General features: G+C 42.4%; 1 protein-coding gene across 1 annotated transcript; it reads right to left on the bottom strand.

Moving 5' to 3' along the window:
• Positions 1-31,754: 31,754 nt before the first annotated feature.
• LOC139532912 (orofacial cleft 1 candidate gene 1 protein homolog) lies at positions 31,755-43,249 on the bottom strand. Its single transcript, XM_071331072.1, has 6 exons — positions 43,168-43,249; positions 37,816-37,882; positions 37,295-37,477; positions 33,955-34,068; positions 32,156-32,163; positions 31,755-31,853 (listed from the first exon to the last, which is right to left on the bottom strand). The coding sequence occupies exons 1-6, from the start codon at positions 43,183-43,185 to the stop codon at positions 31,755-31,757; spliced, it is 489 nt and encodes a 162-aa protein (XP_071187173.1). The 5' UTR covers positions 43,186-43,249.
• Positions 43,250-72,089: the final 28,840 nt, after the last annotated feature.

Below are 72,089 nucleotides of genomic sequence, written 5' to 3'. Positions count from 1 at the left end.
TCAACAGAGCTGTTGCCAGGGAACTGAATGTTCATTTCTCGAGCATAAGCCGCCTCCAACATCGTTTTAGAGAATTTGGCAGTACACCCAACCGGCCTCACAAACGCAGACCACGTGTAACCACGTCAGCCCAGGACCACCACATATGGCTTATTCACCTACGAGATCATCTGAGGAAGGGGTGCTGAGGCGTATTCCTGTCCAAAAACAGCCCCTTTGTTGGAAAAAACTCATTCTGATTGGCTGGGCCTGGCTCCCCAGAGGGTGGACCTGGCTCCCAAGTATTTTCTCTTAACCAAGCTACTCCCGCTGGTTATGGCTACCTGTGTCACCCTCGCTCCACCGGCCGTGTACTGTAACAACTCCAAAATCTAAATAACTGAACTGTCTCCCTACTGTCTCTTCATTTGAATACATTGCCTACAAATCATTTTGCTCCATAACCACTATCCTTGTGTACCGTCCTCCTAACACAGAACCCAAAACGGCTGCGCACGTGCGCCATTGTGCACCATCGTGCATAAATTGATTTTGTCCCCCCACACCAAACGCAATCACGACACGCAGGTTAAAATATCAAAACAAACTCAGAACCAATTACATTAATTTGGGGACAGGTCGAAAAGCATTATACATTAACGGCAATTTAGCTAGCTAGATTGCACTTGCTAGCTAATTTGTCCTATATAGCTAGCTTGCTGTTGCTAGCTAATTTGTCCTGGGATATAAACAATGAGTTGTTATTTTACCTGAAATGCACAAGGTCCTCTACTCCGACAAATTAATCCACACATAAAACGGTCAACTGAATGGTTTCTAGTCACCTCTCCGCCTTCCAAAGTTTTTTAATCTTTGAACTTATATGGTGATTGGCATCTAAAATTTCATAGTATTACCACCACGACCGACAACACAGTTCGTCTTTCAATCACCCACATGGGTATAACCAATGAGGAGAATGCACGTGGGTATCTGCTTCTATAAACCAATGAGGAGATGGGAGAGGCAGGACTTGCACCGCGATCTGCATCACAAATAGAACTGACTTCTATTTTAGTCCTTGGCAACCCAGACGCACGTTGAGGCGCGCGAGCAGTGTAGGTGCAAAAATGGAATAACATAGATTGCTACATTTATTTTGCAACGCTCGGCGCACACGACGCGAGCGGTGTAGTCAGGGTGTAAAGCTAACGAATCATTCCTCTCTGGACTATCTGAATTACTCACGTGCACACAAACTCAAAACTTGCCTCTGATTTCATGGCTGTTAGGTACTGTTTCAATATTACCCAACATGTAAATTTTCCCACTCACATCAAGGGACACATACTTGACCTTGTTTGCTCTGTTGGCCCCAACCTAACTTATACTTCCCCCTCCCTATTCCCACTGTCTGAACACAAGATTCTTAAATTCTCTCTTACCTCATACTCACCACACAACACTGACAAATGCCTCATCTCCTTCCACAACATCAAAGCTCTGATGCCATCTGCTCCGCCCTGCCCATTGACCACACCTCCAACTCACCTGATGAACTAGCTGCCAAATTCAATGCTCTGTCTCCCTCAACTCTCTGGCCCACTCCAAACTAAACCTGTCTCTTGCTCCTTCCCCTCCTCCCCACCCTGGTTTACCCCTGAGCTCCGCGCCCTGAAGCATGCTGGCCGCCACCTGGAGTGGCTGAGCAGGAAGTCTGGGCTCACTGTCCACGCTGAGGCCTACAAACTCCACCTACAGTGATGCCCTCAGTGCTGCTAGGTCCAGTTATTTCTCCAACATCATCAACAGCTCCAATAAGAACTCCCAGACTCTGTTATCCACTGTCAGCAAGCCACTTCAGCCCCGTGACCACACCTTCTCTACTCCCTCCACTGAACTCTAAAACTCCTTCCTTTAGTTTTTCAAGGACAAGATCACCAAAAAAACTCATTACTGACTGATCAATCTCTCTTAACCGCCCCCTCCCCCGTCAACTTCAAAACCGTCACCCCTGAAACCCGGCTCTCCGAATTTGCCCCCATTTACTCTCCATATATCTCAAAACTCACCATGCCATCCAAGACTACAACTTCCTCTCCCCCCTGTTCTCATTAAAGCCTGCCTGCTTGCTCTCTGTCCATATATCACACACATCAACAACCTCTCCCTCGCCCACGGAACTTTCCCCTCCAACTACAAAAAAACAATTAGTTTACTTTGTTTATTGAATTTTCAACACCAGCATTTACAAAATAATTGCATTTGTAAGTTATTTGGTAGTAATATAAAACAACACATCATGACAACAATACAGCAAAACAAACATAAAAAAATAAAAAAATAAAAAGATAAGAAATAATATATATTTTGATACAGTTGTTACAGGTCAACTAGCACAGATCATACAGTCCTTAACATCCGAGATGTCACGTATACACATACCAGGCCTCTTACATCACCAATATATAAATATACATCACTCTGGCACTGCAGGAAATGTAGTCGTTTAACATAAGAAAAGAAGGGAGCCCACATTGCATAGAATGTGTCTATAGACCCATTGAGTGTGTGTTTAATTTTTTCCAACTTTATGCAATTCAAAAACGGATTTAATCCAAAGAGCATGAGAAGGGGGTGCAGAGCATTTCCATGTAAGTAAAACTAATCGTCTCGTTAACAAAGTGACAAAGGCATTACATCCTTATTCATTTTGGTCAATTGTATTATGGGTAAGGAAACCCCAAATAATGCCATAAAAGGGTCTGGCTCGATCTCTGTGCCGCTTAAATCTGAGAGTGTGTTAAAGATGTCTTTCCAGAAACCAACAAGAGATGGGCAAACACCAAAACATGTGTACATGATTAGCAGGAGACTGGTTACATCGTACACAATTAGGGTTCACATCCTTGTAAATTTAGGATAATCTTGCTTTGGTCCAGTGGGCCCTATGAATGAGTTTGCATTGAATGAGACCGTGTCGAGCGCAAATAGAAAAGGTATGTGCCCTTTAAAGTGCCCCTTCCCATAGTTCATCAGATATTTCCTCACCCAGTTCCTCCTCCCATGAGGATTTAATATTGTTTAATGAGGTGGTTTGTAGTGAGCAAATTTGACTAAAGATTATTGACACGGTGTCTTTCAGAGTAGGAAGAGGGATAAGGGAATCAGGGATCTATGCTGTGGACATATATATATTATATATCTGATAATTGTTCAAATTACTAAATGTATTGTTAATATAGAGATCTCTGAATCTTTTAATACCGAGACTAGACCATGTTGAGAAAGCACCATCAACCATAGATGGGGGAAAAGCTGGGTTTGAGGCTACCAGAGCCAAAGAAGAGGTTGTCTGAAACCCAAAGTGGCGGCTAAATTGATTCCAGATCTTCAATGTTGTTTTGACACATATATTTTTGGTGAAGGAAGAGTAAGAGCCTGTAATGGAGGAGTGAGCGAGGGAAGACAATGATGCCGGTATTGATGAGGCGGCCTCCATCTATAGCCAAATTGGGGTTGGGAATATCTCTCTGCAACCAGTACTGAATGATCCTAAGGTTAGCGGCCCAATAATAGAATCTGAAATCCGGTAGAGCTAGACCGCCATCTGGTTTGGGCCTCTGAAAAAGCTGTTTTCGTATCCTAGGGGGCTTTTTGTCCCATATAAAAGGTAGAATTAGGCCGTCGATCTTTTTGAAAAATGTATTGGGAAGAAAAAACGGTAGGCACTGATAGAGATATAAGAATTTAGGAAGAATATTCATTTTAATATAATTAATTATTGTGACTAAGGTTAGGTGTGGCAAAGACCAGCTTTCCAAATCGTCCTTAGTACGGGTTAAAAGAGGAGCAAAGTTGGCTTGAAAAAGGTTTTCAAATCTGATGTACCCCGAGATAAATAAAGCTACTGTGAGCAATTTTAAATGGCAAGTTATGTAAAGGGAATTTTTTTGCGGCCATATTAAGTGGCATCAATTCACTTTTACTGAGATTCAGTTTATACCCTGATACGTAGAGGTCGACCGATTAATCGGCATGGCCAATTGATTAGGGCCGATTTCAAGTTTTCATAACAATCGGTAATCGGCAATATTGGACGCCGATTATGGCCAATTACGTTGCACTCCACGAGGAGACTGCGTGGCAGGCTGAGCACCTGTTTCGCGAGTGCAGCAAGGAGCCAAGGTAAGTTGCTAGCTAGCATTAAACTTATCTTATAAAAACCAATCAATCATAACATAATCACTAGTTAACTACACATGGTTGATGATATTACTAGTTTATCTAGCTTGTCCTGCGTTGCAAATAATCAATGGGGTGCCAGTTAATTTATCATCGAATCACAACCTACTTCGCCAAACGGGTGATGATTTAACAAGCACATTCGTGAAAAAAGCACTGTCGTTGCACCAATGTACCTAACCATAAACATCAATCCCTTTCTTAAAATCAATACACAAGTATATATTTTTAAACCTGCGTATTTAGTTAAAAGAAATTAATGTTAGCAGGCAATATTACCTAGAGAAATTGTGTCACTTCTCTTGCGTTCTGTGCAAGCAGAGTTAGGGTATATGCAGCAGTTTGTTGCGAACTGTGTGAAGACCATTTCTTCCTAACAAAGACCATCATTAATTTGCCAGAATTGTACATAATTATGACATAACATTGAAGGGTGTGCAATGTAACAGCAATATTTAGACTTATGGATGCCACCCGTTCGATAAAATACGGAACGGTTCCGTATTTCACTGAAAGAATAAACGGTTTGTTCACGAAATGATAGTTTCCAGATTTGACCATATTAATGACCTAAGGCTCGTATTTCTGTGTGTTTATTATATTATAATTAAATCTATGATTTGATATTTGATAGAGTGTAAGGCCTGGGTGTCGGAGTGCGTAGTCAAGCGCAGGGAAACAGCAGGTGCAATAACAACTGTTCTTTAATGAACACGGAGAAACCAGGCCACCCTACTAACACACTGGGTGTACTCCTCAAACAACCCCAGACACGGGGGAAACGAACACAGTCCAGTAAACACGAAGAACGAAACAAACACCACTCTTACTAACAAACATAGAGCAGTCTGACTGAGCGGTGGTAGGCAGCAGCAGGCTCGTAAGCATTCATTCAAACAGCACTTTCCTGCGTTTGCCAGCAGCTCTTCGCAATGCTTGAAGCACAGCTCTGTTTATGACTTCAAGCCTATCAACTCCCGAGATTAGGCTGGCAATACTATAGTGCCTATAAGAACATCCAATAGTCAAAGGAATATGAAATACAAATGGTATAGAGAGAAATAGTCCTATAATAACTACAACCTAAAACTTCTTAACTGGGAATATTGAAGACTCATGTTAAAAAGAACCACGAGCTTTCAGCTAACCGATCGCTGCAGCTGTACATAGTCCATCTGTAAACTACCCACCCAATTTACCTACCTCACCCCCCATACTGCTTTTATTTATTTACTTTTCTGCTCTTTTGCACACCAGTATCTCTTCTTGCACATGATCATCTGATGATTTATCACTCCAGTGTTAATCTGCTAAATTGTAATTATTCGATTTATTGCCTACCTCATGCCTTTTGCACACATTGTATATAGATTCTCTTTTTTTCTACCATGTTATTGACTTGTTTATTGTTTACTCCATGTGTAACTCTGTGTTGTCTGTTCACACTGCTATGCTTTATCTTGGCCAGGTCGCAGTTGCAAATGAGAACTTGTTCTCAACTAGCCTACCTGGTTAAATAAAGGTGAAATAAAAAAATAAAATAAATAAAATATGTTCTCATGTTCTGAGCAAGGAACTTAAATGTTAGCTTTTTTACATGGCACATATTGTACTTTTACTTTCTTCTCTAAAACTGTGTTTTTGCATTATTTAAACCAAATTGAACATGTTTCATTATTTATTTGAGACTAAATTGATTTTTATTTATGTATTATATTAAAATAAAAGTGTTCATTCAGTATTGTTGTAATTGTCATTTTTACAAATTTATATAAAAATCGGCAGATTAATCAGTATTGGCTTTTTTTGGTCCTCCAATAATCGGTATCGGTGGTGAAAAATCATAATCGGTCGACCTCTACTGATAAGTGACTGAAGGATGTGAAAGTGGCAAGGGCAGCAGGAACAGAAACAGAAAGGTTGGATGTGTATAATAATAAATCATCTGCATATAAAGACAGTTTGGGTTTGTGTCCATATCTGACTATACCTTTGATGAGGGGGTTGGAGCGAAGTGCTATTGCAAGGGGTTCTATGGCGAGGGCAAACTGTAAGAGACTTAACTTCTTATGGCTGCAGGGGCAGTATTGAGTATCTTGGATGAAAGGTGCACAGAGGTGCCCATAGTAAACTGCCTGCTCCTCAGTCCCAGTTGCTAATATATGCATATTATTATTCGTATTGGATAGAAAACACTCTGAAGTTTGTAAAACTGTTTGAATTATGTCTGTGAGTATAACAGAACTCATATGGGAGGCAAAAACCTGAGAAGTTCCACTTCCTGTTTGGATTTTTTCTGAGGTGGCAGATTTTCAACCAAGCTCTCATTGAAAAAACAGCGAGATATGGATGAGTTTTCACTTCCTACGGCTTCCACTAGATGTCAACAGTCAATAGAACTTTGTCTGATGACTCTAATGTGAAGGGGGGCCGAAGGAGACAGGAATTAGTCAGGTCTGCCACGAGCTGAACATGCTTTCACATGCGCGTTCACATGAGGAGGACCTCCGTTCCACCGCTCTTCTGAAGTCAATCTAATTCAATCTAATTCTCCGGTTGGAACGTTATTCAAGATGTATGTTAACAACATTCTAAAGATTGATTCAGTACATCGTTTGAAATGTTTCTACTGACTGTTACGGAACTTTTGGACATTTCGTCACGTTATAGTGGACGCGCTTTGTGACTTTGGAATTGTTTACCAAACGCGCTAACCAAAGTAGCTAATTGGACATAAATAACGGACATTATCGAACAAATCAAGCATTTATTGTGGACCTGGGATTCCTAGGACTGCATTCTGATGAAGTTCATCAAAGGTAAGGAAACATTTATCATGTATTTTCTGGTTTCTGTTGACCCCAACATGGCGGCTAATTTGGCTATTGTTCTGAGCTCCGTCTCAGATTATTGCATGATTTGCTTTTTCCGTAAAGTTTTTTTAAAATCTGACACAGCGGTTGCATTAAGGAGCGGTATATCTATAATTCCATGTGTATAACTTGTATTATCATCTACATTTATGATGAGTATTTCTGTTGAAACGATGTGGCTATGCAAAATCACTTGATGTCTTTGGAACTAGTAAATGTAACGCGCCAATGTAAACTCCGATTTTTTGTTATAAATATGAACTTTATCAAACAAAACATGCATGTATTGTGTAACATGAAGTCCTATGAGTGTCATCTGATGAAGATAATCAAAGGTTAGTGATTCATTTTATCTCTATTTCTGCTTTTTCTGACTGCTATCTTTCGCTGGAAAAATGGCTGTGCTTATTGTGGTTTGGTGGTGACCTAACATAATCGTTTGTAGTGCTTTCGCTGAAAAGCAAATTTGAAATCGGACACTTTGGTGGGATTAACAACAAGATTACCTTTAAAATGATATAAGACACATGTATGTTTGAGGAATTTTTAATTATGAGATTTCTGTTGTTTGAATTTGGCGCCCTGCACTTTCACTGGCTGTTGTCATATCGATCCCGGTAGCGGGATGCAGCCATAAGAAGTTTTAAAGGGCAACCCTGGCGTGTCGATCGTTGCAAACGGAAGCAATCTGATTGAGTGTTATTAGTCCTGACAGAGGCTTGAGGGGATGAGTACAGAAGTCTTATCCAAGTAATTTGAATTTGGAGCCAAAGCCAAATTTATTTAGAGTGTAAAGAAGGTATATCCATTCCACCCGGTCAAACGTTTTCTCCGCATCCAGGCATATAATGGCTTCAGAGGCATTGGCGACAGAGGGATTATATATAATATCAAATATCGTCGAAGATTGAAGAATGAGTGTCTATTTTTAATAAATCCTGTTTGATCCAGAGAGATAATTGATGGGAGGACTGTTTCCAGACGCGTTGCCAGAAGTTTAGATAAAATTTTATAGTCAACATTTAGCAGGCTAATTGGACGGTATGATACACAGCCAAGTGGGTCTTTGTTTTTTTTTTTAAGAATAAGACATGGTTGCCTGAGTGAGAGTCTGTGGGAGAGCACCATTTACAAATGCTTCATTGTACATTTCAATTAGAATAGGGGCTATTTTGGAGAGAAACTTTTTTATAAAACTCTGCCGAGTAGCCATCAGGCCCTGAGCTTCTCCTGGATTGAAGGGATTTGACAGCATTAGACAATTCTTCAACAGTGTTCGGCTGCTCTAAATTTTTAACCAAATCCCGGCTGACAGAAGGCACAGCAAGTGAGTGGAAGAAATCATCCAATTCCAATGTATCCGCTTTACTTTCAGAAGTATATAAAGACTGGTAAAATCTCTTGAACTCATCATTGATCCCCCTAGGGTCTAATGATATCCCAGACGATGTACGAATTTTAGGAATCTGGTGTGATGATGTTTGTTGACGTAACTTGTGAGCTAATAATTTACTGGCTTTATCTCCTTGTTCATAGTAAGTGATCCTAGACTTGACAAGCAGTTCAGTAACCTGGTCTGTTAATAATGTGTCAAATTCTGCTTGCAAAGTGAAACGCTCCTTATAAATATCCGGAGATGGTGAAACGGCATAAATGTCATCTAACTGGGCAATACTGCGTGTTAACATAGATTGCCTATCCCTTTTCAGTTTGTTCTCATGTGCGGTGCATGAAATAATTTCACCTGATATAAGCTTTCAAAGTTTCCCTGAAAGTAGATGTAGAGATGTTTGGGGTTCTATTTGTACTCATGAAAAAGTCGATTAGACCAAAAACAAAATTGACAAAGTGTTCATTACTGAGAGCAGTTGAGTATTTAGCCGCAAAGGCAGTCGCAGATTGTCAACAGTTTGAAAGACTACTTCTATGATAACAGGGGCGTGGTCAGATAAAACAATTGGATTATATGAACATGAAGATATGGAATTGAGAAGTCTGTCATCTACAAGGAAGTAGTCTATGCGAGTAAAAGTGTGGTGAACCGATGAGAAAAAAATTGTGTTTAATCCATCTGGAAAAGCATATTCTCCAAGGGTCTGAAACTGCAAATTCAGACATAAAGGTTTGGACAACTTTAGCTGAGGTTGACAAGGTTTAGTGGAGGATCGATCCGAATGTGGGTCTAACCAGCAGTTAAAATCACCACCTAAGATCAACATATAGGAAGACATATCGGACAGTGTAGAGAAAACCGATTTTAAAATATCACCATTGTCCCACCATTGAGCATAAATATTAACAAGAAGTACATTCGTATTGAGCAGCCTAACACTGACAATTATGTATCTACCATGGGGATCTGCGATCACATTAGAACATATAAAAGGTACCAATCTGTGAAGTAAAATAGCCACCCCTATTGCCTTACTCTGAAATGAGGAATGGAACACCTGACCAACCCATCTGCACCTAAGACTTGAGTGTTGTGATACCTTCAGATGAGTTTCTTGGAGAAAGATTATGTGAGCTTTCAATTGTTGAAGGTGGTGTAGCACCTTACTACGTTTAACTGGGTTATTTATGCTGCTGCAGTTCCAAGTAAGAAAATTAAAGCCATTCCCTCCAGCTGGATGGGCTACACTAGGCTGAGTCATGTCTTAATTGAGAAAGGACGTGTAAAGGACAAGGTACAATGTAAACTAAAGATCTTAGATGAACCTAATAGCGCAAATTTAAAAAACAAAGACAAGCTACGAAGCACAAAAAAACATATAAAAACGATATACAAATAAAGAGGGAAAAACCCCTTCCCTCACAACCTCCCTTGCCGAAGCATCTCCCCAACTGAGATGCAAGCAAAACCCTAAATACAAAAAAGGTTTAGAGCAAAGCATGATAACTCTTACTCTGTGCTACCTGAGATTTGTGACCATTTAACCAGAGTAAACCAAACATACATAGATTGGTCCCCAGCAGAGTCTATGGAAAACTAACCTTGGTTAAGAGAGGTTTAAGAGCAATACAAATGGTAAAACTACGACTGAACCATGAAAACAGCCAGATATTGGCATTAGAGGCGGCTTAGATCAAAATAAAATATTAATGATACAAACAAAAAACAATAATGTGAGTGGAATAGTACACACACGCACACACACACACACACACACACATTCTAGCAGGGAGTGAACTTTATACTCACCAATGAAAATGGAAATGAAAAAATAAAAATAAAAAAGAGAATGACATTCAAGTGTCGATGAACCCAGCAAAGTTGGCTTCGCTAGCCAACCAGTCTGCCAGCCGGCCTGCTAACTTGCCTGCTAACAAGACCAGCTAACCATTTGTTCCACACCATGCGGTACAACAGCCGCTTTCACGTTCTTGTTGATGAAATTGGCCGCTAAAGCAGGGTCCTTGAATCTGTGAGTCACCCCCATCTTAACAAAGCCAGGACTGGACACTATCATCCTCAATAACTTCCAACCTCCCCTTCCTTGCCAAGACTCTGGATCGTACTGTTGTCTCCCAATTACAAACCCACCTGCTAATCAAAAACCTGTTCTAGCCCCTCCAGTCTGGTTTCCACCCCTCCTGAAACTGCCCTTCTCAAGGTTATCAATAACCTTCTCACCTCTGCTGATGCTGGTGCCCTCAACATCCTGATTGTCCTTGACCCGAGTACCACTTTTGACACAGTGAGCCATCAGATCCTCCTCACCAGGCTTGAGGTTCTGGGTGTTGAGGGCACTGCACTCTCCTGGCAACAATCATACCTCACAAACCGGACCCACTACATCTACCTTAATGGCCACACCTCAGACTCAGCTGCAGTTATACACAGTGTCCCCCAGGGCTCTGTGCTGTGTCCCTTACTTTTCATTATCTACATCCTCCCCCTAGGTCAGATCCTCTGCCACTTCAACCTTCCACTGCTATGCTGATGACACCCAGATCTACCTCAGCACCAAATCCCTCCTCAACCCACCTCTGACCCACAATGAATCCTGCCTCTCTGAAATAAAAACATTGACGCAACAAAACTTCCTCAAGCACAATAGTGATAAAATGGAACGCATCCTCATAGGCACCTAATCCACCCTCACCAAAGCTGTCAACCTCACCATTAACGAGACCACTGTCTCTCTCTCTCTCTCTCCCTCCATGCATGCAACCTTGGCGTCATTCTGGACTCCACCCTCTCCTTTCGCCACCACATAAGACAGACTGTCAAAACCTCATTCTTCCACCTCCGCAACATTGCCAAAGTCAAGTCCTCCCTCTCCTGTCCTGCTGCTGAAACTCTCATACATGCATTCAACTCCTCCCGTCTTAACTAGTACAACTCATTACTCTTTGGCATCAACTCAAGCTCCCTCCATAAACTCCAAATGGTTCAAAACTCACCCACACTAAGTACTGGCAGTACATCACCCCTGTCCTCTGTGAGCTCCACTGGCTCCCTGTCATAAATAACGCATTTATTACAAGATCCTCTTTCTGACCTACAAAGCCCTTCAGCACCTTGCCCCCCCTTACCCCTCAAACCTTCTCCTCTACCAACCCACACGCGCATTCCGTTGCACCACAGCACCTTGTCATCCCCAGGTCGAAGCTCCAGAGCTTCGGCGACAGGGCCTTCTCCAGGGTTGCTCCTAGGCTCTGGAACTCTCTCCAGCCATCCATGACTCGGAGACCATCACTATCTTTCAGGCCCTCCTAAAGCCCCACCAATCTGACAAGGCCTACCCTTAAGCCCCCCACACACATGCAAATAAATACACTACAAAGACACTCCTTTCTTCACCATACTGGGTAGCACCTAACCCAAACCCTTACACTACCCCTTTTCTCCGCACATACAATGCATATGCTCTTGACTGAGGTCCATATCAGGATCTTGACATGCTAATTAAGGACAACTTCTGATGATTATTTGAGTTTTGAGGACATGCTCAATAATTTGACAAATATTAAATCCATATCATTCTTTCATACACTAGCTATAATTGTTGTATTCCCTCTGGATAAAGGTGTGCGCAAACCGCAAGCTAAAAGCAAGCACTGTAACTGGTAACCTAGCAACAACAATCACATATTTTCTGCTGTGGAATTCCAACTGTCATTTCTGAATTTGTCCTCCACAAATGAGTGCATAAACGGTGTGTGGTCGAACTGACAACTGGAGAAAGAAAGAAGTAACTCAAAAGAAGTTAACGCTACAGTGAGTAGCTAATTTGAGATGTTTTATTTATCTTAGTAACAAGAATGACGAAACGCTAATTTGTCCAGCACACAGTAGGGTAAGCTAGCTAATAACTCTACCTACATGTACATATTACCTCAACACCAGTGGTCCCGCACATTGACTCTGTACCGACACCCACTGTATATAGCCCCGCTATTGTTATTTACTGCTGCTCTTTAATTTTGTTATTCTTATCGCTTACTTTTTGGGGGTATTTTCTTAAAACTGCATTGTTGGTTAAGGGCTTGTAAGTAAGCATTTCACTGTAAGGTCTACTACACCTGTTGTATTCGGGGCATGTGACAAATATAATTTGATTTGATGTGTGGGGTAAATGCTAACTGGTAGCCTAGATAGCTAATAAATAACGAAAATGTCAAACCTTCTGGGAAAAACATTTTTACCCCCTATCAAGCCTCAAGGTGTCAGCTAATGTTTTAAAATGTTTAGGTGCATTTTGTATTACTGTTAATATAAGCTAGATAACTAACTTAGCTAGCTAGCAACTTGGCTAGCTAGCTTGTTCCAGTTAGTTTCGCTACGTTTTGGTATGGTTTTGTGAAATGACAATATTTTCTTGCATTATCGACACGATTCATGATTTATGCATTGACAGTTTGAAGTGATCACAGACCAACACTACCATCATGTTGGGTCTTGACAGCGAGGAACCACAGCAGATGACACAATCTGCAACCCACAGTCTGCATCTTTACAGAAAATGTGTTGTGATTGGAGCTCTGGATTTGCAATGCTGCATTCTTTAAAACAGAAATAACAGAATAGTGCTTTGGAAATAGCAACTTTGATTAAATAAGACATTTTCTAAAATAAGGATACAGAAATTAGCAGGTTAATTCATTCATGCCTAAGTATACTGAACAAAAATATAAACACAACATATAAAGTGTTGGTTCATGAGCTGTAATAAAAGATCCCACAAAAGGCTTATTTCTCTCAACTTTTGTGAAGAAATTTGTTTACATCCTTATTAGTGAGCATTTTTCCTTTGCCATGATAATCCATCCACCTGACAAGTGTGGCATATCAAGAAGCTGATTAAACAGCATGATCATTACACAGGTGCACTTTGTGCTGGGGACAATAAAAGGCCACTCTAAAATGTGCCATTTTGTCACACAACATAATGCCACCGATGTCTCAAGTTTTGAGGGAGCGTGCAATTGGCATGCTGACTGCAGGTACAGTGCATTTGGAAAGTATTCAGACCCCTTCCCCTTTTCCACATTAAGTTAAGTTACAGCCTTATTCTAAAATGGATTAAATAAAACAAATGTGTCATTACTCTACACACAATACCCCATAATGACAAAGTGAAAACAGGTTTCAAGAAATGTTTGCCAATTCATTAAAGCTAAAAAACAGAAAGGCCCTTTTGAAAGATACTGCAGGTCTTCAATTAGTCAGTCTGCTACCCAGGAGCTAGACAGTGGCGGTTGACCAGGAGTATAGGGAACAGATTCTGGTGTCATTCACCTACCACAAAACAAACACACTTAAACAGTCACCAAATTTGAAACTATCCATTATAGTCCCCAAAATCCACTGGAGATTCTACTTTACTCATTTGCATGTTCCGTTCTTGACTTTTGCCACGCAAAATAAACGGTCTGGTGACACTGTTTGGATTAATTTATTTTTGTTCAGTATATAAACCCTTGCCGTCAGAAAGTATTCACTCCCTTTGACTTTTTCCACATTTTGTTGTGTTACACCCTGAATTAAAAATGTATTTGTCTACCTCCCGAATGGCGCAGTGGTCTAAGGCACTGAATCGCAGTGCTAGCTGTGCCACTAGGGATTCTGGGTTTGGGTCCAGGCTCTGTCGCGCCTGGCCGCGACCGGGAGACCCATGGGGAAGCGCACAATTGGCTCAGCGTCGTTCGGGTTAGGGGAGGATTTTGTCCTTGTCCCATCGCGCACTAGTGACTCCTGTGGCGGGCTGGGCGCAGTGCATGCTGACATGGTTGCCAGATGTTTCCTCTGACACATTGGTGCGGCTGGCTTCCGGGTTAAGCGGGCATTGTGTAAAGAAAGAGTGTGGGTTGTATTTCAGAGGACACACGGCTCTTCGCCTCTCCCGAGTCCGTACAGGAGTTACAGCGATGGATACCATGAATTGGATACCATGAAATTTGGGAGAAAAAAAACTATGTATTTGTCACTGTCCTAATGTCTACATGGATTTGTTTTTCAAAATTTTTACAAATTAATTACAAATGACAAGCTGGAATGTCTTGAGTCAGAAAATATTCAACCCCTTTGTTATGACAAGCCTAAATAAGTTAATGAATAAAAATGTGCTTAACAAGTCACATAATAAGTTGCATGGACTCACTTTGTATGAAACTAATAGTGTTTAACATACCTCATCTCTGTACCGCACACATACAATTATCTGTGAGGTCCTTCAGTCGAGCAGTGAATTTCAAACCCAGATTCAACCACAAAGACCAGGGAGGTTTTCCAATGCCACGCAAAGAAGGGCACCTATTGGTAGATGGGTAAAAAAAGCAGACAATGAATATCCCTTTGAGCATGGTGAAATTATTATTTATCAATACACCCAGTCAATACAAAGATACAGGCGTCCTTCCTAACTCAATTACCGGAGAGGAAGGAAACCTTTAGGGATTTCACCATGTTGCCAATGGTGACTTTAAAACAGTTACAGAGTTTAATGGCCGTGATAGGAGAAAACTGAGGATGGATCAACAACATTGCAGTTACTCCAAAATACTAACCTGATTGACAGAGTGAAAATTAGGAAGCCTATACAGAATAAAAAATATTCCAAAACATGCATCCTGTTGCACTAAAGTAATGCTGCAAAAAAATTGCAAAGCAATTCACTTTTTGTCTTTAATACAAAGTGGTACGCTTGGGGCAGCACCAATACAACACATTGCTGAGTACCACTCTCCATATTTTCAAGCAAAGTGGTGGCTGCATCATGTTATGGGTATGCATGTAATTGTTAAGGATTGGGGAGTTTTTCCAGATAAAAATCAAATGGAATGTTGCTAAGCACAGGCAAAATCCTAAAGGAAAACCTGGTTCAGTCTGCTTTCCACCTTTCAGCAGGACAATAAACTAAAACACAAGGCCAAATCTACACTGAAGTTGCTTACCAAGAAGACAATGAATGTTCCTGAGTGGCCGAGTTACAGTTGATTTAAATCTGAAAATGCTTGTTTAGCAATGATCAACAACCAACTTGAAAGAACTTGAAGAATTTAGAAAAGAATAATGGACAAATATTGCACAATCCAGGTGTGCAAAGCTCTTAGACTTACCCAGAAAGACTTGGCTGTAATTGCTGACAAAGGTGCTTCTGCAAAGTATTGACTCAGGGGTGTGAATACTTATGTAAATTTGATATTTCTGTATTACATTTTCAATATATTTGCAAACCATAAAAAAAAAACTGTTTTCACTTTGCCATTATGGGGTATTTATTGTGTGTAGATGGGTGTGAAAAAAATAGAAGAATTTAATACATTTTCAATTCAGGCTTTAACAACAAAATGTGGAATAAGGCACTGTATCTATCTAGTGCAGAAGTGCCGAGGGCCTAAAAAGGTTCCATGGAATAGTGCATCCTGGTACCTAGTTATACATTAACATTCAAAAACATTAAGCATACAACAAACAATATACAGTGCATTCGGAAAGTATTCAGACCCCTTCCATTCCACATTTTGTTGCGTTACAGCCTTATTCTAAAATGTTTTAAATGTATATTTTACACAAAATCTACACACACAATATCTAATAATCCCAAAGCAAAAACCGGTCTTTAGAATTTTTTTGCAAATGTATTAAGAATAAAAAACTGAAATACCTTATTTACATAACTATTCAGACCCTTTAATATGAGACTCGAAATTGAGTTTAGGTGCACCTTGTTTCCATTGATCATCCTTGAGATGTTTCTACAACTTCATTGGAGTCCACCTGTGGTAAATTCAATTGATTGGACATGATTTGGAAAGGCACACACCTGTCTATATAAGGTCCCACAGTTGACAGTGCATGTCAGAGCAAAAACCAAGCCACGAGGTCGAAGGAATAGTCCGTAGATCTCCGAGACAGGATTATGGCGAGGCACAGATCTGGGGATGGGTACCAAAACATTTTGGCAGCATTGAAGGTCCAAAATAACACAGTGGCCTCCATCATTCTTAAATGGAAGAAGTTTAGAACCACCAAGACTCGTCCTAGAGCTAGTCACCTAGACAAACTGAACAATTGGGGGAGAAGGGCCTTGGTCAGGGAGGTGACCAAGAACCCGATAATCACTCAGACAGAGCTCTAGTGTTCCTTTGTCGAGATGGGAAAACCTTCCAGAAGGACAACCATCTCTGCAGCACTCCACCAATCAGGCCTTTATGGTAGCATGGCCAGACGGAAGCCACTCCTCAGTAAAATGTACATGACAGCCCAGTTGGAGTTTGCCAAAAGACACCTAAAGGACTCTCGGACCATGAGAAACAAGATTCTCTGGTCTGATGAAACCAAGATTGAACTCTTTGGCCTGAATACCATGCGTCACATGTGGCACCATCCCTACAGTGAAGCATGGTGTTGGCAGCATCATGCTGTGGGGATGTTTTTCAGCGGCAGGGACTGGGAGACTAGTCCGGATTGAGGCAAAGATGAACGGAGCAAAGTACAAACAGATCCTTGATGAAAACCTGCTCCAGAGCGCTCAGGACCTCAGACTGGGGCAAAGGTTCAACTTCCAGCAGGACAACAACCCTAAGCACACAGCCAAGACAACGCAGGAATGGCTCGGGGACAAGCGTATGAATGTCCTTGAGTGCCCCAGCCAGAGCACGGACTTGAATCAAATCAAATCAAATGTATTTATATAGCCCTTCTTACATCAGCTGATATCTCAAAGTGCTGTACAGAAACCCAGCCTAAAACCCCAAACAGTAAGCAATGCAGGTGTAGAAGCACGGTGGCTAGGAAAAACTCCCTAGAAAGGCCAAAACCTAGGAAGAAACCTAGAGAGGAACCAGGCTATGAGGGGTGGCCAGTCCTCTTCTGGCTGTGCCGGGTGGAGATTATAACAGAACATGGCAAAGATGTTCAAATGTTCATAAATGACCAGCATGGTCAAATAATAATAATCACAGTAGTTGTCGAGGGTGCAACAATCAATCAACCCAATCAAACATCTCTGGAGAGACCTGAAAATAGCTGTGCAGAGACGTTCCCCATTCAACCTGACAGAGCTTGAGAAGAATGGGAGAAACTCCCCAAATACCGGTGTACCAAGCTTGTAGCATCATACCCTAGAAGACTCGAGGCTGTAACCACTGCCAAAGGTGCTTCAACAAAGTACTGAGTAAAGGGTCTGAATATTATGGAAATGTAATATTTCAGTTTTTTTCATAACTTTGCTGAACCTGTTTTTGTTTTGTCATTTTGGGGTATTTTGTGTAGATTGATGAAGAAAAAATTGATTTAATCAATTTTAGAATAAGGCTGTAATGTAACAAAATGTGTAAAAAGATACTGCAGGTCTTGAATTATACAGTCAGCTACCCGGGAGCTAGACAGTGGCGGTTGACCAGCAGCCTAGGGTACATATCCTGGTGTTATTCACCTACCACAAAACAAACACAAGTCCACAAACAGCACAGGGATGACAGTTCAACACACAGTCACCTAATCTTAAACCATCTATTATATTCAAAAAAATCCTCTGGAGATTCTACTTCACTCAATTTGCATGTTCCGCTCTCTGACTGTTGCCACTCTACATAAACGGTGTATACTGGTGGCACTATTGGGATTCACCTACCCAGCACTGTGTGCCCGGCAGTGTTGCTTTTTGACTGTTAATGGCCCATATTAACCATTTGTAACACACAAACACACACACACACACACACACACACACACACACACACACACACACACACACACACACACACACACACACACACACACACACACACACACACACACACACACACACACACACACACACGTAAACAGATACACACCCAGCGCCACGTGCGTGCCGGTGCCTGGCAGTGCCCAGCGCAAAGCCACCCTCAGAGGGTGTGTGCCGAGCCCTGCCGTTATGCCCCGCAATCTCCTCGCTGAGCATCTTTGCATACGCCACAACACAAAACAATTTAGGCAGAAGTGAAATTAGTATAATTGGTGGTAAAGCGGTTTAGCCCACACATCGCACATCCAGGAGGTTAGGGCTCTAAGCCCCCACACTGCTGAGGGAGAAAGAAAGGGGGTAGAAAAAGAACAATAAAAATAAATAAAAACAGCACACCAGTGTTAATTTTTCACTATGTGTCTTTAGAGATTGTTATTATTTGTCTCTCATGCATGGACCGGTACGTGTATGGCGGAAAGTCAAGACATCCGGGAAGGTAAAAGGCAAAGTGAGCCAATTTTCCATATCAGAAGGTGGTTTGTTTGCCCGGAGCCTTAGTTGTGCCTAAAGTGCCATAACATTACACCACTCCTACAGATGAGATCAAAGCATTCAGCCACGGATCCTCAGCAGCTTTTTTTGGCACGCAGCACGTCCTTCGCTGAAACATCTTTTCAAGGTTCCTACATTGACTGCTCCACAAATTGAACTCTTTAATACACAGGAAATGCCACATACAAAAACATATTTTCTTTCTAAGTATAGCCTAATATTCGGAGATTAAGCTTTCTCGTTAATTATTTTCATTTTAATTAGTAAATCTTAATTAACAATGAACATTTACCCTTAAAAATGTTGGCTTCGGAATGAAGGAAAGGGGGGGGGGGAAACGAGTGAATAAATATGACAATCTTTTTGGGACCTCCAGGCAGGATTACTGATGCAGGCAGACTTAGTTATTAAACACGTTCTAAATTAAATGCCTCCATGAATTTTGCACAGAAATATATTTTCATAGTTTTGCATGCCAAATGTGACATTTTATATTTTAGATTCATCTGCCGCAGTAATTTTGGAAATGTCATATAAACAAAGATTTTGTCATTTACCAATGGAATTACTATGCATGGCAGGTTGGCCATTGCTTTTCCTGGCTGTGCCGGTTGTTTCAAGTCAGCAAGCCATAAAAAATCTTTATCTCTCTGAAACACAGCAATTTGGGAGATAATCGAATGGTGACTGGGGGGCAGAAATGCCAGTCTGAGGAATTATACCACAATCTCTCCCACATTTACAACCTTCCTCAAAGCGAGTTGTCACCCTGGCAGGAAGGGCTGATAGAAGATTCATTACATCTCTAAGCCTGCATGGTGGCAGAGCAGCCTCATCCCCAGCCTAACAACAGCACACTCCTACGGATGCTAAGGCTGCTGCCTGATGCTGCTCCTTCCTCCTCACTCTCCCTTCTTTCCCTTTCTACTTTCCTTAAGACACCAGACGGCTTTTTACACACTGGGGGATGAAAAACATCCTAAATAAAGGAGAAAGAGAGATGGCGGTTTTTCCCAGTGTTCCATGGTAAACACAGGGAAGCCTTTTATGTGTGTGTGTGTGTGTGTGTGTGTGTGTGTGTGTGTGTGTGTGTGTGTGTGTGTGTGTGTGTGTGTGTGTGTGTGCGTGCGCGCGCGAGTATGCTCTCACGTGCATGAGTGTGCTTGCAAAAGAGACTCTGCTGACAGATTCCATTCACGGCAGCAAGGATTTCATATAATTACATCATTTGACTTTAAAAAAAACATTCCTCTATCTGTTTCTCAGGCCACATAAACATATTTTGTGAGATATCATCATTTCTTCTATGGTTGAACCCTGGTGGAAATATGCCTCCGATATAGAAGTGGTACTTCCTGTTGATGTGCCATGTTACTTCCTGTGTTTGTGTCTGATAATGGCTGGGTAACAGATCCTACCTGCCAGCCGAGGCCCGGCTCCCTGGCCCACGGTGATTCTGCTGCTGCGGAGGCTTCTGTCATCTCGCCGTATTTGGCGATCACTTCACCTTTGCGCTCCCTCAGCGCCTTCAGCAACTGGCTCTCTGCGCTGCGAAACACAAGTGGTAACCCTGTTAACCAGCCACCTGCATATTGTGCTCTCTTGTTCCCACTTTGTAGCCAACAGCGGAGAATCTAATAACGCAACAACAAACACTTTCCACTTTTTTCCCCTCCCTCTCTTTCTCTCTCTCTCTCTCCTCAGCCCGCTTGGCCTTTCAATCTTATCTGGGGTAATGTAATAAACTGCTGCTACGCTCCGTCTCCCAGCCACCTCTCTTAATTCCTCAAAATAAAGCAATATCATAGGCCCGCCTGCTAAAGTGGATAAGATGGCTTTAAAGTAAGAATAATTCAGCAAATAAATGCTCATCGGTGCGGCATCAAAGCCAGCCACCAACTTTATTTTCTGCTCGCCCGATCAAAAGTATTACATGTGCTTTCGTCAGTTAACAACGCAGCAGAATGGGGGCCCTCTCCCTAATGAAATTACTGTTAAATCAAAAACAGTGAAAGGAAATAAATTACACATAAAAAAAAAAGAAAGTCAGCTTGGCATCCCGTTCCCATTCTAGAGAATAGGAGATCATTTCTCATTGAATCTCAGAAAACGTAGCCCTAGGTGATGTGTATTAAAACCTCTCATGACTAATAGCCACCCACCAATGATATCAGAAGGAATTTGCAGGGGCCAAGACTGTGCGGAGAAGGTCATCGTTGCTAAACTCAAACGGTATTCATCTGACAGGCATGGTGTCTAAACCAACACCCATAGTAAACAGTGAGCACAACAGGCTCATGTAGATTCTCTTGATTTTTTTCTGTATAATGTCAGGCCGGATGGTAAGCCATAATTACTAAAAAACCTCTACATGCTATTATAGCCTTTGGGCTGAGGGAGGAGATGCATGATTCCAGACTGATGTGGATGGAACACAAACTGATGCTCCTCTGAGTCCAGTGACACGGGCAGATTTTCATGCCTCGCAGCCATTTACCCACAATGCAGCAGCGCAGACAATGCATTGCAATATAGAGCCCATATAGGTTACAGTCACATTACATGTTTTCTCAAATGGCAGCTAAATAAATATGGTGAACGTTCTGTACAATGAATGCTTATTTCATTCATGTAACATTAGTGGAAACATACCGTTGGAACGCTGCATACAGCCTGTCTTGCAGTATCCTCTCCTGTTGGTCACAGTCTCTGTGTGACTGGGCCTGGGGTTCCTTTGAAAGAATGAGCCAACTTTTTGTCAACATGGACATTTTGCAGCCAGTAAAAAGAAATAGACTCACAAAACAAAAGCATGAAGACGTGATACTGATGAAATAGTGCATGACTTGAACTACAACCATATCACTGAGATTTCTCTGGCTTTTATTACTATAACAGCTTCGATTACATGTACAACTCTACAACACAGTAAGAGGAAGGAGATTAAAATGCCTCTCAGCAAACCTGGCACAATGTATTCAAATCATCCCAGTAATACTAACAATACTACTTCAGGAAATATAATTTTACATAGCACAAAGTAATCTTTCCCTTCATGGACACAGCAAAGTACCTTTGCATTTCCCCTTAAGAAGGACATTAGTCTTTTCTTCCTCACCCACTCATTTTCCTGAGACATCCCTCCTCTTTGAAGATGTGTATCCTGCCAAAAATAAAATCACACTCTTAGGGTGCATCCAAAATGGCACCCTATGTAGGCCATGGTCAAAAGTAGTGTGCTAGAGAATAGGGTTTCAGACACACCCTTAGTTTGGCCGTGCTTTGTGATAGGGAGGTGTAGTGTGAATTAAGTACACAGCATCTAACTCTGAAACAACGTGGTAATGCAATCTGCAGGCAATCAATAGCAGCCAGCCTGGAGCCTACAGACATGTAACGGGTTGATGAATCCTTCCAGCCGGTACCATTCAGTCAGCAAGTTTACACCGCTATTCAGTCGCATTGACACTGTTAAATGACAGCGTCTCGCGAGCAACCATGAAAGCTTTTGTGTGTAACAAACGGGAGAAAAAAGTCCTATTACTTCAAAATAGATGAGGAAATCTCCGGTGCATAGCCTAATGTTCTTTCAATGAGAAGTGGGCACAAAACAGTTGGGGAGTGAATACACATTATGATAGCATAAAACACTGAACCCCGCTAGTATACAGTATTACGTAGATGGAACTGATTATCAATACATGAAACGATGACTCAAGTCTTACCATCACAAGATCTATCCATTTTTCACTTTCCTTCCATATTCTTGGTGTTAATTTAGAACTCCTTAATTCTTCTTCCTTTTCAAGTCAGATTACAGCTATAAATATACTGGATAGTTTTTTATTTTCTGTTTAGATATGCGTTAATGTTTGGGTTTGGCTACCTCAATAGCGCTGAACAATGAAAACCCCATGTTCCTGTTTTCACCCCATTTTTTGACTGATGGAGTATCAACACTCATTTCATAAGCTTCTTCAGATCTTTACGCTATTTCACAAAATCCCCTTCTCCCAAAACAAGCGGTGGGGAGAAAAAATTGTCACGCTCTATTTTTCCTGAAAAGAGATGGCTGACAAACCAAGGCGGAAATCCAGGCTTCAATGACAAATGCATAATAATGAATTATCACAAAAACAACAAACGCAAACAAATTATTAGTTTGGACGATATCCTATTTTCACACACAATGTATGATACGATCAAATAGGCAAATCTGGGATCGAGATGAATCGAATGGGCTTTAAGAAACGTACAATTCATTAAAGTTACATAACAATAGTTCAGAGTTCAGTGCATAAAAAGAGTTCAATCTGAAAGTTACATCAACTACATTAGGAACCAAATGGGCAACTTTTAAAAGGGCCACTAAAAAAAAAATGTTTAAAAAGGAAGCACAACACAGACAGAAATGTCTGTGAGGGGCGGGTGGGCGGGAAGCGAAGCACCCAGTGTTGTCCATTAGGCGGAGTGTGTAATGGACATGGCTCATGTGCTGGTGAATATAGGAGATGACATAGATATTCCTCTTTGTGGCTCTGACCTGTTCCAGTGAAAGGCTGCCAAGCGTGATCATGTCAGGCAGCACGCGCTCCCTCAGCTGCTGGGCGTAGCGGGGGATCACCTCTTCTTCCCCTTCTTCCACTGCCGCCATGAAGCGCCCACGGCCTGCAGCACCGACACGCAGCGTTGGATCACCGGCCCTCACCTTCCACACCTCTGCCTCCTCCCTGTGGGCTAGCGCCATACCTGGACACACAGGGGAGTGTGTGGAGTTAACACACACACACACGCAGATGGATGTACACACACACTCATACACAACACACATGCACGCACACAGATACTGTTATGCACAAGTAGTAGACAGTTTAGATTTCACATGCAAAGTACCGAAGGCCATCTGAAAAATTCACTTGTCTGAAACATTATTTCTTATAAGCACCGGCAAAAAAGCAGGACAAACTCACATCTTACAGTCCACTGACCATCTATGTCCATGTCAATGACATGTTGTAATAGTATGCATTCAGTGTGGATCTGGATATAAGGCGAAGCCTTGACTAATGTCCATCACTAAATCACCACCAGTGCTACAGCAAGTCTCCTACAGTACATCAATGAATTGTTGCCAGTGGATTAGCCTAGCTAGCTTTTCAAGAGGCCACTGATGCAGCACCTTCTCCATAAAAAGTCTGAGGTCAACAAACAGACTCAACACTGTGATAGCTCCAAGATAGAAACTGCCACTATACCCATCATGTATCGATGTTTCTAAGTTTGGTCTCAGAATTCTGAGGGAGTTTATTGTGTTGCAACACAGAGAGAAATATCCAGCTGGGCTGAGAATGCTGGCGTCTGTGCTCTGGTCATCGTTGGGAAGTAACAAGAGTAGAACTATGCCTTTATCAAAGCTAGATAGTTTTCAGTTACAAATAGAGGATGGATTCAACAGTCAAACGTATCTTCTACGCTACTGCATTGCCACGTTAATAGTGATTATGAGGTATTGTTATTGCCCCTTGTAGGTAAAGACAATGTGTGCTGTCCAATGTGTGAATCAGGTGAAATCAATCAATGCCTAAAGTGATTATTTTCTTCTTTGTCAACCAAAGAGATAAAATATTTCAAGGAGTAAACAGATGAGATGACAACCGCACTGCGGGGGATTTATCCAGGAATCCCTCCTGAAATGACTTTTACTGGACCTTGTCCATTTCATTAATGTTCTGTTTCTTTCTCCTCGTTTTGTTGTGCGTGTGCTTTGTGCACGACTGTAAGAGAAAGAGAAAACCCTGCTCCAGTCACAATGCATCAGGATCAGGAGGAGAGAGAGAGCCTGCCTAGTCAGGCTGCGGCCTATATCGGTGGGAGGCATCCATAGAAAAGCATAAGGTGATTGTCTTGAAGTCTATTGTGGTTTACCGGAGAGCTCTGGCAGTCGATGCTGTTGGGCGCTCGCAGTGCAGGCGAGAGAAGGGCTCTGCCTGTGCCTATTGCATAAAACTGTTAATCCAAGATCCTCTTTACTTTTTTTTACCGGATTTCATGTACATTCTGAGACAATGGAAGGGCCTGCTAATCTCACTGCTACAGCTAAATCCATGACAATGCCGAATAATACAAGCAGGCAAAATTCTTCCATGTTCGAGCAGGTCTAAGCCCATCACTTCTGCACTGGAATTACAACAGAGATGCGTCATGTCAACAGGAGCCGGTGCGACTGTCTTGTCTCCCCCCCAGAACAATGCCAGCTTAAACCAACCCCAGTTTCCCCCTGTTTGGGTACATATTCAAATGAGTCTTCTGTTAATGGAAAAAGGCAGGCCTACTGCACCACAATAGGCCTGTGCCTGGAAAGCTAGGAACAAGTCCTACTCTGTGTCCCTTTAAAGTGTTCTTCTTTGTTCTGTCTGAAAATAAACAGCATGTTTTCGATTGAGCAGTTGCCTGTATATTGACTCTATAGTTGCAGTTGAATCATTTTGGAATTTGTTTTACATGTGTTTTTAGGGTCTGGAATGTTGAGAACATACCTGGTAACTCTATGATGGTGGTGTCGTCGTCAGCGTCCAGCATTTCAGCCATTTTCTGATATAGGCCCTTTTCATCTTGGTTCATTATTTCTACAAATCAAATAAATAATGTCACATAAAATGTCACAATCTCCTGATAACTATTACTTCAACTCAGAATTGCTCGCTTCTTTTTCAAATCTAACTATACTGAACAAAAATATAAACGCAACATGTAAAGTGTTGTTCATGTTTCATGAGCTGAAATTAAAGATCCCAAAAGTTGTCCATACGCACAAATTATCATAACACAAGGCAAGACCCAGATGCAGACACAGGAGGCAGATGGTTGGAGTTTAAGATGTTTAATAATCCAAAAAAGAGTAGGCTAGAGAGAATGGTCGTGGACAGGCAAAAGGTCAAAACCAGTTCAGAGTCCAGGAGGTACAGAGTGGCAGACAGGCTCGAGGTCAAGGCAGGCAGAATAGTCAGGCAGGCGGGTACAGAGTCCAGAACAGGCAAGGGTCAAAACCAGGAGGACTGGAAAAAGGAGAATAGCAAAGGCAGGAGTACGGGGGAAAAATGCTGGTCGACTTGGAACAAAATGCTGGTCTCACCATATACGCTGTCTGGCCATCGATGACCTGGTGGGAGGGATGGGCCTGGAAACAGAAGACAAAGGACTGTGAGACACGGGCTTAATCCTACACACATGGAAGGTAGGGTGAATACGGAGGGTACGGGGTAACACAAGACGGACAGTAGTGGAACTCAGGACTCTGGAGATAGGAAAAGGACCAATGAAACGGGGAGACACCTTGCGGGCCTCTACCCGAATGGAATCCGGATGATAGACTGGCCGATGCCCCAATAAGGGTGCAGAACGCCTTCCAAAACTGAGATGAGAATTGAGGACCCCGGTCGGAAACCATATCCATGGATCCGGAAGACGTGCTGCACCATGAGCTGGGCCGTTTCCTTGGCAGAGGGTAGTTTAGGGAGAAGGATGAAATGAGCGGCCTTAGAAAACCGATCCACCACTGTCAGAATTAGAGGTCGACCAATTAATCGGGATTGGCCGATTAATTAGGGCCGATTTAAAGTTTTCATAACAATCGGTAATCGGCATTTTTGGACACCAATTATGGCCGATTACGTTGCACTCCACGAGGAGACTGCGTGGCAGGCTGACTACCTGCTACGCGAGTGCAGCAAGGAGCCAAGGTAAGTTGCTAGCTAGCATTAAACTTATCTTATAAAAAACAATCAATCTTAACATAATCACTAGTTAACTACACATGGTTGATGATATTACTAGTTTATCTAGCTTGTCCTGCGTTGCATATAATCGATGCGGTGCCTGTTCATTTATCATCGAATCACAGCCTGATTTAACAAGAGCATTCGCGAAAAAAGCACTGTCATTGCACCAATGTGTGCCTAACCATAAACATCAATGCCTTTCTTAAAATCAATACACAAGTAATTATTTTTAACCCTGCATATTTAGTTAATATTGCCTGCTAACATTAATTTATTTTAACTAGGGAAATTGTCACTTCTCTTGCGTTCTGTGCAAGCAGAGTTAGGTTATTGTCACGCCCTGACCTTAGAGATCCCTGTTTATTCTCTATATTTTGGTTAGGTCAGGGTGTGACTAGGGTGGGTACTCTAGTTTTCTATGTTTTCTTTTTTCTTTGTTGGCCTAGTATGGTTCCCAATCAGAGGCAGCTGTCTATCGTTGTCTCTGATTGGGGATCATACTTAGGCAGCCCTTTTTCCCACCTTCAGTTGTGGGATCTTGTCTTGTTTCGTTGCATGTATTTTGCACGACGAAGCTTTTCGTTCGTTGTGTTGTTTATTGTTTTGTTTTGCTGGTTCACATTTAAATAAAGTATGATGAACCCAAATCATGCTGCGCCTTGGTCTACCCTTAACAACGAACGTTACAGAAGATCCCACCACAAACGGACCAAGCAGCGTGGTCAGGAGGACTGGACATGGGAAGAAATCCTGGAGGGAGAAGGACCCTGGACAAGGGCCGGGGAGTATCGCCATCCAAAGGAGCAGATGGAGGCAGCGAGAGCGGAACGGTACGAAGAGTTAGAGCAACAACGGAAGCCCGAGAGGCAGCTCCCCCAAAAATTGTTTGTCTGGCGGAGTCAGGGTGCAGACCTGAGCCAACTCCCCGTGCTTACCGTGAGGAGCATTTGACCGGTTAGGCACCGTGTTATGCGGTGATGCGCACGGTGTCTCCAGTGAGCATTCACAGGCCGGTGCGCTCTGTGCCAGCGCCCCGCATTTGCCGGGCGGAAGTAAGCATCCAGCCAGGACGGGTTGCGCCAGCTCTACGCTCGAGACCTCCAGTGCGCCTCCACGGCCCAGTGTATCCGGTGCCTGCTCCACGCACCAGGCTTCCAGTGCATCTCCCCAGTCCGGTGAGACCTGTTCCGGCTCCACGTACCAGGCCTCCAGTATGTCTCCCCAGCCTGGTAAGCCATGTGGCAGCTCCACGCACCAGGCTTCCAGTACGTCTCCTGAGTCCGGTGAGACCTGTTCCAGCTCCACGTACCAGGCCTCCAGTATGTCTCCAGCGACGGTCCGCAGTCCAGAGTCTCCAGCGACGGTCCGCAGTCCAGAGTCTCCAGCGACGGTCTGCAGTCCAGAGTCTCCAGCGACGGTCCGCAGTCCAGAGTCTCCAGCGACGGTCTGCAGTCCAGAGTCTCCAGCGATGATCTGCAGTCCAGTCTTCAGCGACGAGCTGCAGTCCAGAGCCTCCAGCGGGGGTTCCCAGTCCAGAGCCTCCGGCAACGATCTGCATTCCGGAGCCTCCAGCGGTGGTTCTCAGTTCAGAGCCTCTGGCGATGATCCACGGTCCGGTTCCTCCGGCAACGATTCACGGTCCGGTTCCACAGAAGCGGAGGGATCAGCGTAGGGAGCGGGGGCTACGTCCCGAACCGGAGCCGCCACCGAGAGTAGATGCCCACCCGGACCCTCCCCTATAGGTTCAGGTTTGCGGCCGGAGTCCGCACTTTTGGGGGGGGGGGGGGGGGGTACTGGTTTATGCAGCAGTTTGGGCTGCCTGGCTCGTTGCGAACTGTGTGAAGACCATTTCTTCCTAACAAAGACCGTAATTAATTTGCCAGAATTGTACATAATATTGACATAACATTGAAGGTTGTGCAAAGTAACAGCAATATTTAGACTTAGGGATGCCACCCGTTAGATAAAATATGGAATGGTTCCGTATTTCACTGAAAGAATAAACGGTTTGTTTTCGAAATTATAGTTTCCGGATTTTACCATATTAATGACCTAAGGCTCGTTTTTTATGTGTGTTATTATATTATAATTAAGTCTATGATTTGATATTTGATAGAGCAGTCTGACTGAGCGGAAGTAGGCAGCAGCAGGCTCGTAAGCATTCATTCAAACAGCACTTTCCTGCATTTGCCAGCAGCTCTTCGTTGTGCTTCAAGCATTGCGCTGTTTATGACTTCAAGCCTATCAACTCCCGAGATTAGGCTAGCAATACTATAGTGCCTATAAGAACATCCAATAGCCAAAGGTATATGAAATACAAGTCGTATAGAGAGAAATAGGCCTATAATTCCTATAATAACTACAACCTAAAACTTCTTACCTTAGAATATTGAAGACTCATGTTAAAAGGAACCACCAGCTTTCATATGTTCTCATGTTCTGAGCAAGGAACTTAAACGTTAGCTTTTTTACATGGCACATATTGCACTTTTACTTTCTTCTCCAGCACTTAGTTTTTGCATTATTTAAACCAAAATGAACATGTTTCATTATTTATTTGAGACTAAATTGATTTTATTGATGTATTATATTAAGTTAAAATAAAAGTGTTCATTCAGTATTGTTGTAATTGTCATTATTACAAATATATATATAAAAAACGGCCGATTAATCGGTTTCGGCTTTTTTTGGCCCTCCAATAATCGGTATTGGTATCGGCGTTGAAAAATCATAATTGGTCGACCTCTAGTCAGAATGACGGTGTTGCCATCAGACGGGGGAAACCCAGTGACAAAGTCCAGAGAGATATGGGACCAGGGACGATGAGGGACCGGTAGTGGCTGAAGAAGGCCAAAAGGAGCTTGCCGTGGAGTCTTGTTCTGGGCGCACACCGTGCATGCAGCGACGAAGGCAGAGACGTCAGGAACCATTGTGGGCCACCAGAAACGTTGTCGAAGGAAGGCTAGGGTACGGCGGGAACCAGGATGACAGGTTAGCCTGGAGGAATGAGCCCATTCCAGGACCCGGGACCGGACTGAGATGGGGAAAAACAGCCGGTTAGCCGGGCCCCCTTCAGGTCCAGGCTGGGAGCGTTGTGCCCTGCGAACCAGGATCTCAATACCCTAATCCACAGTGGCTGCTAGGCATGAGATAGGGATAATATGTGAAAATGAAACGACAGTAGAAGTTTGCAAATCCTAGGAAACGTTGCAACTGCACCCTGGACGTAGGTTGAGGCCAATCCACCACTCAGCAATGACATATACAAGAAAAGCGATTGTAGAGCGGTGGAACTCACACTTCTCGGCTTTCACAAACAGTTGGTTCTCCAGGAGGCGCTGAAGGACCTGCCTGACGTGAAGAACATGTTCTTGGGCAGACTGGGAAAAAAACAGGATGACGTCAAGGTAGACGAACACAAAACGGTTGAGCATGTCCCGGAGAACATTGTTTACCAAAGCCTGAAAGACAGCGTTGGTGAGTCCAAACGGCATGACCTGATACTCCTCTATGTACTCCTCCATAGCCTTGGTCTCCGGCCCGGATAGAGACTATAGCCGACCCCGAGGTGGTGTGGTGCCTGGGAGAAGATCAATGGCACAACCATAAGGACGGTGCGGGGGTAGGGAAGTTGCATGTGCCTTACTGAAAACTTCAAGTAGGTCATGGTACTCAGTGGGAATGACAGAAACATCCAAAGCCTTGCTGACGTCCTGAGGAAGACGTCTGGGGGAAGGCTGTGCTGCTTGAAGACAGTGGGAATGGCAAAATGGGCTCCAACCCATGATGGAGCTTGTGGTCCAGTCAATAAGAGGGTTATGTTTTTGGAGCCAGGAAAACCCCAAGACAACAGGAACATGGGGAGATGCAATGAGGAGGAACTGTATGGTCTCACTGTGGTTACCGGAATTCCGTATTTGAATGGGCATAGTACAATGAGTGACTCCACCTATTGAGTGGCCGTCCAGTGCCCTGGCATCCATGGGAACCGAGAGAGGTTGACTGGGAATACCTAGCTCAGAAGCAATAGTAGCATCCATAAAATGTTCATCAGCCCCAGAGTCAATAAGCACTCAGAGAAACTTAGATTGGTCTCCCCACAGCACAAGCACAAAGAAAGGTGTGCGGGTGATGGGAATTAGGGAACTCCCAGTCTGACTCACCAAAGTACTTGTACCCACCAGAGACAAGGGTTTCCTAACAAGGCAGGTAGCTATGTAATTTCCTGCCCCTCCACAGTACAGACAACAGTTGGAATTCAACCTACGTGAGCGTTCCCCAACCGATAACCTAGCTCTTTTCAATTGCATAGGCTCAGGAGAATCCAACGCATCCGTTGTTGATAATTCACGAGGGAGCTCGGGTGGCTTCGGATCCTCTCGGGAAAACTGCCTTCGTGAACTTCCGGATTCCTTTGAAGGTGAGCGAGCCATAGCGGGTGAATGAGTGTGCCCGAGGCCAGACCTCTCACTCTTGCATTCCCTTAAGCATCCATTAATTGTAATTGTTAGGGCGATGAGGGAGTTGAGAGCCACCGGCAATTCCCAAGCAGCTAGCTCATCTTTTACCACCTCGGATAATCCATGAAGAAAGGTATCGAAGAGAGACTCCGGATTCCAGGCACTCTCGGCGGCCAACGTGCGAAAATCAACCACGTAGTCTGCCAGACTACAGGAGATTTGACGTAAATCAAGAAGTTTAATGGCCGCCTCTCTCCCGGATACTCAAATATCTTCCTCACCTTCGCCATGAATTCCTCCAGATGACAACAAAGGGTGGATTGCTGCTCCCAAACAGGCGTGGCCCAGGAGAGCACCCTTCCCGACATTAGCGTAATAATATACACTATCTTCGATCGGTCCAAAGGGATCAAAGATGGCTATAGCTCAAATAAGCGAGCACTGAGAAAGAAAGCCCCAACAGGTACCAGTATCTCCAGAATATCGCTCCAGAGGAGGTAAGCAGGGTTCTCGGGGAACAGGGGTAGGCTGTACCAACTCACCACTAAAAAGAAAAAATGCACTGGGAGGTTGGGGTCTCTCTGGGGTGGCAGACAGCCTATGAGTCAACTCCTTAATTAGCTCCATAGTAGCCTTAAACCCTTGGTCATGGCGTTCTGTCAGAGAACAAAGCCCTTCCAGAAGGTCCTATAACAGCTTCTCATGTCTCCCAATGGTGGCTCCCTGCAGGGAGACAGCTTTGCGGAGCTGGTCCAAGTCTGCTGAGTCTGTGATGGCCAGTTCGTACTATCATGACACAAGGCAAGACCCAGATGCAGACACAGGAGGCAGATGGTTGGAGTTTAAGATGTTTAATAATCCAAAAAGGAGTAGGCAAAAGAATGGTCGTGGACAGGCAAAAGGTCAAAACCAGTTCAGAGTCCAGGAGGTACAAAGCGGCAGACAGGCTCGAGGTCAAGGCAGGCAGAATGGTCAGGCAGGCTGGTACAGAGTCCAGAACAGGCAAGGTTCAAAACCGGGAGGACTAGAAAAAGGAGAATAGCAAAGGCAGGAGTATGGGAAAAAACGCAGGTGGACTTGGAACATACAAGATGAACTGGCACAGAGAGACACGAAACACAGGGATAAATACACTGGGGAAAACAAGCATCACCTGGAGGGGGTGGAGACAATAACAAGGACAGGTGAAACAGATCAGGGTGTGACACAAATAGCTTATTTCTCTCAAGTTTTAAGCTTAAATGTGTTTACTTCCCTGTTAGTGAGCATGTCTCCTTTGCCAAGATAATCCATCTATTTTACAGGTGTGGCATACCAAGAAGCTGATTAAACAGCATGACCATTACAAAGGTACACCTTGTGCTGAATGCCACAGATGTCTCAAGTTGAGGGAGCTTGCAATTGTCATGCTGACTGCAGTAATGTCCACCAGAGCTGTTGCCAGATAATTACATTTTAATTTCTCTACCATAAGTAGCCTCCAAAGTTGTTTTAGAGAATTTGGCAGTACGTCCAACCGGCCTCACAACTGTAGACTACGTGTATGGCATCGTGTGGGGGCGAGTGATTTGCTTATGTCAACTTTGTGAACAGTGTGCTCAATGGTGGCGGAGGGGTTTGGGTATGGGCAGGCATAAGCTAAGGACAACGAATACAATTGCATTTTATCGATGGCAATTTGAAAGCACAGAGATACCGTGACGAGATCCTGAGGCCCATTTTCGTGCTGTTCATCTGCCGTCATCACATCATGTTTCAGCATGATAATGCACAACCCCACGTCGCAAGGATCTGTACACAATTCCTGAAAGCTGAAAATGTCCCAGTTCTTCCATGGCCTGCATACTCAGATAGTTCACCCATTGAGCATGTTTGGGATGCTCTGGATCGACGTGTACGACAGTGGGTTCCAGTTGCAGCCAATATCCAGCAACTTCGCACAGTAATTGAAGAGGAGTGGGACAACATTCTACAGGCCACAATCAACAGTCTGATCAACTCTATGTGAAGGAGTTGTGTCGCGCTGCATGAAGCAAATGGTGGTCACACCAGATAATGACTGGTTTTCTGACCCACACCCTACCTTTTTTTAAAGGTATCTGTGACCAACAGAAGCATATCTGTATTCCCAGTCATGTGAAATCGATAGATTAGGGCTTAACGAATGTATTTCAATTGACTGATTTCTTTTTATGAACCGTAACTCAGTAAAATCTTTGAAATTGTTGCATGTTACGTTTATATTTTTGTTCAGTATAAATACATGTGTGCTTGAAATTACATATATGTGTGCTTGAAATTACATTCAAATTGTCAAGGCTAGTCAATATATATGCAAACATGCAAAACATTCTCATTCATGGGGTAATAGCGAATGGTCAGGTAGGGAATAACATTTCTACAAAGGTAATGAAAAAGGAGCAGGAATATGCCTCTTAGGTTGATTGTCATCATTTGATGGGATTGGGCTTTAGGACTCCTTTGATATTACAAGGCAGTGATATCCAAAAGATACAGGTGAAATGGCTCCTCTGTTAATAGCCATGTTTCATTATAACATGCATATTACTTGACTCCCAAGAGCATGGTTTTAATAGGCATGGGGGGGTGCAACTATTGATATGGCTCTGTCTGGTGTCTGTCATTTGATGGGAGCGTAAGAAAAGCTGGAGCAAAATGAAACTGACCAATGATACGTGACCTTCATCAATGACAACGAGCTGGAAACTAACACACTGTCCTATGTATGAGCCATCTCGTGGACCATCAGTAGTAAATGTATTTACATAGTACCGCCCTTGCCGTCAGAAACTGGCTGCCAATGAGTGATCTTTCTCACCTCACTTTAATGAACTGAGGAGAACTATTATGATGAGAAATGGCATACTTAATTCCAGCTCATCTTCTGTGCCGACCTCCGCCATCCCGCACCGCCTTGGGTTGGTTTCCTGCACCAGCGCTGGGTCAAAGTAATTTCGGGCACGCTCATTTCCTGTGGAAACTACGCCAGAAGAGCGAGAGAGAGTGAGAGAGGAGGAGGAAGGTGGGAGTGGTGGAGCGGCAGGTTGGTGGAGGTCAGTGTTTATTAGAAGCATATGAAGCAAAATGTTAATTTTGAAAGCCACACTGTTGAGGCTGGCCAGAGAGCCAGCGTCTGCTACCTGATAAGCCCTGGCCGGTCAGTCCATTCACATGAGCGCGGCTCGCCGGGGCCCAGTGGAGCTCTGGGGCCTAATTAGCATGCCGCGAAAGGTCACACCAGGCAATCTCTTAAATACGATTGCCATATGTTACTTGTGTTCAAAAGGAACTAATGAGAAACTGTACAAGCGAAAGTACCTGGAATTTCAAAGACAATACCCCTCTAAATGCTCTGGGGTCGGCGGTTGGGAGAACCCGGTCGGTTTGGGCCGAGTGAAGGCAGAGAAGGAAAATAACTTAACCCGTGTCCCATTGACTTCTTATTAGCAATCGCTGACCTATGGGCATCAAAGCTGCTCTGCTAGAATTTATGGGAATCCAGCACCTCAAGGGGTGTTTCTAATAAAACAGGTACACCCCACCGAGTTGCTTTCTTAACCTGAAATTATTCTCTTGGCTTGAATATTTCACAGACTATATCCCCAATCTAAATTGCTTTACTTGTATTACTCGGTGGGGCTAAATGAAGAGGTGTGTGTAAAAACATTTTTGCACACAAGGATCACATTTATATTAGAGAGTGGATCAACGCTGGGATGCATAAAAATGTGGAGTAAGTGTGTTTGCATAAGACCTCTACTCTGCATAGGACCCACCCACCAAGAGTTCTGTAGGCTTCTATTTGTGTTTATGTCATATATTGTACAAGCTTTTCTACATACCTTCCTCACTGTTGAACGCCAGTTACAAATTGTCAAATAGAGACACTTATTAGGCTGGAGTCCTGTATATTCATTGCTGCACTTATGAATTTTAGTGATACCATAAATTAACTGTAAAATTCACAAGTAAGTCCCTTTACGTCGTAAACACAGTTTTAACAATTTCGCTGCAATAGCTTTGAGGTTATGAAAGCCTTTTTTCAATCTACATTTGCATAATGGCGGCAGCTCTCAAAGATCTTGTCTTTGAATCATATCTTTGATTTACCTAAATAGTCTGGCTGTCCTCCAGTTCTTCGCCTCTAATAAAAATAGCAATTCCCTGTTCTTACATGCAAGCTATCAATAACCCACACTACTTCTCTCCATCCAAATCTACTGTTAACAGGCAGTTTTGATGAAAGATATTGAGGATAACCAAATAGAAGTGTCACAAACATGAGAGAGCTGCTGCTTGCATCTATTATATAGAGGTACAGGCTCTACAGACTGTTGCTATGTGTGTCAGTGCACTGGTAATGGGATTTAATATATGCCCTTTTTGAATATGAAAATAACTGCAGTGCCTATTGGAGAAATAAGACCACATATGTTTGGCTGCTCTATTTCAATTTGTAATGAAAATTCAGAACTCTAAATTATATCAAATACATAGGATAGTATTCTAGACGTAATGTTACATTTACTAGGGGGGAAATGACATAAATATCAAAACAAAATCAATGACAATTGTAGCATTGCTTACGATACACTTCTGTAGAAATAACGTTTTATCTCTGTAATGCACATATTTTATTAGCCCTACATATAAATGTACCATTTCTAAAGAAGCCTTGATCCATAACTGATGAGACTACTCATTCATTTAGCGCTCCTTCAACTATAAGGTATTTTTTCAGCGTTAACTTTGACACACATTGAAAGTCTTGGGGGCATGCACTTGCACACATGCACACACAATGGCAGACACACACACCACACCATCCACACGAGACACATCCAATGAGAAAGTTTCCCATGAATGATTGATTTCACACAGGGGGCCTCAGAATATTACTGTTTCTCCTTTTTCTTTCTTTCTTTTTTAAATAAGTGCAAGTCATAAGATATCTCCCTGACAACTCAGAGACATGCGGGGCAGATGCTATCGATTTAATCTCTGATGAGAGAAGACTTCCCTGGGATTCATAAAAGCCCTGCTCCCTGCCTGGCATGCCGATGGGTGACACCACATCTACTGTATCAGATGGATCAGCTCAGTAGCACCACTGTTGTCTAATGTGCTACTCTACCCAGCACTGGGTGGGGGCAAAATGGACTAGACTTGAATGAGGTTTGCTCCCCTCAATAAAATGCCACTAATCAAAACTACTGTAATACAACAGATCTAAGGAAAATCCCATTTTCTTCAGTATAAAAGACACTAATGAGTTTACTGTGATCATGGGATACACCAATTTGGTACATGGAAACTCAAAAAGATACCAAGAGAACTATAGTGCTTATGATCACGTGTTATGACGTGTCTATACATTCGTGTTTGTGATTTAAACCCCAACAGTTTCTTTCTCTCTGTGTCTCACTCCACCTGGCACTATTATGTTTTGAAAATATTTTAGAATGATCCCTTAATATCTCTTAATCCCTTAACTTTGTCAAGGAACAGACACAACCATGAAAAAAAGTAACCAAGAGGCGTTAATAGTGATTATCCTAAGCTTAGCCAGGAGACAATGAATATTCTCAACAGCTCCAGAAAATGTATGTGTATGTTTGAGTGATGGCCAAATGTTGGAAGCTTCTCTCCACTAACATTAAGCTTCAATTAATTACTAGATTATTAATTAAATAAATAAAAACATCTCTTAATTCAAAATACCTGACTTGTGTGACTTATCAAGACCAAACCGGCATTTCTTTTAATGTTTGAACGCATCACAGTGTGTGTAACATCATATCGCTCAAGAGTCTCACTGACATAGTAAATTACAAGGGGGCATATTTTCCTGCAGGATGGGCCATCAGCTCTGTTTCAGGGACGTTATGTACACTATACGTTATAAAGATAGTGTGTATATGCTGGTAGGGGTATGCTAAGTAAATGCTCTCTTTGATGACTCCAGCCCTCCAGAAGGCAGAATACTGTTAGTGTGAGTTGAGAGGCTGATTCCGTCAGGGTGTTCTGGAACCCCCACTCTTGTGACATTCTCCAGTTAGGTGGAATTTATATGAGGGGTACTTGTTAGGACATGCTAGCTTTGGAATGTGAGGACCAGGCCCTCAGAAACCCAAAAGGTTAGATCGGGAACAAATCCACAAATCCACTGTCAACGGGTTTGAGGCTAATGAAGAATGAAGCTTCACCTCTTGGTTTGGCAGGGGCTCGCAGCTCCATTTTTTGTTGGTGAGCTGCAAGGGTGCTATCTTGCCTGTCACGTTGAATTTCTCTCCCTGCTGAAGCCCGAGAAGCTGAAAGCTCTGTGCTGTAGCTTCCATCGAAGACAGGGTTTTCAATGCCTTCCACCACAGCACTCTCCTCCATTTCGCCTGCAAAAAAGAGAAGAAAAAACACCATAACAACAGGAAGGTCAAAAGTGGTGCATTATACCAAAGTACATTTAATGGCAGCAGAACATTCCTTCTAGTGATTCCTCTCCCCCTAAATACTGATGTGCATCCTCCTCGAATGTCACTAAAACACAATTAGGTTAAAATTAAATCTGAATCTTGCGGGGGGGGGGTAGAGAAGAAGAAGAAATGATTAAAATAATTACAAATTGCGCCCTGACAAGCAAGAGCAAAATTTAGCCCAAAGCCATTCGTCTGTAATTAGTTAATTAATCCTTACACAAATTATGAGCAATAACTCATCAAGCAGGGCTCACCCATCAGAAATTCAGCCGACTTGGATTTCTTCTGCTTAGGTTGCTGCAGAGCCTTCTGCTGTAACTTCTGGAGGGAAATTGTTAAATGAATAAATTAGCTGCAGAATGAAGATCATCATTTATGATCCGCAACTAACGCAGTATTTTAAATATGGGACGACACTGAAATGTCATTTAATTTACATCGCCGCTAAAGGGGTCAAGCACTAATTGAACAACAGGAGTGGAAACATTTTTAATCATAAATAAATAAGAAAAGTTGTCACGAATGCGTAATGAAGGTCACATTAAAATACTTCCTCCTTTTTCCAAATGAATGGGAAACAACACTCTCTCCCTTGGAAAATTATGCATTTTTACACAGGCTTCGTGAGTGTGTGGAGATTCATTGTGCAAATGAATATGGAAATCCAAGCACATTGCTCATTACGTACATTCTTATGAACACATCCTAAAAAGTCTGGAGAAAAATGGTCCTTAAAATCAGAGAGTTCAAGGATTCTGCTATTTTTTAGTGATGCTTTGAAAAATATTCAATACTCGATTTATGGGAAGTGCAAAAAAAAAAATCCCTTATGTGATAGAAAGCAAATTGCATAGCAAAGCCCAAACACAACCCAACTTGCAGCGAACCTTTCATAATACCCTATGAATGCCCCATAGTAATTGGGCTCCATAGCCATTTGTTAACTTTGATGTACAACATCATGGAACATTTTCACTTAATCACACCATATTGTGACTCTTCTTAAAATAGTTTTGCTAAGATCCAGTGTGCTCCAAAGAAGTTTGATGAAGCATCCCTTTGCCCCTTCCAAAGATAAGACCATTCAATAGCCTACAGTACATGGCCACAATATAACATTATTAGATAACACATGAAAGAGGGAAATACAAACCGTGATCACTGAAAGCCACCTACAGGAGTACATGCACGGTAGGCCTAAAATGGGTCTTTTTCTATGAGCACTTCAATGTAATAATGAGGATTTTGACATAATGTTTCATGGCTATTTCTATATGCTACATATACTGTTGGAGGCAATGTCATTCAACTGAGAGTGGTATACTAATGAAAATGGAAACTAGAAATGTAGAAATCCCCTTTGAAATCAAGAAATGGTGGAACAAAATGGTGAGCCTCTAATTTCTGTGGACAAGAAGAACAACAAGAAAAGCCCAGGTAAATCACATTAGTAGTTGTTTTTGTTATGGATGTTTATTTCCCTGTACATGCATATCCTTATGTTTAAGATCTCTAGCTATAGCCTCAAAGCATTTAGTTGGAACTTCAATTTCAAAAATCATTTATGCAGATTCTGATGATGAACGGTGCCCATGCCCATGAACAGCATGTATTTGTATACAATATTTAATTTCAAAGACAAAATCAGGGGTATGGGAGGGCGGGGGGTTCATTCTAAATGACAGAGCAATTAAAATAGTGGAGGACACATTCCAATCTGGAAAGAAGAGTTTTGTAAATCTGTTTTTACATCCAACAAGCCCTACAGCAAGACATTCATTTATACCATAGAGATGAATGGTTATCTAATTGTAACTTATTTAAAAACCATTTTCTCTTTCCACTGAGTTCCAATCAATTTCTCCCAGTTGAAGAGAACAGTAAGACTAAAAACACTGACCAGAGACCAGAGTGTGTAGCATGAGATTCAGTTCCCTTTTCCAGTGTCAAACATATTTTTTAAACACATACTGTACAGGTTTTGGTTCATATCCAAAAGTAAATGAGGAAGTTATAATAGTATCGCTACTTGAGAAGCAAGTAATGAGTTTGCTAATAGGAAAATGACACATAATGAACATCGCCTTGTGTATATGAACACCAGTTTATATGATTCCGTAACAGGCTGAGTTAGTAATTCAAAAAAGATGCAGCAGCATGCAAAATGGTGCTTGGGTTTTGTTGTTGTTGTTTTAGTTTCATGGTAACCTACAAATCATACTTCTGAGACTTCATCATCATATTGAAGGACAATTCGAGAATACACTATGAAACTGCTGTTTACGTTTAAAAAACACTGTATAGAATATGCAATAATGCAGCATGGTGAGGAATTGACAGTAAATGACAGTAGGCATGTATTGCATGTGGTATTGTAGGATACATTCAGACATGTTTGGGGCTGGTCTTTAGTTAGCTAGTGTAATTAATCATCAAATTAGCACAATGTGGGCGGATAGCACGCCTTTATTTTTCAAATCATTGTTTTTGCCCTTGAGACTAAGGCACTTTGAAGAGGAAGGCAAAAAAACTCACATAAATCCCATTTAATTATCACGCATTATGTTTTATCTTAGGCCAGAATAAAATGAACTATACATCCTTCTAATTACTATGAAATATCCATATTTGCTTCCTTCCCTATAGAAAATATAAAAATGTAGCATTCCCAATCCCTTTAACACTGCCTTTAAAGACACATCTTATTCAGTGCATTTACATGTACAGTATACCGTTGTCGTGTGATTCTTGATAATGCTGCATTATTGCCCAGGCTTATTCCAGACATGTTTTCCCTATCTGTATGAGTCAAGCTGAGTCTGTTGTTATGTCATAGAACTTTCTGTATTTCTGTATTATGTGCATCAATCTGCTGCTTAGAAAGGCAAACTGTAGTCTACCGTCAGTAACACTAAAACCAGCATCAAAAGACAAACTCATGACGTTGAAATGTACATCTGCACATCAGAAGGTGTGGCTAAATTTAAAATGGAAGTTGGTCTTATTCCTCAAATTATGAATTAGCTCTGTCTTCCACCAAATGTCAACACATTTTGAGATTTGCATGAATGTATCATCTTGAGTTCAGTTCCTGTTTAAGATAAACCTCAGTAAACCATTTCAGTAAACGTACACATGGAGAGTCCACATGCTGCGAGCAGAACGCTTTTGGTCATTGTCGGTAAAAATCCACTCCATTTAGAGAGCTAACAGAATTCATGTTTCTCTTTTAATTCCTTGGTTTCCACTGACAGTGACAGCATGTCCCGTTTTTACAACGACAATCACCCAGTGTGCTCTAACAGGATGCAGCATGCAGATGTTTCATTTCTAAAACATGCAAGTGATAAAAACAAGGTAATAGTGGTGGCATAATGGGACGATTCTGCCAGCTTAGATTTTCGGAATCTGAACAACTGTTCCAATTCTAACAATATCACGAGCAGGATAAACTACAGAGGGGCAAATATCTTCTGACATGTCTCTCCAATGAACATAAATATATTAAATGCATGTTGCTGTATTGGAGTCATGTGCCAAGAAGCTCTAGTGTATTATAACAAGCCCTGAATACCAAAGTAAAAAATGCCCTGAATTCATTGTGTTGTCATTTGAAGGAATCTACTGCTCAAAACCATGCCCCTTCCTTCCCTAATTGAATCTGCACATTAAAAAAATGCTTACTTTGTGGTCAAGACGAGAAAAAAAATCATTTATAACTGGTGACAAGAAAAATCTATGAAGTTTTTTAAAAGAATGTGATTGTTGTCAAAAGGAATTGGGTACAACAATGCCTTGTTCAGTTCGGGTTCCATTCAAAGCCGGAGCTGTGAGGGCTCGGGGAGAAGACTGCTGCTAGGCTGGTGGGCACAGACCAGCTAGAAAGTAAATTTTGCATACTGTACGGATCATCGCCCAGTTCAGGCCAGTCACATTGAATCTGCCATCAACCAATTGTGCTTCATGAAACCGTCAACCCTAATTTACGTCTGGCTGTTTTCTTCTATCCGGCTGTAAACAAACCCCGCTTTGAGCTGTCTCCCTCATCCCTATCTGCTTACGAGGGGAGCGAGGACAGCCCAAGTCCGCTGTGTCAGAAACAAGCAACTTAAAGCCTACCACTTCCAGACAGCAGTCTGTGCAGCAGGCACAGAGTCAACGAGAGGAGCTTCTTTGGAATGACAGAGTTTTACTGGGGTTTAAAGGGGCGAATACATTAGGCCCGTACTGATGCTGGCGTGTTGTGTCTCTATCCTTATATTATATTAGAGAGCTCCAAATCTGAACAACTGTTTTTAAAATCATTAGGATAGCAGCATTGTGCATTAGTTTACAGGCTATTCTCCCAATCTAGCCCATGAAAGGAAAACAACTGCCACACAGAGTAAATGGATGCATATCTAAATTGACAATGGAATTGAATCTTTTTTCAATCTATATGCAAGTGTGTGACAGGTATATAGTCGTGTAGTGAAAGGTTTCTGCAGGCTGGGACTGAACTAAACAACATATTGCTTAATCAATGCTGGCAGAAATTGCTTTTGTTGTCATCTTTTATGTAGGCCCGCTTTATCTACTTTCAAATACATATGCAGTGGCCAATTCAAAAAATTGTACCGCATGAAAAGCTATTTTCAATCAGTTTGAGATAAAAGTCATATCAGCAAAATGTGAATGATGGAAATACAAGGTACAGTATATAGAGGTATATTGTATTTAAAAGTGTGTATACTACAATTCCCCCCTGACTTAAAACATTATAGGAATTGGCTGACATTTCTGTCCTACAACAGCATCAAAACATAATCTTTCAAATTAAATCGGAACTAAACCTATTTTCATTTAAAGGATATAAATAGTCTTATAGGTTTGTGGTAATTGTTGTCCACCAAACAGTTTCACATTAAACAACAGCTTCAGTTGGTGTAGACAGAAAAACATAATTAGTATTCAGGCTTAATTAATCTATGCTGGCCCCTTTAAGTGAATTAGTCAATTATTTATGCATGTGTGCTCCTTTGATGCTAACAGATTATGTATGTTACAGGGAAAACCTTGAAATATGACTTTGAAAACTTTTCATGACAAAATGTCACCACAGGCTGCTCTAAAGGCTGAAAGAAATGTCAGTGCAGACCCAGAATACACAATGATTATGGACCAGACATTCCCGGGCCTGAATAATGAGAAAAACAGAGATCATAACTATCAAATCCATTTTAAACATTTCTCTCCCAAAACAGGGGAAATCCCACAAATTCATTGTTTAACGCCTTGGCAAGAGGCAAAATAAATCACTGAAATATGGACTTTTGTGCACCCTAATCCAAGTAATGGAAATCTAACACAGTAGGATCAAGGTTTCACCAAGGATCATGGGAACTCCTTGGGATTTCCAAGAGCCTTTTTGTTCCCTCTCCTTGAGAACTCTCCACAGCCCCAGCTCTGCCCTCTACACCCCTCAATCCCCATTGAAATCTCAGAGGCAGCTTGGAGGAATGCTAAATGTCAATGGTCAGCCTGCCCCAGCACCTTCAGAGAAAATGGAGGTATGAAGGCCTAACCCCTGTATTTGGCTACGGGGCTAGTGGTAAAACTTTACTCACGCTGCCAGAAGTGTCCATGACTGCTCACTGCACCGATCTTGGAGCATTTGACTCTGATCCCTGGACAGTGACTGGAACCTGTGCAGAAGAAAATTGCTAGATGAATCGTGAAGAAAAACTATATTTGTAAAAAGTTGGAAATCAATTGAGTGAATATAGTAAACACTTTTGTATGCTGTTATTACAGAAAGTTCTTACTGTATGCCTATGCAGACCCTATTGCACAAAATGCTTCATTTCATACAGTACTAATCATATCTTTAATTTCCCTCTGTTGTTTGTGTTTTGATCTACAGACTATAATCTTTTAAATGCGTCTAGGAGAATTACGGGCTAAGTGCAGTTTATTTATATCAGAGATACCAAATTATTTGCCCTTATTATTCAAATAGTTCATTCATTTACATCTGATACAATACTATTTGGTATTTTCTTTTCCTATGGTAATTCACATGGCTTCCACAAGTTTCTGCAGAAATAGCTAAACAAACCCCAGGCAAAATGTGAAAGATGATCCCATACCATGTGAGTTAGGATGAAATGCTACACTTTTTCACACTAAACACTGCTCCACTGGGTGTGATTGAAAAACATTAAGCTTTTGAATCTGTGTGTTGTATGTGTGAGGGAAAATGTATGTTGTAACAAGTGGGCCTATGTTTTTGTAATTATTTCAAATTACACTCTGCGTAATAACCAGGTGAAAGCGATCCAGTGTTTAGTCCACATTACACACACTAGAAAGGAAAGACCACGGGATATCCTTACACCTTAATATGGGCCATAACTAAATAGTTATTATTTTTCTCAGTTGTTGGAACTATTTAATTATATTTCCAGCTGCATCTATTCCTTTCCTTTCCTCTTTATCACTGGGATAAGGGAAAGATTAGGACTATGTTCGGATAAAGAGCTACTTTGTAGCATTTCCTGTACATGTGCATTTTATTGAATTAAAGGCGGTTTTCAAATTCATGTTTTTCAGTTGGTGATTTGTTTTTCTTAGTTATTAATAGAGATGGGTGGTTGAATGTTTTATAGAGGTCATAAAACGAGATGCTGTGAGAGCCCCAGACAATTGGTTGTAAAAAGCTGTTAGCCTCTATCTGCCAAACGCTGTTCTCCAAGTAATGTGATTGCCAACAGTTTCTTAACCACAGAAATGACTGACTCATTACTGCTTTGGGTTCTGGCTCTGCAAAGGCCATGCAAATATATGTACACAACGCCCTACAGTCCTTTGAGTTTAACACACTCTGTGGGTTGAAGTTAACGACACAAGCGCCCATCCAGTGATGACTGGCTATGAGTTCATTGCTTCGTCTTACATTATCTCATGCTTAGTAAACAATTGATCCATGCCATACAGTGCCAGTGTTGACCAATAACATCAAATCCTGTTAAATACAGACTTTGAAGAAAACACATGTCATGACAACTGTTACTACAACTCTTAAATGTACCATTCTTCCAATAAATCTAGTGCTCCATTGGAATAATAGACCCAAAGAGAGCTTATGAAAAGTGTGAAATTATCTTAACAGAAAATGAAACCCAGTTCTATACGGTTTCAACAGGATGTAGTGATACAAATAACTTATTTGACCCCCTACCCTTCCTCTGCCCTGAGAAGCATCATCTCCTAGGTAAACTACTCAGCAAAGCTCAATCAACCCTTAATCCTGAATGAGAGGGTGTTCTGTTCTATGTTGCTATGCATAAGAACTTCCGCTCTCTAAGGCTTTGTGTGACATTACATTTTTGGTTGACATTCTTTGTTTTCCACCAACAGGGATAAAGGATGTAATTTCATAGTCACAGAGGCACAGGCCACAATTATTTCCTAAGTATGTATTTTATCTTGTCTTGGACACAGAGGCCACAATTCCTGCATGCCATTTAGATGCAATTGTATTGTAGCTCCCCAGTTGTTTATTTGACAATAGCCTATCTACCTGCCCTGTTATCAATATAGACTACTTAACAACTACTTCTATTGTATTTACCTGTTTCTTCTTATGAAGTTCACATTCTTGGCAACTGGATGGAATGAGTAACAGCTGAATCGAGAAACCTAGCACTTGCATGTGGAACTTGATCTGTGAGTGCATACAGTAGGCCTACTCAGGGTGTGGGATGCCTGCAAATTGAGAGCAACAATATATCACTAGCATGACAAACTGTATCACAAAATATGCAAACAACTTCATGCGTGTTGAATTTATATGTTAATGTAGAAAAAAATGTATGTATAGTCCGCAAATAATAGCTGAAGTTTCCTGCAGTAGTCGACAAGGCCACGCTTGAGGTGCAATATTGTTGTTGTTCCCCAGTTAGTTTAACAACAGGCTGTCTGCCCCGTAAACAATATTCTCCATATACAGTTCACATTATTGGATTGATTGAGCAGCAGGCAAATGGAGAAACATTGCACACACATATGCCACCGACAAATAAGACGTTTTATTCATCTGTATCATGAGTTAGTTGACCAAGGCCTTGCCGACTACCCTACAGAAAGCTTAGCTAGGCTATTATTTGTAGAAAAGTCGTGAAATAGGCCATCTACTAATGCATTATTTCGACTTACATAAACTGGTATGAAACGTATATGCCTATTAGCCGTACTGTTTTCCATTAGCGCTACCTACCTGTGTGAGTTCTGAAATTGAAGGTGTTTCGCTTAGTATGAAACGAGTGAGCTGCCAACCAAGCACGCAAAGAGAAGTCAACGATATGGTTCCCACAATATATATTTTTTATTTATTTATTATTTAACTAGCCAACTCAGTTAAGAACAAATTATTATTTACAATGACGGCCTAGGAACAGTGGGTTAACTGTCTTGTTCAGGGGCAGAACGACAGATTTTTACCTGGTCAGCTCGGGGATTTGATCGCTCTAACCACTAGGCTACCTGCCACAACGTCATAATTGGCTATCGCAAAAATGTATGAAAACAAAAATGAGCTTTTCTGTATTCATTTAAGGTTAGGCATAATGTTAGCAGTGTGGTTAGGGTTAAGGTTTGAGATCACATTTTAAGAAGACTTTGTGGGGTTTATTGCCGCGATCCAAACAACTGGGAACTCGGAAAAATACGAGATCAAATCATGACGTCAGAGATCTACAGGTCGCAAAGACGGAGGTCTAGAAAGAGGCCGGAGTTGGATGACCGTTCAAATCGATTTTCCCAGTCGGTGCCCCCCCCCCCCCCCCCCGGGTTCCCATTGGTTTTGAACGCACTGAAGTCGGAAGTCAGAGATTTCCGAGTTCCCAGTTGTTTTGAACGCGGCATATGACTTTGTGGCTGTCGTAACTAGTAACGACCCAAAGGTATGGGACCGCGCTCTCGAGTCTGGCAGACACCTGCAATTTCAGAACATCACACAAAGGTAGCACAAGAATGGCAAACTGTACCCTTAAATACGTTGAAACAAGTTAATGTGAGTGGAATTTATGTTTCATGTCGAAATAATGCTTGTAGCCTACTTCATGACCTCAAACGTCTACGAATAAAAGCTCACATTTCCTGCAGAAGTCTAACGTTACAAGCCAAGACATTGGTCAACTCATGATACAAACGGATAAAACTTGATATTTGTCGGTTGATAGCATCACTCAGATCTATCTTACATTGAAATTACTTCGGGTAAATGTTAAAACATGCGAATATGCAACAGGAATAGGATTTTAGAATAAATTACCTGACACGGTTTTGCCTGCCTCTCTCCCCCCGAACTCTACCCGGCCTTCACCAAGACAGGATCCTGTAGCCAAGGTGATGGTGACGTTGCTACCCCATATCCTGCGGTCATTACTACAGGTGAGTATCAAAATATCCTGCTTGAGCTCTCAAATGTTTATCAATGTATCCTGAGTTTTTCGTAAAATATAAACATAATTCATTGAGTGAACGGTTTTGTGTCTAAATAGCGTACAAAGGGCCTAAGTTACATTATCCCAGGTGTCGAATTCAAAGTATATTTCCTTTCATCTGGCAGTATGGCTATAACGTTGTCGTTAGTAACTATTACGTTGATACTATAATTCCAAATTTTGGCAAACGGGATACAACAGCAAATTATGAGCACGTGAGCAACACTGTTACTGTTTGGTGTAACTGTTGAGTGCAAAGATAAGGTTTCAGCAATGGGTAGGCTACATCTGCCAGATGGCACCACCGTTGGTATTTTAAATGTTGATTTATTATTTATGCAGAGCAGATCTGCATGGTTTCAGACAACCTTTCAAAGAGATTTCACCACCACTGTATTTCCAGGGAGGAGTGATATTATGACTTTGCTACTTTTCAACATCAATTACAGTAATGAGGTCCCATCCAAGGTAAAGCCATCATACAGCTTTGTAAACATTCATTATGCAGTATGACAATTTACACAAAGGTTCCCCATGAATTATTTAGGATGGTTCATATAAACATTCTTGTCACAAAGAAAACCTGGAGTGCATTACAGCCTGGTGTGAAGAATAGGTACAAAACACAGCAGATTGCTTCCTTCACAATAGGCACAGGGCATGGCTAATGTCTCCACAAGAAGAAACAGCCCTAGCTTTGTTATTTATTACTGAGGAACTACCTAGGCCATCGGTGGCCTTTTCATCTGAGGGAGAGAGATTGCTTTCATGAGAAATATCTTTCTTTCTTTGTTTCTTTTAGTGTTTTGGAATCCATGTTACCATGTTTGATCATGAATAACATGATAAACTAACATTCACCTAATTTACATTGGACAATGTACATTAGACATCAACTGGTTAGTTCCAGAGATGTACGGGTTACCTTTAATAAAGTGAAGAACATGCACAATAGAAAGAAGAAGAAAAACATCTAAACAAAACAGAGGGCACCAAATCAATAATATAATTCCTGAAATAAAGTCCTTTGTTCAGTAAAACATAATTAGGCTTATACAGTCACCAAACTACAGAGCTTAGCATCATCTCTGTGCCTAATAAACTGGTTGTATATGTGATCTAAATAAGACATTCACCGATCTGGACTGCCCATTTTCCAGCTTAGTTGTCCTTGATCGTTTAAATGATTAAATATAGACCTAAATCTACGATCTGGCTCTATCTTATCCAATTAATTCTCAATGTAGGCATGAGACTGGTTAATGATGTTATCTTACCTAATTAACCTGCATAGGGATTCGACTCTAGGACAGGAATTGTTCATCCCTCATCTAAGTGTTCATTACTATCATTACCATAAAGGGACTAACTTATGATGTTGGCCGTTCTGGCACCATTAATTTAGATTGAGTCCTTTTTTGCTTCATTTCGTTTTGGTTTTGCTTTGGGGTCATTTTTAATTACGGTAAAGATTGAAAATATGGAAATTCTCGAATACATTCAATTGCGGTCAAAACAATCACAGGGATAGCGTGAGATTTGCAAGCGATTTTGCTACTTTGGGTGTTTTCAGACTTTAGATTTGCTATTTTGTTCCCGGCGAGGCTCAGCAACAAACTGTACTTTGAAAACTCTCTTTTATTTGTCAGCTTTCAGAATCAGCTTCAACCTATTAACGCTGCAGAATGCAAGGGGAATCAATAGCCTTCATTGGGCCATGTGTCATTTGTTAATCGGGTATTGATGAGAGTATTGACATGTGGCTAATTAATCTCAAGCCCAGCTCCAGCTTTCATATGTTTCCTTAATTATGTTCTTCATCTTAGTCCTCTGACATTGGCAGACTTACGCCTCGTGGTAGACAGTGAGTAAAGTTAGCTGTCAGGCTTTTAGTACTTTTTTTACTCTCCCTGCCAAAACAACTAGGTTCTCCCTGTTGTGCCAAATACTTTAGTTCTTTGAAACTAGTGAAATAGTTTTATAGGCTTACTTGCATTTAATAGTTGCTTGCATGATCTACAATGTCAGGGTGGTATGGCATCATTGTACCAGCTATACTCAAACGGCAGTCAACACAGTCACATACTGTTAATGCATTTTGAATGTATTTTTTATAGCAATTAGGCAAACCCCGACTGTGACATTCATTGGAGCTATTTTTTTACTCTTCCAGCTACATGGGCGAGCAGCACTGTATAAACTGTATAAACAATTAAGCTGAAGCTGCATGGGGCCCAAATATACATTGCTCATTAACAAGTTGTGGTCTGCTGCAATGGCAGCGTTTTCCCTATAATGTCCCCATTTAGCGGACCACAGAGGCCACAGTAGCAGCCCCGGCCCCAACCCTCCTGTCATAGCACAGAAGCTCGCAGACAGTTGGCTGTTTGATGTTTGGCTAGCCTGGGCATTGGGCTGGTTGGGTTTGCTTGCAGGCTGATCGATAGCGCTTGCACATTAGCACTCAGAGCACCTGAAGGTCAAGCCTGCCACAGGCAGCACCACAGGGCCCCACTGAGCAGCATTTCCCCAAACTACAGTACGCACCGCAACCCCAAAATCCAACTTTTTAGCCCGGTGGTTTGATTATTGTTTATAGATACAGAGGAGAATTAAAGCATGGCCTGCAGGCAGCATAATTATTTACAGCTGAAAACTCATATCATTATCAGCATGCTCCTAATTGCCAGAAGTAATATCAATGTTAGTTGATTAAGTGTATTTTTTTCTCCCACTTCATAGAAATTGTTTTCCTTCAGCATATGGGGTGACGGTTTATCACAATACAGCTGTTCATCTTGCTTACTTTCTTTGTTCACAGCTCCAAAATATAATATTGCGGCATCTTCAGAGAGGAGCAATGGATTTCTGCACTTTTTGTAGTTTATTTACAAGGTCAAACAGTACACACTACTATATACACTGTAACAAAACAAAAAAATGTTGTTTCAACAATACTGAACAAAAATATGAACGCAACATGTAAAGTGAAGAAGCTGATTAAACAGCATGACCATTACGCAGGTGCATCTTGTGCTTGGGACAATAAAATGCCACTCTAAAATGTACAGTTTTGTCACTCAACACAATGCCACAAATGTCTCAAGTTTTGAGGGAGCGTGCAATTGGCATGCTGGCTGCAGGAATGTCCACCAGAGCTGTAGCTAGAGAATGTAATGTTCATTTCTCTGCCTCCAACGTCGTTTTAGGGAATTTGTCAGTACGTCCAACCGGCCTCACAACTGCAGACCACGTGTAACCACGCCACCCCAGGACCTTCATGTCGTGCTGTATAATGATAGGAGACAAGCGCAGGAATACGTAATAGGGTTTTTTATTTTCTCCACCCAAACAAAAGAGTGAGGTGTAAACCTCTAAATAATACACGAGACCCGTAAAACAAGTGCACAATAACACGTAGCATGGAAGCCAGTACCCCTCCCCCTGACGCGCTGCACTAGCAGCGGGACGACACCGGCTTCGGGGACGACCACAGGGACGCGGTACGGGTCGGTCAGGTGCCGACGGTGAAAATCCCTGGTCAGCGACGCGTCCAGGATATCCACTGCAGGAACCCAGCACCGCTTCCATGGGCCGTACCCCTTCCAGTCAATGAGGTTCTGGAGACGCTCCGCCCGACGCTTCGAATCCAGGACTTCACGGACCGAGTACGCCGGACCTCCCTCGATGTCCAGAGGAGGAGGCAGGGCGTCACTGGGTCCAGCCTCAGCGAGCGGACCAGGCACCACTGGCCTGAGAAGAGACACATAAAAAGTCAGGTTAATGCGGTATTCAGCAGGGAGTTGCAAACGGTACGTTACCTAATTAACCCTCTTCAGGACTTTAAACGGCCCCACAAACCGCGGACTCAACTTCCTGCAGGGCAGGCGGAGGGGCAGGCGGAGGGTGGAGAGCCAGACCCGGTCGCCTGGAGAGAAGACAGGTGCCTCACTGCGGTGGCGGTCGGCCTTTTCCTTGTGCCGACGCATGGCCCGCTGGAGGCGAGTGTGCACAGCATTCCAGGTCTCTTCAGCGCGCCGAAACCACTCGTCCACCGCAGGGGCCTCGGTCTGGATTGGATGCCAAGGTGCCAGGGAAGACAGGTGCCTCACTGGTACCCCGACATGATCTGGAAAGGAGTGAGGTTAGTGGAGGAGTGGTGGAGGGAATTCTGCGCGTACTCAGCCCAAGGTAGAAAATCCGCCCACTCCCCCGGCCGGTCCTGACAGTAACACCTCAGGAACCTGCCCACTTCCTGATTGACCCTCTCCACCTGCCCATTAGCTTGAGGACGGTACCCGGAGGTGAGACTGACCGTGACCCCCAGGCATTCCATGAATGCTTTCCATACGTGTGAAGTGAACTGAGGGCCACGATCTGACACAATGTCCCCCGGGATCCCGTAGCGCCGGAAAATGTGCGTAAAAAGAGCCTTTGCATGGCCGACGGGAGCCCAGGCAGAGGAACAGGCGACAAGCTTTGGAAAACCGGTCCATAACAATGAGAACGGTGGTGTTTCCCTGGGAGGGGGGAAGGTCAGTGACAAAGTCCACCGAGAGGTGAGACCAGGGACATTGTGGAACCGGCAGAGGAAGGAATTTTCCATAAGGGAGGTGTCTAGGTGTCTTTGACTGGGCACAGATGGAGCAGGAAGAGACGTCAACCCGGGCGTCCCTAGCAAAGTTGGGACACCAGTACTTCTCAATCAGGCAGGCGATGGTACGGCTTATCCCAGGATGACCGTCACAGGTGCCGTGCGCGCCCAGGTAAGGAGGCAGTCCCGCACACCCGTGGGCACGTAGGCGAGGTTCTCCGGGCACTGTGCAGGTGCGGGTTCCGTATGTCGGCGTCCACGTCCCACACTACTCTTACGATGATACGGGACGGAGGGAGACAGGGCGTCCGCCTTCACGCTCTTCGAGCCTGGCCTATAAGAAAGTGTGAATTGGAACCTGGAGAAGAATAGAGCCCACCTGGCCTGTCTCGGGTTTAGCCTCTTCGCTGCCCTGATATACTCCAGGTTGCAGTGGTCCGGCCACACCAGGAAAGGGTGTTTGGACCCCTCCAGCCAGTGCATCCATGCCTTCAGAGCCTTCTTGACCGCCAAGAGTTCCCAGTCCCCTACATTGTAGTTCCTCTGGGCAGGGCTTAGCTGCTTGGAGTAAATGGCACAGGGTCGCAGCTTTGGAGGGGTTCCGGTGTGCTGGGACAGCACTGCCCTGACTCCTACTTCGGAAAACTGGACTACAGGAAAAGGCGGGCCGAACAGGCCACCATTAACATCGACGGGGCTGTAGTGGAGTGGATCGAGAGTTTCAAGTTCCTTGTGCGCTATCTAAAATATTCCCGGCAGCTCCGGAATTAATCAGAGCTAGAGATTCAGGGAATTTAATGGGAAAACACACTGGTTGAGTTGACAGAAAAGGAGGGGAGATCTTGCATCCTACCTGGGTTGGAGCAGAAGAATTCCCTGGCTATTAGTGGATAGAGGACAGGTCGGGGAGAAATGACCGCTTTCTCCACAATAGGAGCAGAGGCCAAGATTCCTCCTCCCACGCTTTGCCTCAGGCAAACGTGCAGAGCCCACCTCCATCGGCTCTGGCCACGGAGCAGGTGTAGCCATGGGCTGCGGATTCCGCGCAGGTCTTTGTCGGGGACGCATGAGGTTGTCCAAACGAATAACCATGTTGATGAGCTGGTCAAGTGACAGGTTGTCATCGTGGCAGGCTAATTCCATCTGTACCTCAGAGCCGACTCGTTCCATCCGGTGGAGGCCCGTGATGGTCTGGAACTCCAGAGCGAACTCCGAGGCGGTCCTAGATCCCTGGCGTAGTTGGAGTAGGCACTCCACGGGATGATCAAACACCGAGCGGAAGAGGAGGGTGACGCACTCGTAGGACTCAACCTCGGGTCTGCCCACTTCTTCACCTGTGGGATCGTCTGAGACCAGCCACTCGGGGGGCTGAAGAAATTGTGGGTTTGCACAACCAAATAATTTCTGCACAAACTGTCGGAAACGGTCTCAAGGAAGCTCATCTGCGTTGTCCTCATCAGGGTCTTGACCTGACTGCAGTTCGGCATCGTAACTGACTTCAGTGGGCAAATGCTCACCTTTGATGGCCACTGGCACGCTGGGCAGATGGCAGCGTGCCAGTGGCCCGCGTGTGGGCGAGCGTTTTGCTGATGTCAATGTTATAAACAGAGTGCCCCATGGTGGGGTTATGGTATGGGCAGACATGACCTACGGACAATGAACACAGTTGTATTTTATTGATGGCGATTTGAATGCACAGAAATACCATGACGAGATCCTGAGGCCCATTGTTGTGCCATTCACCCGCCGCCATCACCTCATTTTTCAGTGTGATAATGCGCGGCAACATGACACAAGGATATGTACACAATTCCTGAAAGCTGTAAATGTCCCAATTCTTCTATGGGCTGCATACTCACCAGACATGTCACCCATTGAGCATGTTTGGGATGCTCTGGATCGACGTGTACGACAGCACGTTCCAGTTCCCGCTAATATCCAGCAACTTCGCACTGCCATTGAATAGGAATGGGGCAACATTCCACAGGCCACAATTAAAAGCCTGATCAACTCTATTTGCATGAGGCAAATGGTGGTCACACCAGATACTGACTGTTTTTATTATCCACACACCCCTACCTTTCTTAAGGTATCTGTGACCAACAGATGCATATTGGTATTTCCAGTCATGTGAAATCCATAGATTATGGGCTAATGAATTTATTTCAATTAACTGATTTCCTTATATGATCTGTAACTCAGTAACATTTTTGAAATTGTTGCGTTTATATTTTTGTTCAGTGTAATTATTATTAAGTAACTGGTTCCACAGCCTTTTTTTGTTTTATTTACTAAACTTTGTGTTACCTGAACAAACAAAAAACATTGTTGGCCCAAACTTAACTCCAACTTGAAAAAACATAGGCAAACATAATCAACTTAAAACGATGTGTTTGTTGAAATTGTTAATTCAACTAGAAATTATTATTTAGTCATCTTACCTAAAAAAGGCTGTAGAACTAGTTACACACACATAGTCATTTTAACATACAATGTTTTCAACTTACATATTTGACACACATGATTACTTTGTGCTTGTTCATTTATACAATAAATAGTATTCAACATGTCATCACCTGGGATGCTAACCCACAACCTCTAGGTTCATGGTATTCTGACCTTCCTGCTATGCCATAATGTCTGAGACAATTTGAGCAAACACATCATTTTAAGTTGACTTTATTCAGAAACAAATGATTGATTAAGCACATTTTGGCCTACTGTAGACCTATAGCTCTCTCTGACATCAAAATGTCAAAATATTTTGTCATATACTGTATTTAAGCTTGTAAGAAAGATTAAGCTATAAATAACCAGACCGGTGAAGGGAAAATACATAAACCTGAAGGCTACTTTATTATTCACATTTAGATTACTCAAACATGAATGTAGCGTTGCAGTGTTTGCAAGCCACTGTATAAACGTAATCTCTTTTGAAACCTAGAAATGCACTCATCATAAGCCTAGTATTTCTATTTTATACACTTTGATCATGTCAACTTAGGTTTAGGCTAATGTCTTGAGCAATATTTTTGGATATTTATTATAAAGACCAAATATATAATTAGTAAATTGGCCGAGTAGGTTGTTGTCGAAAGAACACACGTCATTTTCAAACATGGAAAGGTGATTCTGTAAAAATCCCAGTCTCACTATTATGAGAAAAAAGATCACTGTACCAACTTGCCCAATAAAGTTTATTTTTGTTTATTTTAGAATAGCTTTATCTAAAAATGTTTTTTAGTTCATCTTAAAATCTCTGTAATTCAAGCTGTCACATAGTTTTTTCTGGCTTGCTTGCTTAGTTCTGCACTTCCATTTATGTGTAAGTATTAAACATCACTAGTTCCCTTGAACCTCTGAGTGCATGCAGACTTGTACTGCACGTAAGGAGTGAAGGGTGCTGGGTGTTTGAATGTTTTGTGAGATTGTGCGCCGCTTCAGCATAGCTTTTGGGAAAGAGCTTTTCTGCACTCGGAACGTGTAGGGGAGGAAAAAAAGGGGGAACGAAGTCTGTCAAGCATGATATATTTAATATGCATAGAGAAGAAAGAAAGAAAGACTTTTAGCAGAATGTTCTACTTTCTTTGAATGCATCATGCCTGCTGCTTGTGATAAAACAAGAAACTAATGTGTCCTCAAAAGATTATGTCTACGAGGCAGGGAAGGGAACGCAAGGAATCCATCTTGGGTTCGGAGTCAAATTGTGCAAAGAAGTGGAATGATTGTTAAAAGGGCACCGCAAATAATTATTAAAAATGGGCCTTGGGTCATCATTAGGGCATGATCTTATGAAAATTGGGACCATGGGGACCATTTAGAGAACATATTGTTCACCAATAAGGATTGTCTCTAGCATGCGACCGCCGCATTTCTTGACAAGGATTTATTATGCGTCTCTTGACAGGCAGCAAGTTTCGTCTTTGATTAGCACACTGTGAGCTTTCGCAAACGCTTTAGGAAAAGAACAATTGGACAACTGTAGGAAATAGGAATGATGAAACTTTATGCTAAAAATAGGCTACAGCGTCAGCGCTTTGATGGCGGGGACCGTCCCTGCCGGGTCAAGTGCCCTCGGCTGCAGTGTGTCATAGAGCTTGACTGGGTGACATGTATGAGATATACTACTGCTCCATGTCAGTGGCAGGGCCCTGTTCATTGGACCATATTGCCTGTTCAGTGATTGACAAATGCAGTGCTTGCTTTTGACTCGTCTGGAACCTAACACATGGTTGTTGCTCCTTTTCCTACAGGCAAGAGTCTATTGTGCAGATAGAGTTACGAATATCATCAGCAGTGTCATTGATAGTCTATGCAGTTATTCTATATACAGCTAGAAACAATAGATCTAGGACACACATCACTTTGGTGATTGAAATAGTGATGTATAAATGATAGACTTAGGCCTAGTGATTGAAATATTGATGTATAAATGATAGACTTAAATAGTTATGTATAAATGATAGACTTAAATAATGATGTATAAATTATAGACTTAAATAGTGATGTAGAAATGATAGACTTAAATAGTGATGTAGAAATGATAGACTTAAGCCTAGTGATTAATATAGTGATGTAGAAATGATAGACTTAGGCCTAGTGATTGATATAGTGATGTAGAAATGATAGACTTAAATAGTTATGTAGAAATGATAGACATAGGCCTAGTGATTAATATAGTGATGTAGAAATGATAGACTTAGGCCTAGTGATTGATATAGTGATGTAGAAATGATAGACTTAAATAGTTATGTAGAAATGATAGACATAGGCCTAGTGATTGAAATAGTGATGTAGAAATCATAGACTTAAATAGTGATGTAGAAATCATAGACTTAAATAGTGATGTAGAAATGATAGACTTAGGCCTAGTGATTGAAATAATGTTGTAGAAATCATAGACTTAGGCCTAGTGATTGAAATAATGTTGTAGAAATCATAGACTTAGGCCTAGTGATTGAAATAGGGATGTAGAAATCATAGACTTAAATAGTGATGTAGAAATCATAGACTTAAATAGTGATGTAGAAATCATAGACTTAAATAGTGATGTAGAAATCATAGACTTAAATAGTGATGTAGAAATCATAGACTTAAATAGTTATGTAGAAATTATAGACTTAGGCCTAGTGATTGAAATAGGGATGTAGAAATCATAGACTTAGGCCTAGTGATTGAAATAGTGACGTAAAATGATAGACTTCGGCCTAGTGATTGAAATAATGTAGATTCAATCAGCTCTTGGTTGGATTTAGCTTCCTCCACTGGACAATGACCCCATCTATTCAGTAAGTATGCAATTAATTGGCTGAGAAGGGGGTGCAGTGATTACAATAATTATGAAACCCCCTGACACCCCTTCTGTCCCTTAGCAAGAATTCCACGGAGATGGCGTAATGACAGTTGGAGGTTGTCGTCGTTTGATGGACACTGCAATCTACTGATGCTAAACTCAGTTAATCATCTCTTTGGATAACTGTTGTGTGATTTCAGCAGTGTGTTTGGAATTGAAATGTATTCAAGTGACTCCCTTAGCTTTAATCCTCAACTAGACATGCTACACTGACCTAAAGATCAGAGTGGACTGTCACCTGCCTTTTAAGTTTAAAAGGGGTGTAATGTTCACCCTGTGTGTTTAACTCCAGTATCTTTTAAACTTTTAATGATCTATTTTCCCCAAGTTAATGATTTAAGGCTAAGTTTACTACTGTGTGTGTTGTATTACCATATTAACTTACCTTGTAAGTGGGGAAAACTGAAGGTCTGCCTTCACTTCCTCTCGCTCTCCATCCACTCATTTCTCTCTCTATCCACCCATTTCTCTCTCTATCCACCCATCTCTCTCTCTCTCCACCCATCTCTCTCTCCCTCTCTCCATCCACTCATCTCTCTTCTCGCTCTCTCTCTCCCCTCTTATCCATCACTCATTATCTGTCCTGACAGAGACTGGATGAAGCATCACATGTCAAGTCAAGGTTTTTATTCCATTATTTTAATTGCATTGAAAAGGGGAGCTCTGAATTAAATTCCTAATATAAGATTGAGGTTGGATAAAAACTCTGTTTACTGTAAAGATGAATGGCATGATGAATAATTGTGCAGTATTTGTTTAACCAGAAAAGGAAAGTACATAAAAGGGAGGGGAAAATGTACAGTTAATGCGTGCTGTCAGTGTCAAGCAGATTTGTTCATTCTTATGGCATAAGCCTTTTTGCAGACAGCAGCTCAAGCATGACCACTATGATCACAGGCCTCTGTTTGTATATACACATGAACAATGAGGTGAACTATAGCATTTTGCAGGATATACATTTTCCAATCTCTCAGAATAGGCAGTGTCATATTTAGGATTGTGTAGTCTGTATATATGGCCATTGTTGTGATCGTGTTGTAGTGTTTGCCATTAGCGCCAACCGTCGGCTAATCAACCTGTTAAACTCATTTTCAACAGTCTACTTTTTCCACTTCATATTAACTAGGCTACTTTTCGTTTAAAAGTTTCAATTCGCTAGTCCGTCATGCCCTCTCATGCTAGAATGAACGATATACATATTCTAGCGATCTATTGATAGGATAGGTGCCTATTGGTCACAAAGCGAGCAATGTCAGGTAAACGCAATCTGCTGTCTGTCCCGCCTCCCGGTACAATTTGTGTGCTCTGTGGTTGGTTGCAGTCACATGTCTTTACGTAGAGGAGGGGGAGAGCATGATGCTTGTGAATTTGCATGTCAAAATTCACTTAGCCAAGTTATTGTTTTCTGGCACATTCATTTATTTTATTTCACGTGTTTCACATAGCCAGCCATGCAGAGTTGTGGCACATAGGCATTTTTGGCTTACTGTGCTTTTATTGACAACTGGACAGTAAATGTTGACAAGTTTATAAAATGTGTCAAACATACTGAATAAAGTCAATATCCTATATCCCTTTTCCATTCATAAATCATGCAACGTTTTCCAGCCATTATTATGAACCGTCCTCCCCTCAGCAGCCTCCGCTGATTTACATGGTATCGCATCCCGACAAGTAAACCAAAATATTCCTAGGTTTCCTTTCGTAGATGTCAGACAGTGACGTTAAAGTGAGCGACTCACGTCACTCAGTGACCACGTTTACATGCACAGCAATATCACTTTATTCGGGATACTCAAGTATTCTGTTTTTGAGTTGACACGTAAACATCATATCCCGTTTGCAATAACCCGAAAAAGCTTGTATCCCGGTTATGATAAACCCGGTTAAGATGCCTGGGATATGCTGATCTTAGACGGGATACTGTGGCATGTAAACATCCCGTTTACCGTTGTTTTTCGCGGTCTGCGCAGGCTCCGTTTCGCATATCATGGGTGTTGTGTGATGATGTTTTCATCTGATTGTCAAGTAAATGACTTCAAGAAGTAGGCTACCTACGCAGTTCGATCTACCACTACTTTCACCCCTAATTTATACAGCTTTCTGCTTATAATTTCCGACATTTGGTAGGGGATATTATAATTTCCGATATTTAGTAGGCCATTTGTTTGTCAACTATAGTTAGATACGTGCAGCTTCTCTTCTGTCATAACTTGTTGCCCCAGAAGACTAAATAAAGTAGTGCTCACCAGAATAATGTCTTACATTAATAGAATGAATGCATTAGTAATAGTTAACACTGGTAAAGTTGTCTGTTTCGTTTAGGGACTTGGGAGAAAACGCAATAACTCCAAAACAGTGGAAAACTTCTGTGCAAAATGTCCAAATGTCATCAGTTTGACCGGTTTTAAGGAAATGAAAAATTATGAAACAGGTTTCTGATAAGACTTAAGTTTGTCTTTGGTGCATATTTTAGGTGGTTGAAATACTGTCTGCTTGCATAACAGTGTCAAAGATAACACATTAAACGCACATTCACATTTTCTCAAGAGATGCTGAAAGAAAGAAATCATATTTCCACTCCTGTTCCTGAGACAATTAACATTTGTTGTATCATTTTACTGCATGAAATGCATAATTCTGCAGGAGTTAACATTATATTAGCTTATATGAGAGGTTATAGGCCTACAGTCAGTGTCCGTATTTCAGTTACTATTCCATTTAACCAAGATTAACTTGAATGAGGAATATTCTGTTTATTCATGGGTACAGGGATCCTCGTCGTGAGCGGGATATCAAAGGTGCATGTAAACAGCTTGTCCCGAATAAGACCTTAAGTGGGATATAAGCTATTATCCAGAATACTGTGTGCATGTAAACTTGGTCAGTGTAGCCTACCTGTAACGTCCTGACCAGAGTTATTATGTGTTTTGCTTGTTTAGTGTTGGTCAGGACGTGAGCTGGGTGGGAATTCTATGTTGTGTGTCTAGTTTGTCTGTTTCTATGTCCAGCCTAATATGGTTCTCAATCAGAGGCAGATGGTAATCGTTGTCCCTGATTGAGAATCATATATAGGAGGCTTGTTTTGTGTTGGGATTTTGTGGGTGTTTGTTTCCTGTCTCTGTGATTGTCTGCACCAGATAGGTCTGTCTCGGTTTTTGCACATTTGTTATTTTGTATTGTTGTTTGTAGTGTTTCACTTGTTCTTTATTAAACATGTTTAACACTAGCCGCGCTGCACTTTGGTCCTCTCCTTCACCCCTCCTTCACCCCTGGAAGAAAACCGTTACAGAAACACCCACCAAACCCGGACCAAGCAGCGTGGCAACGGGCAGCAGCAACAGCAGCAGCGGTACCAGGAGGAATGGTCATGGGAGGAAATCATGAACGGAAAAGGACCCTGGGCAAAGGTTGGAGAGAATCGCCGCTCTCGGGAGGAGAAGGAGGCAGCCACAGCCCAGGAGCGGTGGATTGAGGAGGCAGCACGTAAGAGAGGCTGGAAGCCCGAGAGGCTCACCCAAAAATTTATTGGGGGGGGGCTAAAGGGGAGTGTGGCGAAGCCGGGTTGGATACCTGAGCCAACTCCCCGGGCTTACCGTGGAGTGAGAGGGCGTCGTACTGGTCAGACACCGTGTTATGCGGTAAAGCGCACGGTGTCCCCAGTACGCGTGCTTAGCCCAGTGCGAGCTATTCCACCTTGCCGCACTGGTAGGGCTAGGTTGGGCATCGAGCCGGGTGCCATGAAGCCGGCCCAACATATCTGGCCTCCAGTACGTCTCCTCGGGCCGGCGTACATGGCACCAGCCTTACAGGTGGTGTCCCCGGTTCGCCTGCATAGCCCAGTGCGGGCTATTCCACCTCGCCGCACTGGCAGGGCTACGGGGACCATTCAACCTGGTAAGGTTGGAGAGGCTCGGTGCTCAAGAGCGCGTGTCCTCCTTCACGGTCCGGTATATCCGGCGCCACCTTCCCGCCCCAGCCCAGTACCACCAGTGCCTACACCAGGCTTCCAGTGCATCTCCAGAGCCCTGTTCCTCCTCCCCGCACTCGCCCTGAGGTGCGTTCCCTCAGCCCGGTACCTCCAGTTCCGGCACCACGCATCAGGCCTATAGTGCGTCTCAGCCGGCCAGAGTCTGCACATTTGTGGCCTGCTGGAGGTCATTTTGCAGGGCTCTGGCAGTGCTCCTCTTTGCACAAAGGCGGAGGTAGCGGTCCTGCTGCTGGGTTGTTGCCGTCCTACGGCCTCCTCCACGTCTCCTGATGTACTGGCCTGTCTCCTGGTAGCGCCTCCATGCTCTGGACACTACGCTGACAGACACAGCAAACCTTCTTGCCACAGCTCGCATTGATGTGCCATCCTGGATGAGCTGCACTACCTGAGCCACTTGTGTGGGTTGTAGACTCCGTCTCATGATACCACTAGAGTGAAAGCACCGCCAGCATTCAAAAGTGACCAAAACATCAGCCAGGAAGCATAGGAACTGAGAAGTGGTCTGTGGTCACCACCTGCAGAACCACTCCTTTATTGGGGGTGTCTTGCTAATTGCCTATAATTTCCACCTTTTGTCTATTCCATTTGCACAACAGCATGTGAAATTTATTGTCAATCAGTGTTGCTTCCTAAGTGGACAGTTTGATTTCACAGAAGTGTGATTGACTTGGAGTTACATTGTGTTGTTTAAGTGTTCCCTTTTTTTTAGCAGTGTATTTTAGTCGTGTTGTGTTCTAGCTGTTCTCCAGTAGTTGGGCTCTAGCTTTCCAACCATAACTATGGTGGTTGGCTAAGATGGCTAGGCTAATAGCTAAATAGCTAACGTTAGCTGGCTGGCTAGCTTGTAACTGCATTAGCTAATAACCTTTTGATAACTGGTTAGATGGTGTTATGTACAGTATTTCCACAACTTTTGTTTACTTTAATGTAGCTGTAAACTAGGTGTTGATAGCAACTGATTGAATAATGTAGTGCTAATGTCACGTTAGCAGGGCTAGTAGGGCTAATGTTAGCAGGCTAGTTGGCTAGCAACCTTGCAAGTTGATTTGTAATAATACATTCATAAAGTATTTGCTCGTAAGTTGGCTGAACATTTATTTGAAGCCAGTAGTCATAAGTGCAAATTATTTGGTTTAATTTTAAGTTATACATTTTAAGTTATTTCTGTTTACATTGTAGGCAATAGGTTGGCTTGCCGTTGTTAAAATGGCGCCGGAGAAGAAAGCAGACGTTTTGTGTTTTTTGTTTTTTTTGTACTCCTCAATGCCATCTGAACATAATTCTATCCCCCTGATTCCTGCTTACATGCAAAAATTAAAGCAGCAGGCACCAGTGACTCGGTCAATAAAAAAGTGGTCAGATGAAGCAGATGCAAAGCTACTGGACTGTTTTGCTAACACAGACTGGAATATGTTCCGGGATTCTAACAATGGCATTGAGGAGTACACCACATCAGTCATTGGCTTCATCAATAAGGGCATCGATGACGTCGTCCCCACAGTGACCGTACGTACATGGATTACAGGCAACATCCACTCTGAGATAAAGGCTAGAGGTGCCGCTTTCAAGGAGCTGGACTCTAACCCGGAAGCTTATAAGAAATCCCGCTATGTCCTCCGATGGATCATCAAACAGGCAAAGCGTCAATACAGGACTAAGATCGAATCGTACTACACCGGCTCCGACGCTTGTCGGATGTGGCAGGGCTTACAAACCATTACAGACTACAAAGGGAAGCACAGCCGAGAGCTGCCCAGTGACATGAGCCTACCAGATCAGTTAACTTCTTGACGCTAGGAGGCAGAATATTTATGTTTGGAAAAATAACGCTCCCAATGTAAACGGCCTATTTCTCAAGCCCAGATGCTAGAATATGCATATAATTAACAGATTGGGAAAGAAAACATTCTAAAGTTTCCAAAACTGTCAAAATATTGTCTGTGAGAATAACAGAACTGATTTTGCAGGCGAAAACCTGAGGAAATCCAACCCGGAAGTGCCTCTTATTTTGACAAATCCCTGTTCCATTGCCTGCCTATCCTCCATTTAAAGGGATATCAACCAGATTCCTTTTCCAATGGCTTCCACAGGTTGTGAACAGTCTTTGGACATAGTTTCAAGCTTTTATTCTGAAAAATTAGCGAGATTTATCAAATCGCATCAGTGTCCTTGATTAGTTCTTGCGTGCGAAAGTGGTAGTTCAACATTTTATTTCTCTCTTGTATTGAATTACTTTACCCTCTGGTTGAAATATTAGCGATTATTTATGTTAAAAACAACCTGAGGATTGATTATAAAAACGTTTGACATGTTTCTACGAACTTTACGGATACTATTTGGAATTTTCGTCTGCCCTTCAAGACCGGCACGAGCCTGTGGATTATTGAACATAATGCGCAAACCAAATGGAGGTTTTTGGATATAAAAATCATCTTTATCGAACAAAAGGAACATTTATTGTGTAACTGGGAGTCTCGTGAGTGCAAACATCCGAAGATCATCAAAGGTAAGCGATTAATTTTATAACTTTTCTGACTTTCGTGACCAATCTACATTGCTGCTAGGTGTTCGTAATGTTTTGTCTAGTGATCGATAAACTCACACAAACGCTTGGATTGCTTTCGCTGTAAAGCATATTTTCTAAATCTGACACGACAGGTGGATTAACAACAAGCTACGCTGTGTTTTGCTATATTGCACTTGTGATTTCATGAATATAAATATTTTTAGCAATTTTTGGGGAATTTGGCGCTCTGCAATTCAGCGGTTGTTAATGACAATTATCCCGCTAAAGGGATCCGTGCGCCAAGATTAAACTGCTTCTATGCTCGCGTCGAGGCAAATAACTCTGAAACATGCATGAGAGCACCAGCTGTTCCGAACAACTGTGTGATCACGCTCTCCGCAGCCGATGTGAGTAAGACCTTTAAACTGGTCAACATTCACAAAGCAGCAGGGCCAGACGGATTACCAGGACGTGTACTCCAAGAATGCAATGACTAACTGGCAAGTGTCTTCACTAACATTTTCAACCTCTCCCTGTCTGAGTCTAATACCAACATGTTTTAAGCAGACCACCATAGTCTCTGTGCCCAAGATCACTAAGGTTACCTGCCTAAATGACTCCCGACCCTTAGCACTCACGTCTGTAGCCATAAAGTGCCTTGAAAGGCTGGTCATGGCTCACATCAACAACATTATCCCAGATACCCTAGACCCACTCCATTTTGCGTACCTTCCTAACAGATCCACAGATGATGCAATCTCTATTGCAGTCCACACTGCCCTTTCCCATCTGGACAAAAGGAACACCTATGTGAGAATGCTATTCATTGACTACAGCTCAGCGTTCAACACCATAGTGCCCGCAAAGCTCATCAATAAACTAAGGACCCTGGGACTTAACACCTCCGTCTGCAACTGTATCCTGGACTTCCTGACGGGCCGCCCCCAGGTGGTATGGGTAGGTAACAACACATCCACCATACTATTGTGGATACTACCATACTATCAGCCAGGCATGCTGATCTTCAACACAGGGGCCCCTCAGGGGTGCGTGCTCAGTCCCCTCCTGTACTCCCTGTTCACTCATGACTGCACGGCCAGGCATGACTTCAACACCATCATTAAGTTTTCCGATGACACAACAGTGGTAGGCCTGATCACCGACAATGACGAGACAGCTTATAGGGTGGAGGCCAGAGACCTGGCCTCTGTGGTGCCAGGACAACAACCTCGCAACATGATCAAGACAAAGTAGAGGATTGTGGGCTACAGGAAAAGGAGGACCGAGCACGCCCCCACATGTAGTGGAGCAGGTTGAGCACACCAAGACAGTCGTGAAGAAAGCACGACAAAACCTATTCCCCCTCAGGAGACTGAAAAGATTTGAGATGGGCCCTCAGATCCTCAAAAGGTTCTACGGCTGCACCATCGAGAGCATCCTGACTGGTTGCATCACTGTTTGGTATGGCAACTGCTCGGCCTCTGACCGCAAGGCACTACAGAGGGTAGTGCGTACGGCCCAATACATCACTGGGGCCACGCTTCCTGCCATCCAGGACCTCTATACCAGGCAGTGTCAGAGGAAGGCCCTAAAAATTGTCAAAGACTCCAGCCACCCTAGTCGTAGACTGTTCTCTCTGCTACCGCACGGCAAGCGGTACCAGAGCACCAAGTCTAGGTCCAAGAGGCTTCTACCCCCAAGCCATAAGACTCCAAAACATCTAATCAAATGGCTACCCAGACTATTTGCATTGCCTCCCCCCTTTACTCCCCTGCTACACTCTGTTATTATCTATGCATAGTCACTTTAATAATCTACCTACTTGTACATATTGCCTCAGTTGCCTCGACTAACTGGTGCCCCCGCACATTGACTCTTTACCGGTGTACATAGTCTTACCGGTGTATATAGTCTCGCTATTGTTATTTTACTGCTGCTCTTTAATGACTTGTTACTTTTATTTCTTATTCTTATTCTTTTAACTGCATTGTTGGTTAGGGGCTTGTAAGTAAGCATTTCACTGCCTGGTGATAATGTGGGTTATTTACTTAATTTTTCTGTTTTAATAAAATGCATAATTTAAAAACCAAACAGCATTATGGCAATTCATATATTGTATTAAAACTGTAAATAAGACTTTAATCTCAAGAGAAGATGGGTTAAATGTTAATAAAAGGTTTAATGTTCTCTTATTTAGAAAATAGTCCTGATTATATACAGTGCATTCAGAAAGTATTCAGACCCTTTGACTTTTTCCAAATGTTGATATGTTACAGCTTTGTTCTAAAATTGATTAAATAGTTTTTTCCCCTCATCAATCTACACACAATACCCCATAATGACAAAGCGGGCTGTCATGTGCCTTTTACTGAGGAGTGGCTTCCGTCTGGCCGCTCTACCATAAAGTCCTGATTGGTGGAGTGTTGCAGAGATGGTTGTCCTTCTGGAAGGTTCTCCCATCTCCACAGAGGAACTCTAGAGCTCTGTCAGAGTGACCATTGGGTTCTTGGTCACCTCCCTGATCAAGGCCCTTCTCCCCCGATTGCTCAGTTTGGCTGGGCGGCTAGCTCTAGGAAGAGTCTTGGTGATTCCAAACGTCTTCCATTTAAGAATGATGGAGGCCACTATGTTCTTAGGGACTTTCAATGCTGCAGACATTTTTTGGTACCCTTCCCCAGATGTGTGCCTCAACACAATCCTGTATCAGAGCTCTACGGACAATTCCTCGACCTCATGGCTTGGTTTTTGCTCTGACATGCACTGTCAGCTGTGGGACCTTATATAGACGGGTGTGTGCCTTTCCAAATCATGTCCAATCAATTGAGTTTACCACTGGTGGACTCCAATTCAGTTGTAGAAACATCTCAAGGATGATCAATGGAAACAGGATGCACCAGAACTCAATTCTGAGTCTCATAGCAAAGGGTCTGAATGCTTATGTAAATAAGGTATTTCAGTAATTTTTTTTGTACATTTACAAACATTTCTTATAAACCTTTTTTTGCTTTGTCATTATTAGGTATTGTGTGTAGGTTGCTGAGATTTTTTTTTTATTTAGTCAATTTTAGAATAAGGCTGTAAGGTAACAGCTTTCCGAATGAATACTTTCCGAATGCGCTGTAGGCCTGGATCTGTATGATATTCAAAACAACTAACAATACGCTGAATTCATACATTTTCAGCAGTGATGGATAAAGTACTACATTTTCAAGTAAAAGTAAAGACAAATATATATATATATATATATATATATATATATATATATATATATATATATGGGGGATTTGAAATGATGTAGACAATTAATCTGCAATATTAAAGCGAATATACCCCCTAAAAAAGTAAAGATGAAAGTCACCCAGTAAAATATTACTTCAAACCAAATCAACAACAAAAATACTACTTGAGTAAAAGTATCTGGTTTAAAATGTTTTTAAATGGAGACTTCGGGATTTTGACAATGAGCATACTAGCAGATACCCATAGCAGATACCCATAGAACTCCCGTCATTGCGCTAACGCTAGTTAGCATTGGCGTGCGAAAATACCTCAAACTTCCTTTATACTGGACACAGATACATAAAAGATACAAGTTCATGTGACACTGAGGAAGTAGATGCAGGGCCTAATTGCCAAAATCTCGACGTATCCCTTTAAGTACAGTGGTGGGAAAAGTACTAAATTGTCATACTTGAGTAAAAGGAAAAAGTTAAAGTAAATGCTATACATCAAATACCTTATATTAAGCAAACCAGACACCACGATGTTCTTGTTTTAAAAATGTACGGACAGACGGTGGCACATTTTCACACTCAGACAAAATGTACAAATTCAGTATTTGTGTTTAGTGGGTCCCCCAGATCAGAGGCAGTAGGGATGACAACGCGTTATATTGATTGGTGCGTGTATTAGACCATATTGCTGTCCTACCTGAGCATTCTAAATGTATCAAGTACTTTTGGGTGTCAGGGAAAATGTATGGGAGTAAAAAGTACATAGTTTCTTCAGAAATGTAGTGGAGTAAAAGTAAAAATTGTCAAATAGGTAAGTACAGATACCCCAAAAACGACTGAAATAGTACTTCAAAGTATTTTTACTTGAGTACTTTACACCCCTGATTTTCAGTAATTTAAATTGTCATGTCTTTCTACACAATACCAAAACAAATGTTTCCAATCAAAAAAGTCACCAAAATAGAGTTCCTTCGGCAAAACAAATCGGATATGATAAACGATAACTGACTTGGAAGTGGGTCGGTAAGATGCAATGTGGCTGAACTCTGAGGCTGTTTCAGTTGCCACTTTTCCCTGTGGTCTGTAGGTAATAGGGTGGAGCTTACTACTGTCTCCATATAAATATATTTACTAGAATGGACAACCCCATTCAAGTCAATGTTCTGTGATTGTATATCTATGACAGTACCAACCCTGAAAGTGCTGATTGACCAGGGAACAACTCTACCAGTTGATTGCATGGAAGGTTTTAAATGTCAGAGTAAGACTGGCTGGTTCACTGCAGCATCCTTGAAAGTGAATGACAAATACTGCCTTCACAATCATTCAATCCCTTTACCGCCGATTCACCTCTGTAGGCTCTTAAGGCCCTCAGTATTTGACTTCTCTCACCCCATAGGAATTTTATCAGATGATACTCCTTCAATCCATGAACAGTGGCTCAACTCTAGCTTTTGATTACATGGAAGGTTTTAAATGTCAGAGTAAGACTGGCTTGCTCACTGCAGCATCCTTCAAAGTGAATGACAAAGACTGACGTAAAATGAATAGTCAGTCAAATCATAGTAGACAGATGTGCTCGTTGAAGAATCCTAATTTGCGCAGGTGTTAAACGTCTGCTTGCCTACAGCATACGCATCGAGCTCGCCCTCTCCTTCCGCAAAACAAGTTGTGAAGTTACACCCTTCAACATGTTGCGTTAAAGTCGTTCATAGCTCGCGGGTACCTAAAAACAAAGAGTATGTTGAGAGCTATATTTCGAAATAGGATTTGAGAGAGAGGCAAATTGGTAATTAGTTGCTGTGAGTGTCTCGACATGCAAACGATCATTACAATCCTGCTTATGACTCGGCTCTGGGTCCCCAAAGCCTCTTTTATTAATTTAGCTCTCAGGAACCATCAATAAACAGGCTGAGTAAGCTGTTAGCCTAAACGATGAGCACAAATGAAGGGCTATGCTAAATGTGTTGAGTGCACCTGTGATAGGGTAGCAGCAGGGCTGCAGTAGGATGATGATCAGTTGGTTTGAGAGAGTATGCAAAGGTAAAGGAAGGAAAACACCAAGGTTTTAATTTACAAAGGTTAGGAGGTTAAAATAATTTCAAATTTTCACACAAGCTGTTCACTAAACAGATTCCTTAGAGTAGCAGGTAAAGTTCAGATGCAGAACTGCAGATAGCTCTCTGTAAGGCCCAGTAAAAAAAATAAAAAACTCCCATTCCATTGTCATCAATATCAGTAATTATAGAATTAGGCTCAGCGCTCAGTTGAACTGCAGAGCACATAGCCAGTTGATACTAAGGGAGTTAAGTTACCGTATGTATTGTGAAAGCAGGGAAACCTGTTTTTCACACATCACTTCTGTTGTATTAGACCCTGAGGATGTTCTATGTCTTTTTATGAGCAAAAGGTTATCAGCCTGCACCTCTAAAACAGGATAATATGTTGGAATAGAAGGGATCAAAAGCTGTTGAAGGTGATAGTGCTATATACGGAGGGGTTCATTAGGAAATATATTCATGTCATGCCCTAAACTGTTTAAAAATTACAAAATCATTTGTTATGACTAATGCTAACCATGTGCATAATGGTTAACATTAGGAATAATGGGGAGAGAGGCAGCATGTTCTAAAATACTTGCAGGCATTTCTGTCGGGTGTAGACAATGTGCATGCTTAGCATCATTTGTCACATATCGTGTTCTATCTCCTGGCACGATGAAATTGCTCTGAACTTTAAATTCTGTCTCTTTTTTTCCTCATGAGGTCAGTGTCTTGCATCAGAATTCTGCCCCCTGGTTGCGTTGCATAATACCAGTCAGCCCCGGTTACTTCCAAATGAAAAGAAAAAGACAGAAACTTCCAAATTAATTTATAGTTACCCACCTTACAGGTAACTGAGTTTAATGTAATTACTCGCCGTCATAAATGACTGTAATTGAGAAAAAGCCTACAGCATACATGATAACGAATAGGAAGCTAATGGAAGTGCTAAAAGCCTGTTCAGATTGATGTTGGGAAAATAGCTGTGTGCTGAGAGATGGGCAATTCCAGCAAATACTAGGCCCTGGCTCACTGTAGCTTGTAGTAACTCTGCTGCCCCTATATTCCCCTCCATTCAGCATGGCTGATATATTGAAATGAGACCCCCATTACCTCTAAGTAGTTTTACCAACATTTCTGCCATTCTACAAATTAGCCAATTTTACAAATTAGACGTTAGCCAGTCCTAGGGTCAAAAGGTCGGCAGGAGTAAATATAGGTTTCAAACCTGTACTTAAGAGAATGAATAGTGGCTCTTCTAAAAAGCACTTTAACAGACTTTCAGGCATTTTGTACTCGAGAGAAGAAATGCAGGATTTTCAGGATGTGTGACATTCCAGCCTTCCATTATAAATGTTCATAATGTTTGATGTTTCAGTGTGAAATGCCGCTCGTCCGTTCTTTCACCTCGGCTGGGAATGAGGCCATCTCTCCTTCTGCTTCACCATGCTGTGGCCTATATACCGTCCTAGATGGACAGTGCACAGTTTAATGTGATAGACAAAATAGCATTAGGCTTTTGGGTCTGCAGCACAGCACTGGAGAGAGTGAAGAGAGTGTCGTCAGCCCTGCCGAAAGGGGTGGAGTGAGTGAGAGAGGAAGAGAGCGCACTCTAGCATCCATCCGAACTCTCCCACTCCGACGAGTATGTAGTAGGCTGGACGGACATATGGGCAACGCTACATTCATTTTAAGGGAGTAAAGTGAATTCCTGATCCCCCTCCTCGTCGCTACTCGTGCACAAATTGCCCGTTTGAATGTCAGCCTGTCTCTTTGTCAAACCACTCCAGTGTCTGCCAATGCAGGGGACGCTGAGAGAAAAAAACACACACCCCATCTCCATCAACTCTGGTGTGATCCGGGAGAGAGTCTGCAGCAGCAGTGTGCGTATTAGTAGAGGATGATGGTTTTCCAACAGGGTCACAGTCGGACACACAGCAAAAATCTATAGAGCTTTGTATGGGCCTGACCCACATACAGCAGAGCAGGCGGACCAGGGTTATTTCATTACGTGGTGTTTGTGCCCCAGTAGCTGCATTATTGGCCAGGCTGGCCCAGGCCATACAGATACAGCCATTCAGGGCCAGGGGAGGCAGTGCAGTGGTGGGAGTTCACACAAGCACGCCCTGCCTGCCGCCTGACTTCACTGTCACTGATTACAAGTGACGCAGAGTTAATAAAAGAGCAAAGCTGACTGTCAGGCCGGATTAGGCTGCGCACCCAGACAAGACAAAGAGGAGAGCAGTGGACATTATTCATGGTCATTAACTGGGTTGAGTTGGGGATTTCAGGGGCCTTACCTGGGCTGTGGGCGGCTCAGTGCAAGAGCATTTTTTGACGGTTTAAAACCCGGATTTTACTAGAATGCTAACATGTAAAAGCAACTGTAATTGGTTATGTTTAACGGCCTAGTGCGGTGGATTTAACTTTTTTTTTTCTCACACATACATGCACACACATTCATACTGATTCTACACGCACACACACTCACATACTCATCGTATATGCTGCTGCTACTCTGTATATCATATATCCTGATGCTTAGTCACTTTACCCCTATACATACAGTATCTACCACTCCAGTATCCCTACACATTGTGAATATGGTATTGGCACTGACCCTGGAACTGACCCTGTATATAGCTGACTTACTTTCTCGTGTTCTTCTTATTTCTATTTCTTGTGTGTTTTTATGGTACTTTACTTTATTTTAAAGTACTATCATGTAAATTGATATTGATTACTGCATTGTTGGGAAAGTGCTTGCAAGGAAGGCATTTCACGGGAATTGTGCACGTGACTTTCCTATCGTGTATCATTGAACACAACACAATCCAATAAGCTGTGGTATATGTACTTAGCTGTTTTTAAGACTTATGTACAGCACAGCTGGTCAGGATTCTCATGGCGGGCCCCCATTGGTTTGTTTACAGTAGCCAAGTCCTTTGTGTTTGTTGAAAAAAACTTTTTCAGCAATTTTATATTAGATTATATCATACCAGATTTTGAGCTGATAAAGTAAATACTGTATTTTGAGACTTCTCTTTACACAATGCAACACAGGTCTTGCAGGGCTATTGGTCCTTTACAGAGGTCCATGTTGAGTAGTACCAAGGTTGGGGTCAATTCAGTTTTCTATTCAGATAGTGAGTTGAAATTCATATTATGAATCCTGGTGCCCCCTTGAAATCAAATACTTGGGCTCCTGAGTGGCACAGCGGTCTAAGGCTCTGCATGTCAGTGCAAGAGTTGTCAATGCAGGTCCTGGTTCGAATCCAGGCTATATCACCACCGGCTGTGATTGGGATTCCCAAATGACGGCGC

The sequence above is a fragment of the Salvelinus alpinus genome, chromosome 10 (genome assembly GCF_045679555.1).
Source record: "Salvelinus alpinus chromosome 10, SLU_Salpinus.1, whole genome shotgun sequence".
NCBI classification, from domain to species: Eukaryota; Metazoa; Chordata; class Actinopteri; order Salmoniformes; family Salmonidae; genus Salvelinus; species Salvelinus alpinus.
The sequence above is the reverse complement of the archived record's forward strand: the minus strand, read 5'-3'. Positions and strand labels throughout refer to the sequence as shown.

What these genes read in the sequence shown, in the direction of transcription:
- LOC139532912 (XM_071331072.1), bottom strand. An exon ending in GTCGGCTGAATTTCTGATGG is followed by an intron (nt 37,478 to 37,815) that starts GTGAGCCCTGCT and finishes TCTTTTTTGCAG; the next exon opens with GCGAAATGGAGGAGAGTGCT. An exon ending in AGCCCCTGCCAAACCAAGAG is followed by an intron (nt 34,069 to 37,294) that starts GTGAAGCTTCAT and finishes CTTCTGGCGTAG; the next exon opens with TTTCCACAGGAAATGAGCGT.